Source organism: Mustela lutreola, chromosome 9, assembly GCF_030435805.1.
Source record: "Mustela lutreola isolate mMusLut2 chromosome 9, mMusLut2.pri, whole genome shotgun sequence".
In the NCBI taxonomy this organism is placed as follows: domain Eukaryota; kingdom Metazoa; phylum Chordata; class Mammalia; order Carnivora; family Mustelidae; genus Mustela; species Mustela lutreola.
The window spans coordinates 120,721,633-120,793,721 of record NC_081298.1 but is presented as its reverse complement, the minus strand read 5'-3'; the positions used below and the strand labels follow the sequence as shown (position 1 = coordinate 120,793,721).

Sequence of the window (72,089 nt, the reverse complement as noted above, 5' to 3'; positions counted from 1 at the left end):
GAAGTGAATTTGAAGTGACAAGAAGATAAACCGTGGGGGGAGGGGCTGGTGCCCAGCAAGCGGCCAACCAACAGAGTGCAAAATCTGAACTTTTAGAAGTCAGCTCCACTGAGGGACATTGCTCCAGAGGCTAAGCTGGGGTGGAGCCCAAGCGAGGACAGTGTAGTCTCAAGTCCTGAGGGGTCACAGAAGGATCAGGGGTGTCTAAGTATAGCAGGCTTGCAGGTATCAGAGCAGGGAAGCTGGCTAAAGAGGCAGAGCCTAGGAGCGAGCTCTCAGCTTGGGGTTACCTTAAACTGTGATCCGTGGCACAGTGAGGCCACTGCTCTTTAAGCAGGGACCCCACAAGTGGCAGATCCGGGGAGACCCACCTTCCTTCTCTGGAGGAAGTTGGAGACTCCAAACAGGGCCGTGCACCATGAACAGAAATGCTCGGTCACAGGCTGAGTGAGCTCGGAGAATGGCCAGAGACCAGGGAGACAGTAGTGATTGAGCACTTTTCCCTGAGGCCGCACTGAGCAGTGGAGTCCCGAGCTCTCAGCTCCTCCGGGTCAGAGATTGGGAGGCCGCCATTATCATTCTATGGAAAGCATTCAGGGAATAAAAGCTCCAAGACCGAACCTGAGCAGATTACCTAGCATGGTCCCTGGCAAGAGCGGCACAATTCTGCCTCAGGCAAAGACATTTGAGAATCATCGCAAGAGGACCCTCCCACAGAAGACCAACAAGAACATCCAGCCAAGACTAAGTTCACAGATCAAGGAGAACAATGGAACTCCAGAGATAGGGTAAAGCCATGCATAGAATGCATGACTTTTCCCCCCATGAGTTTTAGTCTTGCAAAGTTAATTTCTTTTTATTCTAATTTTAAGTTTTCCTCTTTCCTCTTTTAACGTTTTTTAACTAGTTTATCTTAACAATACCTTTCCTTTAAAAAAAAATCTTTTTAAACCTTCATTGTTATAGTCATATTTTATCCCTTCATTGTATTTAACCTTATTTTTGTGTATACATTTAGGGAATTTTTTCTTAAAAATTTTGGAATATAATTTCTTCTAATAGATCAAAATATACCCTAATCCAGCACATGGCTTTGTTCTAGTCTCCAGCCTGAGCATATTCCCTCCTTTTTTTTTTTTTTTAAATTTTCTTTTTCCAACCAACTTATCAATATGTTTTTAAAATTTTTTTTTATTTTTCATCTTTACAGTCATATTCCACCTCTTCATTATGTTCACCATTATTTTTGTATATATGTAAGTTTTATTTTCTTTAAAATTTTGGGAGGCAGTTTCTTCCAAGAGACCAAACTAAACCCAAAACAAGTGGGTGGCTCTGTTCTATTCACCGGTCTAATGTATATGTATTATATATATATATATTTTCCCCATTCTTGTCCCCTTGCTTTGGATCTCTTCTGCTTTGGTTAGCATACATTCTTCTGTGGTCATTGCTACCCTTTTGGTATTTTATTCTCTCATTCATATATTTTTATCTGGATAAAGTGACAAGGAGAAAAAACTCACCTCAAAAAAAAAAAAAAAAAAGAACAAGAAGCAGTACTGACAGCTAGGGACCTAATCGATACAGACATTAGTAATATGTCAGAACTATAATAATAAACTATATATATAATACCTAATCGATACAGACATTAGTAATATGTCAGAACTATGATCCACAAGGTGATAGCCAGGCTTGAAAAAGGCATGGAAGATATCAGAGAAACCCTGTCTAGAGAAATAAAAGCCTTTCTGGAGAAATAAAAGAACTAAAATCTAACCAAGTTGAAATCATAAAAGCTATTAATGAGGTGCAATAAAAAATGAGGCAGAATAAATGAGGCAGAAGAGAGAATTAGTGATATAGAAGACCAAATAATGGAGAATAAAGAAGCTGAGCAAGAGAGACAAACAACTACTGGACCATGAAGGGAGAATTTAAGAGATAAGTGATACCATAAGATGAAACAATATTAGAATAACTGAGATTCCAGAAGAAGAAGAAAGGGAGAGGGGGCATAAGGTATATTGGAGTGAACTAGAGTAGAGAATTTCCCTAATTATGACAAAGGGAACAAGCATCAAAATCCAGGAGGCACAGAGAACCCCCCTCAAAATAAGTAAAATTAGGTCCACACCCCATCATCTAATAGGAAAACATACAAGTCTTAGTGACAAAGAGAAATCCTGAAAGCAGCTCAAGACAAGAACTCTGTAACATAAAATGGTAGAAATATTTGATTGGCAGCAGACCTATCCATAGAGACCTGACAGGCCAGAAAGAACTGGCATGATATATTCAGAACACTAAACGAGAAAAACATGCAGCCAAAAATACTATATCCAGCTAGGCTATCATTGAAAATAGAAGGAGAGGTAAAAACCTTCCAGGACAAACAAAAACTGAAAGAATTTATAAACACCAAACCAGCCCTACAAGAAATATTGAATGGGGTCCTCTAAGCAAAGAGAGAGCTTAAAAATAGTAGACCAGAAAGGAACAGAGACAATATACAGTAATAGTCACCTTATAGGCAATACAATGGCAATAAATTCATGTCTTTCAATAGTTGCCTTGAATGTAAAAGGGCTAAATGCCCCAATGAAAAGACACAGGGTATCAGAATGGATAAACAACGAAAACCCATCAATATGCTGTCTACAAGAAACTCATTTTAGACTCAAAGACACCTCCAGATTTAAAGTGACAGGGTGGAAAAGAATTTACCATGCTAATGGACATCAAAAGAAAGCTGGGGTGGCAATCCTTATATCAGATAAATTAGATTTTAAGCCAAAGACTATAATAAGAGATGAAGAAGGATACTATATTATACTCAAAGGGTCTGTCCAACAAGAAGATCTAACAATTTAAAATATCTATGGCCCTAACATGGGAGCACCCAATTATATAAACCAATTAATAACAAAATCAAAGAAACACACTGACAATAATACAATAATAGTAGGGGACTTTAACACCCCCCCTCCTTGAAATGGACAGAACATCCAAGCAAAAGATCAACAAGGAACTCAAGGTCTTAAATGACAGACCGGACCAGGTGGACATCACAGATATATCCAGAACATTCCATCCCAAAGCAACAGAATACACATTCTTCTCTAGTGCACATGGAACATTCTCCAGAATAGATCACATCTTGGATCGCAAATCAGGTCTCAACCAGTACCAAAAGATTGGGATCATTCCCTGCATATTTTCAGACCACAATGCTCTGAAGCTAGAACTCAAACGCAAGAGGAAAGTTGGAAAGAACTCAAATACATGGATGCTAAAGAGCATCCTACTAAAGAATGAATGGGTCAACCAGGAAATTAAAGAAGAATTGAGAAAATTCATGGAAACAAATAAAAATGAAAACACAAGTGTTCAAAATCTGTGGGACACAGCAAAGGCAGTCCTGAGAGGAAAGTACATAGTGATACAAGCCTTTCTCAAGAAACAAGAAAAGTCTCAAGTACACAACCTAACCCTACACCTAAAGGAGCTGGAGAAGGTACAGCAAAGAAAGCCTAAACAGAGCCCAAGAGAAATAATAAAGATCAGAGCAGAAATCAAAGAAATAGAAACAAACAAACAAACAACAACAACAAAAATAGAACAAATCAATGAAACTAGGAGCTGGTTCTTTGAAAGAATTAAAAAGATTTATAACCCCCTGGCCAGACTTATCAAAAAGAAAAGAGAAAGGACCCAAATAAATAAAATCATGAATGAAAGAGGAGAGATCGCATCCAACACCAAAGAAATACAAACAATTATAAGAACATACTATGAGCAACTATATGTCAGCAAATTTGACAATCTGGAAGAAATGAATTCATTCCTAGAGATGTATAAACTACCAAAACTGAACTGGGAAAAAAATAGAAAACCCGAACAGACTCATAACCAGTAAGGAGATTGAAGCAGTCATCAAAAAACTCCCAACAAACAAAGCCCAGGGCCAGACGGCTTCCCAGGGGAATTCTACCAAACATTGAAAGAAGAATTAATTCCTATTCTCCTGAAACTGTTCCAAAAAATAGAAATGGTATGAAAACTGCCAAACTCATTTTATGAGGCCAGCATCAGCTTGATCCCAAAACCAGACAAAAACCCCACCAAAAAGGAGGATTACAGGCCAGTGTCCTTGATGAACACAGATGCAAAAAATCTCACCAAAATACTAGCCAATACGACCCAACAGTACATTAAAAGGATTACTCACCATGACCAAGTGGGATTTATTACTGGACTGCAAGTTTGGTTCAACATCCGCGAATCAATTAATGTGATACATTAATAAAAGAAAGAACACGAACCATATGATACTCTCAGTAGATGCTGAAAAGCGTTTGACAAAGTACAGCATCCTCTCTTGATCAAAACTCTTCACAGGGTAGGGATAGAGGGTACATACCTCAATATCATCAAAGCCATGTATGAAAAACCCACCACAAATATCATTATCAATGGAGAAAAACTGAGAGCTTTTCCACTAAGTTCAGGAACACGGCAGCAAAGTCCACCATCATCACTGCTATTCAACATAGAACTAGAATTCCTAGCCTTAGCAATCAGAAAACAAAAAGAAATTAAAGGCATCCAAATAGGCAAAGAAGAAGTCAAACTCTCACTCTTTGCAGATGATATGATACTGTATGTGGGAAACCTAAAAGACTCCACTCCAAATCTGCTAGAACTTGTATAGGAATTCATTAGTGTCAGGATATAAAATCAGTGTGCAGAAATCAATTGCATGACATCAACAACAAGACAGAAGAAAAAGAAATTAAGAAGTCGATCCCATTTATAATTGCAACCAAAACCATAACATACCGAGCAAGAAACATAACCAAAGAGGCAAAAAATCTGTACTCAGTAAACTAAAATACTCATGAAAGAAATTGAGGAAGATGCAAAGAAATTGAAAAACTTTCCATCCTCATGGATTGGAAGAACAAATATTGTGAAAATGTCTATGCTACCTAAAGCAATCTACACATTTAATGCAATCCCTATCAAAATACCATAATTTTTCTCAAAGAAATAGAACAAATAATCCTATAATTTATATGGAACCAGAAAAGACCCCGAATAGCCAGGGGAGTGTTGAAAAAGCAAGCCAAAGTTGGTGGCATCACAATTCCAGACTTTCAGCTCTTTTACAAAGCTGTCATCATCAAGACGGTATGGTACTGGCACAAAAACAGACACATAGACCAATCTAACAGAAGAGAGAACCCAGAAATAGACCCTCAACTCTATGGTCAACTAATCTTCAACAAAGCAGGAAAGAATGTCCAATGGATAAAATACAGTCTCTTACAAATGGTGTTGGGAAAATTGGACAGCCACATGCAGAAGAATGAAACTGAACAGAAGAATGAAACTTCCTTACACCACACACAAAAGTAGACTCAAAATGGATGAGAGACCTCAGCGTGAGATAGGAATCCATCAAAACCCTTGAGGAGAACACAGGCAGCAACCTCTTCCATCTCAGCTGCAGCAACTTCTTCCTAGGAACATCACCAAAGGCAATGGAAACAAGGGTAAAAATGAACTATTGGGACTTCATCAAAATCAAAAGCTTTTGCACAGCAAAGGAAATAGTCAACAAAACCAAAGGACAACTGACAGAATGGGAGAAGATATTTGCAAACGACATATCATAAAGGGCTAGTATCCAAAATCTATGAAGAACTTATCAAACTCAACACCCAAAGAACAAATAATACAATCAAGAAATGGGCAGAGGACATGAACAGACATTTCTGCAAAGAAGACATCCAGATGGCCAACAGACACATGAAAAAGTGCTCCACATCACTCGGCATCAGGGAAATACAAATCAAAACCACAATGAGATACCACCTCACACCAGTCAAAATGGCTAAAATTAACAAGTCAGGAAACGACAGATGTTGGTGAGGATGCAGAGAAAGGGGAACCCTCCTACACTGTTGGTGAGAATGCAAGCTGGTGCAACCACTCTGGAAAACAGCATGGCGGTTCCTCAAAAAGTTGAAAATAGAGCTACCCTATGACCCAGCAATTGCTCTAATAAGTATTTACCCTAAAGATACAAATGTAGTGATCTCCAGGGGGCACATGCACCCAAATGTTTATAGCAGCAATGTCCATAATAGCCAAACTATGGAAAGAACCTTGATGTCCATCCTCAGATGAATGGATAAAGAAAAGTGGCATATCTATCTATCTACCTATCTATCTATCTATCTATCTATATCTCCATCAAAAAATGAAATCTTGCCATTTGCAATGACGTGGATAGAACTAGAGGGTATTATGCTGAGTGAAATAAGTCAATCAGAGAAAGACAAATATCATATGACCTCCCTGATATGAGGAATTTGAGAGTCAGAGTGGGGGGTTTGGGGGATAGGTAAGGAAAAAATGAAACAAGGTGTGATCGGGAGGGAGACAAACCATAAGAGACTCAATCTCAGGAAACAAACTGAGGGTTGCTGGGGGGAGGGCAGCATGGGAGGGTGGGAGGGGGTTGTATTATGGACATTGGAGAGGGTATGTGATATGGTGAGTGCTATGATTCACAAACCTTGTACCCCTGGGGCAAATAATACATTATATTACAAATAATACATTATATGTTAATAAAAATATTTTAAAAATACAGAATTTCTCAGTCATTAAATTGATTAAAATAAAATTAAAAAGATGAGATACCACCTCACACCAGTCAAAATGGCTGGTCATTAAAAAAAAATAAAATCTTGCCATTTGCAACATACATGGACCTAGAAGGTATAATGCTAAGTGAAATATATCAGTCAGAGAAAGACAAATACCATATGATTTCACTCATATGTGGAATTTAAGAAATAAAAGAAAAATAAAGAGACAATGCAAAAAATTTTAAAAAAGAGAGAGACAGAAGAGAACAAACTGATGGACTGATGGCTTGTAGGGGAAGAGTGAGTAAAATAGATGAAGGAGATTAAGAGCATACTTACCAGGATGAGCTCTAAGTCACATACAGAACTATTGAATCACTATATTGTACCCCTGAAAGTAATATAACACTGCATATTAACTATATTAGAATTAACTTTTTTAAAAAATATATTCCTGGCTCTAAAATCTACTTGATCTATTAATATAGCCACTCCAGATTTATTTTAATGTTATCATAATATATAATTTCCATCCACTTACTTTTAACCTGGATATTTGTATTTCTAGCAGATTTCTTATATATAGCATACACTTGGACCTTGCTTTTTTATCTAGTCTGAAAATTTCTACCTTATAATTGGACTCTTTATACCATTACATTTCATGTAATTACGGATGTGGTTGGATTTAAATTCACCATCTCGCTATTTTCTATTTTCTCCATCTGTTTTATGTTCATTTTTTCTGCTTTCCCTACATTATTTTGGGATTGAATTTTTTTATGATTCCTTTCCATTTCCACTATTAGTTTATTACTTATATCTTTTTTGAGTTATTGCTCCAGAGTTTATATGATGTTTGTCTTTAAGTTAACATGGTTTATTTTTTTTTAAGATTTTATTTATTTATTTGAGAGAGAATGAGAGAGAGAGCATGGGAAGAGGGAGGGTCAGAGGGAGAAGCAGACTCCCTGCCAAACAGGGAGCTTGATGAGGGACTCAATCTCAGGATTCCAGAATCATGACCTGAGCCGAAGGCAGTTGCTTAACCAACTGAGCCACCCAGGTGCCCAACCTAACAGAGTTTATATTAAGATTTATATATAGCATAGGAATATAGCATATATATATGCACATATATATGTATATATGTATCCAGATTCTATATATAGCATCAGAATCTTACATTAATAATTAAATGCATTAATGAATCAATTAATGAAATTTAATTGATTTTATGACATTTGTCTTCTAGTCAATGCTGAAAAAAAAAGCATCCTTCTAAGGAAGGATCCTTTTCTTTGGGGCCTCTGGAATCGAGGAAAACAAAGACCATGAAAAGGGCAAAGCCTGTGGGTGCTCACTCCTCTGGAGGCTCTGGTCTCCCTGCTAGCCTCACTGACCTTGGATGCAGTCACACATTTCTCAGAACAATTCCTTCACCTCTTTCTCACAAGTGTCACTTCTGTACAGACATAAAGCCATCTTTATGAGGTGAGTGGAAAGAAATACAATTAAATTCTTTATTGTGAGGCACAACCATATGGCTTGTGTTTAAAGAAACTCAGCATCTTTCCTTGTGAAAAAGGAGCTCTAAGAAGAGCTTAATCTCTCTCCCAGAGGAATTCTTTCCCTGGGAGGATAAGGAAGGCATCAGACTTATGCAGATGCAAGGGAAGGGAAAGAAGCGCATTCTGTCAGGAGAGGCCCCCCTCTCCCAAGGCCCTTTCCCTGACTTCATTGCCAACCTTCCCTTGCCTCCGCCCCGTCCTCTTGCATAACTCCCCACCCTCCTCTGCTTCCTCTCTCTGCTCTCCTCCAACTCCCAGCCAGCCTGCCATGTGGGAGAGGGTCTTGGATCTCCCTCACCTAGCCTCTACCTACTCTGAGCAAAGCCAAACCCTGAAGCCATAAAGGTTAAGACAAAAGGAATGAATACAGGTTAGTACATATTTAACCTTCTTCAACAATGTATTTCACTCATCCAAATCCCAAACTGTGGTTGGTGGGAAGAAATGAGACATAATATGATAACACAGAAACTTTTAAGATTGCAGCTTAATGGACTTACAGAGAGAATGAGCAAATCTCTTACTCAGAAATTAAATCCACTCGGTGGCTATTAAATCATCCAAGCACCCACATTACCATCTGGCACCATGCCTCTTTCTTTTATCATGGGATAGTATAGATGCTATAAAACAATCAACAGCCTTCTCTAGAAGGTTTTGCTTAACATTTATTGTTACCCTAGCTTATTTGCCATGTGTGGACCTCAGCCCACAGTCTATTAGAGAATCAAAGGCCAGGCAAGAAAGGAAACGACTCTTCATGAGTCCATTCCTTCACGTGCCAACAGCTTTATCCTTTGATTCTTGGTGAGATTACCATAAGGTTACCACAAAAAGTCAAGGCAGCTGTTGAAAAACTTCAAGGCAGTAAAATCATAGGTTTGTTTATTTGTTCCTGAAAGGGTCAGACCACCTAAATCACTTAACTGCAAAGTACTCATTAGAGTTCTTTTTTTTCCTTCTCAAATACAGAGCAGCCAATGATGAGCCTTAGAGAGATAAGCATTTGGGGCAGGAGGAACTCGTGACTTGAAGCTTTTTCCAGACTGAGCACAAATGTCATCTCTTCTATACCGTGATCTCTACTACACCTTTGTCTTATGAAATAGGTTCATGATAGGGCATCGCCTGATCCTCTCCACGGGGGGGGAGAAATTCCACAAAATGGACACGATATTTGGTGGATTTCTCAGTCTCTGGCTATTTTCCTCCTGCATGAGTTCTTCAGAAATCTGAATGGCAGCCCTTAAAAGGCAAGAATCATGTCTCACTCAACAATCTCCCTCCACCCCTTACCATTTTCCAGATTTTAAATAATAAATGACTTTAGAGGGAATGAGTGTGTTCAGGACTTAAATTCACACCCATCCAAATAGGTTATGCTGAGTCTCTCTTCTAAAAGCCTGCTATGCCCCCTACGAAGACAGACAGACTTCTGGTCCTTAAAGGGCTAAGGTAGGATAACTGTTCTGACCAGCTATATTTCAACACTGCATTTCAACACTGCAGGTCTCAGTGTCTCCATATATTGTGTGAAAAGATGGAACTAGTGGATGTCTTAAATGTGCTTCTGCTCTTTCATTCTGAAAGAACACTATAACATCTTCTACAAGGTCAATAGGAAAACATTCCCTCCATGAAAATTTTAGCAAGACTGAGACAGACTATCTTGTTAGCTAAGCCACTGTCATATTTTACTCTCTGGTTTCAAAAACCACTCCCCAGAAACCTAAATTTACCATATTTTTTGTAGCACTCTAGTTTTAGGAGAAAAGGGAAATACATTTAGGGATGGGCACACCTTCCCTTCAGACTTTTACTATACTCAATCTGCATACATATTCTAGTCCCGACAGAGAAAACGGGCCGAAAACTATGGTCCCAGAGCATGGAGAATACCTCAGTTTCAAGGGAAGAGTTAAGATTATGTGAAGTTTATTTCACCCTATGTTTAAATTAAGAAGGTGCACATTAGGGGCACTAAGGCTCTTTTGGTAGAGCTTGGCAGGTTTGATCTTGTGGTCATGAGTTCAAGCCCCACGCTGGATATAGAGATTACTAAAACATAAATAAATTTTTAAAAAGGAAGGATTATGATCATGTTTTTTTTTAAGATTTTATTTATTTATTTATTTATTTGAGAGAAAGAGAGAGTGAGAGAGAGCATGAGAGGGTAGAAGTTCAGAGGGAGAAGCAGACTCCCCATGGAGCTGAGAGCCCCATGCGGGACTCGATCCTGAGACTCTGGGATCATGACCTGAGCAGTTGCTTAGCCAACTGAGCCACCCAGGCACCCAGGATTATGATCATGTTAATCTGAAATGACAATAGGGTTTTTTCAATTTCCAAATATGTATATTACCATATTAAATCAGGGTTGGCCTATAAATTCTAGAGAGTGCCCTCTTGTAGCAAATTAAAAAAAAAAATGCAGTTGCTGAATGGCCGCAGTTTTGTCCCAAGATTGCACCTCCTGGTCAAAAGGGAGCTGCCATTCATTGAGTGCTTATTACATTTCAAGGACTGGCCCAGATATTTTATATGGTAATAAGATAAAGGTTTTAATAAAGCCAATTTTCAATGTCATGGAGAGAACTGGAAGACTTTCATTTCACTGAGCCCAAGCTATACCTTAAGATTTATGTCACTGAGAATATCTCGCCGTCTGTGTATTCCTAAACATTAGGGGTGGCATCTGGCCTTAGCGCATTCTCCAGCACCTTGCCTGCACCTGCTTCCACGACTGAGCTATGGTTGAGAAATCATATAAGTTATATTTCTCTTTTGTTTTCAACTCAGAGCCCCTAATTTCAAGTTGACAAAATGAAGACAGAGGGCAGAAAAGAAGCAATACTTTTAAAGAAAGAAAGAAAGAGAGGAAGGGAGGGAGGGAGGAGGGGCGAGGAAGGAAGAAAGGGAGGCCAACAGTAACAACAACAACAGGGCACCTGGGTGGTTCAGTGGGTTAAGCCTCTGCCTTTGGCTCAGGTCATGATCTCAGGGTTCTGGGATTGAGGTGAGGCCCATGTCCGGCTCTCTACGCAGCAGGGAGCCTGCTTCCCACCGCCCTTCTCTCTGCCTGCCTCTCTGCCTAATTGTGGTCTCTCTCTCTGTCAAATAAATAAATAAAATCTTTTTTAAAATTCTTTAAAAAAGGGACGCCTGGGTGGCTCAGTTGGTTAAGCAGCTGCCTTCGGCTCAGGTCATGATCCCAGCGTCCTGGGATCGAGTCTCACATCGGGCTCCTTGCTCCGCAGGGAGCCTGCTTCTCCCTCTGACTCTGCCTGCCACTCTGTCTGCTTGTGCTCACTCACTCTCTCTCTCTCTCTCTGACAAAATAAATAAAATCTTAAAAAAAAAATTCTTTAAAAAAAAAAAAACAACAACAAAAAACCCACAGCTCTACCAACACCTTATAAAAATCTTCATGAGCCCAGGAATTTTTCAATTCAAACAAAATTACTTAGCATCCATGATTTGAGAGGCATTTAATAAAAAGAAAACAGAAAACATTTACATGACTACAATTTGTATTTTTCAGTAACATACATCATCCTCAGACCTTTCAAACGTCTTGTTTCTTGTACAGTGAATTTCTGTACTTAGTACCTTACCTGACCAAATTGGTGTACCTTTCCCAAAAGGGCTTGCTAAACATTTCCAATGCTTGCCACACACCTAGATCCGAGAGGACAAATAGTTTCCTACATTCTGATTCTGAGTCTTTAGCCCCTCCCTTAGAGAGCCCAGCATCTGAGCACCCACTCTAGGGTGACCGGTCCACCAAGGCTGCAAATTCTAATGCATACTAGCTGATCAGTCCACATTCTTAGGGGGTTCCATGGGCCCATAGCCTCCAATGCTTTAAGGGAAACTGGAATGCAAGATCTAACTTTGAAATTTTGAAAACTTCCAATGTTTAAAGAAAAAAACAAAAAACAGAGAAAGTCAAACTGTGTGAATCCTTGTCTGAGCTGAACAAAAGATGTTTTCTGCCCTGCCTGTGCCCTCAGGGACTTGGAGGACCCATGTTCAGGCTGCCGCTAGGAAATACATTTCTCAGCAGATCCCAAAGACTGCCGTGAAGAAATTGCAGAAAAGTTGCCAAGCACTTCTAGAATGCTTCCATGTCCCTGCCAATGTCCTATCCAGGCAAGCAACAACGTATGATCTTGCTCAGTCATTTCCCTCTTTTGACACTCTCTCATCATTTGGGTATTTCCACAGGTTTCTGAGAATATCGGAATGGGCAGTGTCTACCGTAAAAGGCTTTTTCACTCTCTCACTAGCCAACCAGAGTCATGTCTCTCCCTCTGTGGTCAAGAAAACCTGACATTCAACAAACCCACACCAGTTTTCTGAGATATCTCTGACAGGGATCTGGGAAACTTCAGGAGGACAAAGGTGCGAGACCGTGCACAAATTTGAGATGGGGTCAATGCCTCCACCTTCGGCCATATGAAGAGAGGGCTCCTCTATTAAAAGCCCATGTCATCACTTCACATCCTTCATAATTAACTGAGGGAGAGGAAAGCATGACTGGGTTTTCATTTGGGAGATTTGCTCGGGGTCCATGCAGCTCCAGAATTTCAATATTGCTCATTTGTATAGGCGTAAAATATGTACCTTTAATAAATTCTACAAGCACTGCCCTCAACTGAAAACTGTCCTGGCTACAGGGATTTCTTACATTGACAGAGAGCCACACATACTTAGATCACCCAAAGAAGGAAAGACATGGGGAAGTTTCGCACTTTCTAGGAGGACTGGATAAAGAGCAGATAGATGTCTCCATGCAGAGAAAAGCCTTGTCAAAGCTTCAACAGGAGATCAGGAGAGAGACCCTGGAAAGACACACAGAGACACACGGAGTAGCCACCCCACAGGATCTCCAGGCTGGCTGTCAGAACACAAGAGGCCTCCTGGTTTATATACACACTGGAACTTTCAAAGTTACAAGCTCAGCAGCTTGATGGTGTTCAATAGTCATGTGGGAGCTTTTAGTTTCTTTTTTATCTGGTTTCTTTAGAAGATAAATGGAATGAGGGCCTTCCGAGATTTGGGATAGTCCTCAAACATCTTGAGGTAGAACCTAAAAGATAAGAAAGGAACAATTATAATAAGCAGTGGTCAACCACTGAGGTTTGCTGGGTCTGAGATCCTTGTTCCAAACCAACCTACAGTTACTCAGGGCCTGACACTTGCAGATGACCCTCTGTCCATTTCCCTCCTCCCTCCTGCATCTCCTCCCATAAATGTTGAAACTTCTTGGATTGGGAAATAAAAGTAACTGCCAGAGGACAGTGGTGATGATTGCGCAACATTATGGATGTACCTGATGCCACTAAATGGACCACTGAAAATAGCCAAAATGGTAAATTTTATGTTATGTGTATTTTACTACAATAAAAAAAGGGAAAAGCCAGAAGGAACTACTCAGTGGATTCAATTGTGAAATAAGGAATCAGAGCCCCCAAAGATCATGGGCAAGATTAATCCTAGAGAACTGGCAATTTCCCAGGAAAATATCCCCTCACAAAGCCTTGGAAATGCCAAGAAAATGTTACCTCGTATTCTGGGTTGAATTGTGTGCCCCCAGAATACATGCTTGAAGTCTTAACCTGGAAGACTTACCTGGAAATAAGGTCATGACAGATACAACTTAGTAGGTAAAACAAGGGCATACTAGAATAGGAAAGGCCCTTAATCCAATGACTGAAGAGAACAAGAGACACCAAGACAGAGACAGGAAGGGGAGGAGGCCATGCGGACATGGAGGCAGAGAATGGGGATAGAGCTGTAGACCATGGAATCTCAGACTGGGGCGCAACCAAAAGCCAAGAAGAGGCAACGAAAGATCCTTGCCTAGAACCTTCAGAGGGAATATGGCCCTGCAAACACTTGGATTTCAGGCTTCTGCCTCCAGAACTTGAAAGAATAATTTTCTACTGTTTTAAGCTACTCGATTTGCAGTCATCGGCTTTGGCAGGCCTGGAAGATTAATACTCATTGTGAAATGGCTTTCTCCTTGAGTGACCAGGCTGTCCTAGCTAGTTGAAGCTGATAGTTCTCCAGTGATAATCACGATGATGCACTCTGTTAAGGTACCTTGATGTGAACGGGGGACAAACAGTAATAATATGTGACAAGAGGTGGCTGGTTTCTCGTGCTATGCTCAGAAAGGGGTAAGGAATTTCTTCTCACAAAGGCCAGTTAGCCCTACAGGAAAGATGCCTGGCCTTCCTTCTGGAGCCATCTCATCTCACAGGACAGGGCCATGGTTTGGATTTTGCTGTTGCACCAGCTGGAAACCTCTGGTGGAACTGCTGTCCCTCCGCTGACTGGCCTCACCTGAGACTACTGCCCAGGACCCCTCCAACTGCTGGCTGATGGCACTCTGCCCTCTTCCCCTCTGCTTCTGGTGGGCAACAGACTCTGCCTCAAGGGAGAATGTGGACGGTCTGACAGGCTGGAGACGCTCTTTCTGAGGACAGCTACTGTTTCATTCATTTCCGACACATCTGCATAAAGTCCACTCTGAGGAAAAGATTCTTGGTTTAACCTTCAAAACTACAAAATTAGCCTGACTAAAACACCCATGCAGGAGCTTAAAGGGTCCCCTTGGTCCTGGTTCCAAAGCTGCTCCCCCTTGAGCTATCCCTTCCTCTCTGTCTCTCCAGTTGCAAATGTCATTTGGGATCTGAATGCCAGAAAGGATCTGAAGTTCAGGTGCAAATCCTGATAACAGCTTAGTACATTACTCTTCCTTGCCTTGCAGTGATGCTTTTAGTTAATGCCTTTGTCCCCAGCCCATCCCAGGTACAGGGTCTGGCGGGGAGGTAGAAGTTAGTAAGGCTTTAGCCTAGACCTATAGAGAAAGGGTTCTAAGCCCCTACAATTCCTGGCATTCTCCAGATGAGGGGACAGTCCTGAAATCACACCACATAAGCGTTCACTTATTGTAACTTCCCAGGAAGCAGCTATGACCTTGGCTGGATTTATGGAGGGTGGGTGTTGCGGATAGAGGGGAGTGCCAGAGTAAGCACTGGTGTTACACAGATTCTGAGAGATTAATCCTGGCGTTTGCAGGGCTCTGTGATTACCTGAACTATTAGCACCAAAGCCAGAATTAAACATGGGAGCCACACTAGACCAGGGGCTAGCCTTTCCCCTGGTGGTACTATATCGTGGCTGGACCTCAGGATTATCTGTGAAGCTGCGGACTGTGCTGCCCATGGGACGCACTTTGGGAAATGTGGCAGAGGTCACTTGAACTGAAGCACGGAAATGGAAGATACTTCAGGGACCTCTCAACCCTTACTTAGAACCCATTGCCAGTGACCCTACTAGGAATGCACAGAGCCCGGGTCAACTAACTCATAATTTCCTTGCCAGGAAACCTTCTTCCATAAGGTAGCAGGTGTGGCTTCCCAAGTCACCGAGGGTGTGCCTCTCCCTACATGGGTTTCGTTTTACTCATTTAAAACAAAAAAAAAAGTATTTACGGTACTGTTACCCAGCTGAAATCCAAATTCAGTGAAAGCCCAGAAAATCAGTTTACCAATCCGGACTTGACTGATCAAGAAATTTACCTGTGATGGTGAAAAGCTCGAAGCCCCAGGAAACAAAGTGAGAAAAACGCAAATCCAAGTGAAGGGAGGGACCAACTGGCCAGGGCATAGCCGATCCATTCAGTGATCTCACCGAGGAAATTGGCTCCAGAAACATACTTAAACAAGCCACCTGCATGCGCAGAATGAAAAGTCCATCATCAGAACTGGATCACGGCCACAGTCAAACCCCACTGCTTTGTTCCAAAACACATAAAGGCAGTTATGACAAATGTGGGGCTGGAGACTTCCTTATGGTCATCGCAGTCTGGTGCAATCCTCTTGGAGAGAAGGGTAAACACAGTGACAATAGCCTGTTGCCCTCAGAACTTCCTGGAATCCTGTCGCCAACTGCTTGATGGGCTCAAGCTAATCTCTAGCAACTGCTGCACCCCTGACTCAGGGCTGGACAATGATGAAGAGCAGGAGGTCTGGTTTTTGTTTTGGAACAAAACAAAACATTTGTTTGGGAATGTTTGGAAACATTAAGTAATGTTTCCAAGCTACCTCACTTTTCCCCTGGACACCTGTACAGCGTATTTCACGTATTTCACGTATTTCAGACAAAATGAACAACATGTTCTGTGACAACCTGAGCTGATTCCAGAAATAATGAGAGTTTCCCATGGCATTTGCAGGTCCCCACCCACAAGGGAGTGTATGTAGACTGTTCAAGTTGAAAGACGTGAGTGGGAGCTGCAGGGGTTTTGCCCCCCATGGGGGCCTGGTGAGGTCTGCTTCTGCTGATGTTCAAGGTTTACTTTTCTTTTTTTTTTTTTTTTAAGGCTTACTTTTCTATCCAACCATATATGTCTAACATCAGACCTGTAAATAGAAATCAATACATTTCCAATGATAGTAAATGTATCTACTTTCTGCCCCACAGTAAACTAAAACTAATTTTTTCTTTCCATATTTATATAAAGAATATTTTGTTTTTAAATCATCCTGTAACATACCTTAATAGTTAGAAATGAACTTTGACAATCTACCTGTTAAGAGAATTCTGTGCTTTTCTTTGGCTAGTTTTTGAGTGAATATTTAAAATCCCAAAGCTCCTTCAAGTTGTCTTCCTTAAAGATGACACTGCATGAGCAATTCCAGATCGGTGATTTCCCAGACCCTGGGAGAAACCACTGACCTCCTACAGAGGGTCTATAAATTGCAAATGGGATATCTCAATATATGGCTCCATTTTTGTTGGATATAGACATCATGAGGATGTCAGCAATGCTTAAATTCATTTAAATGCTTTCCTGAATTCATGGTAGCTCTGCCATTATTTGATTCATAAATGAATATCAATACCATATTGTAATTTAGGAAAAATTTTAAACATTTTAAAGATTTACTTTATTTACACCCATTTATAGCAAAAAGGGTGTAAATAATAAGGGTGAGGATAAAAATAAATAAATAAAATCAAAAAAATAAAAATAAATAAATAAACAATAAGAAACAAATAAATAAATAATAAGATAAATAAATAAAATAAAATGAATTTAAAAATAAATAAATAAATAAAGGTAGATAAAATGAATAAATAAATAAATAAAGATAAAAAGGGTAAATAAATAAGATTTACTTTATTTACACCCATTTAATTACTCCCATTTACACCCATTTACAGCAAAAAGGGTGGGAGCTCTCAACCCACACATATAGCACCTAAAATAGTGACAGATTACTTGGACTAATCACTCTCACCTGCTTATGTTTGTCAACGTCACACATTGGTTTCTTGGAAACAGTTGAGATTTCAAATATTCTGTGACTTCATATCTGACAATGCATTTGTACTTGCAAGACCCCCATCTTAATTTTTGATTAAATAATTTTGGCTCATCATGCCACTAAGAAAATACAAGAGGCAGGAAGTAGATACAGTACAGTGCTACCCCTGACACTGACTAGATTAAGTCTGGGTCAGCTGGAGAAGACAAGTCATATACAATTCAGCTTTATTGGCTAACTCATGAAGAACCAACACTGTGTGTACATATGATGCTTAATTTTCTGTGCTAACCTGACTGGGCTACAGTATGCCTAGATATTTGATTAAACATTATTTCAGTGCATAAACAATTAATTCTGGAACACGGAAAAGAAATTTTAAAAATAAATAAATATTTAAAACATATGTATTTTAAAAAAATTATTTCGGGTTATGTCTGTGAGGTTGTTCCTGGGTGAGATTAACATTTGAATCTACACACTGACTAACGCAGATTGCCCTCCCCAATATGGATGGACCTTATCCAACCCACTGAAGGCCTGAATAGAACAAAAAGGCCAAGTAAGGGAGATTTCACTCTCTCTGCCTGACCATCTTTAGGCTGTCGTCAGTCTTCTCCTGTGCATGGACTAGAACTCACACCATCTACTCTCCTGGGTCTCCAACTTGCAGGTAACAGATCATGGGATTTCCCAGCTCCCATAATCATGTGAGCCAACTCCTCAGAATAAATTTCTTTATGTATCTATCACTGTATCTTTATCTATATCCTGTTGGCTCTGCTTCTCTGGAGAAGCCTAATACGGTACATGGTAATCTTACCTACTGTGACGAGGTGGCAGCCAATTCCCCCCTTACCCCAAGCTTCGCTGTCCCCCATCCTCAAGGTATTATGACATTGTACCTTCCTGAGGGTGCCCCTAACTGAACTTCCAGGTTTAGATCCATAAACGCCAAAGTGCTGTGGGGTAGAAGGGGATATGAAGGAGAATGCAGAGGCAAATTGGGATATATTGTGTCATTTGGGCCCTCACTGCCCCCTCTATAGTTGCTGCTCATAGCACAATCCCTGGGACAGGCTCTCAAGGCAGAGTGGAAATCTGGAGGGTAGGGGAGGTGTTACCTTGTGGAATCCTATAGATGACTTCTCCGGGCTTCCTGAGCTGGCGCAATATATAGTCACTATGAATGTTGACTCCCATTCCCAAAATAAATAAGAAGACACCTTAGCAAAGAAGACAGAGGGAAGAAGTTACAAATGTATCCTGGCGGGATGCCTGGGTGGTTCAGTCAAGTTAAGCGTCTGACTTTGGCTCAGGTCATGATCTCAGGGTCCTGGGATTGAGCCTGCACTGGGTTCCCTGCTCAGCGGGGAGCCTGCTTCTCCCTCTCTCTCTGCAGCTCCCCCTCCTTGTGCTCTTGCTGTTACACACTTTCTCTCTCAAATAAATGTAATTTTTAAATTTTATTTTATATAAATTGTATTTATATATAAATTGTATGAATTTATATAATTTATTATATGTAAATTTTGTATCTTATTTATTTTATTACATATAATTTATTTTAAAAATAAATTTTTTAAATTAATTTTTAATTTTTTATAAACATATATTTTTATCCCCAGGGGTACAGGTCTGTGAATCACCAGGTTTACACACTTCACAGCACTCACCAAAGCACATACCCTCCCCAATGTCCATAATCCCACCCCCTTCTCCCAAACCCCCTCCCCCCAGCAACCCTCAGTTTGTTTTGTGAGATTAGGAGTCACTTATGGTTTGTCTCCCTCCCAATCCCATCTTGTTTCATTTATTCTTCTCCTACCCACTTAAGCCCCCATGTTGCAAGGGAAGCAAGGGAAAAAATGAACTATTGGGATTTCATCAAGATCAAAAGCTTTTGCACAGCAAAGGAAACAGTTAACAAAATCAAAAGACAACTGACAGAATGGGAGAAGATATTTGCAAACGACATATCAGACAAAGGACTAGTGTCCAGAATCTATAAAGAACTTAGCAAACTCAACACCCAAAGAACAAATAATCCAATCAAGAAATGGGCAGAGGACATGAACAGACATTTCTGCAAAGAAGACATCCAGATGGCCAACAGACACATGAAAAATAAATTTTTAAATGTATCCTGGTTTTGGTGTTTTTCTCACAAGCTAAGTTTCTTTTGTTTTGATTTGTTTAATAAAGGAGAAAGAAGGGCATTCAATTTCAAATTCTAAGAATGCTCCAAAGATATTGCAAAGGATGGCCAATTAGCCATTGTTCCAAGTTTGTGTGGAGAGGCCATATTTTCATAGATCAAAAGACTGACAGTATACACTGACATGAGATGGAACAATGTGGGAGATGAGAGAAAGGGAAGAACACCATTGTCCAATACTTGAATGAACGAATGAATGAATGAACAATAGCAAACTTTTGGCTCATTCCCAAATAATTAAATTGTGGTTGGCAAACTCAACCACTAATTCCAAACCCTCCTCCTTTGCCTGCCCCCACTACAGAGGCTGGAAGTCTGAAAGCAGTCACGTGACCTATTTCTGCCATAGGATACAAAGAGACATTTCCTTGGAAATTTTTACTTTCCTGATAAAAGGGAAGATGGGACCAGTGCCTCTACTGCTTCCCTCCTCTTTCATCGCCAGATGTGATGCCTTGAGCTATAGCAACTGTCTTGCAATCGTGAGGTGAATACAATGGGACCAGAGGTACACATGTTAAGAACAGCGGAATAGAAAGTATAGAAATTTCCAGGAATCTTAATGATATCTGTAAACAACTAAAGGAACGCAGAAGCCACCTACCTTTGGACATTCTTGTTATGTAAAAAATAGACATTCTTAATTATTTAAGTCATATGCACTAGTTTCCTGTGACTCACTGCTGAGAGCATTCTGGATTGATACACCCATTCCCATGGAACTTAACATAAGTCAGACTGGGGAGCTTGGCACCTAGCAAACTGGTTTCAACCACTATCAGGTCACACCCACAGTCTTGTTGCCCATTCATGAGCTCAGAAAGAAGCCCTGGTCTGACGTGAGGAGAGCCAGGATCAGGGATGTGAGGTCTTGCTCCCCAATGGGCACCATGACAACCCAGAAACACTCACTGTTCCACATAGATGTCCAACTTTACCTCTCAACAATGTGTATTTGTGCTATCAAAATACAAGAGGTGAAAAGCAAGAACACTTTAATTTAAAACAGATCTACTCTCACCTCCTTTGCTATGACAGGAAACAATGATTTGCAGTCTTGTCTAGTCAAAAGATCATTGGCCATTGTATGGTGACAGGTGATGACTGCACTGATCTTGGTGAGCACTGAAGAATGCCTAGAATTGCATAATTACTACATCATGCATCTGAAAGGACTCTAACATTGTATGTCAACTATACTTCAATAATAATTTAATTATTGGCCTAGAAGAAAGGGAAACTGGGGAAAGACACCAATGGCAGGAGGTTGAAAGAAGGAGGGGAGATAGCACGCACAGTAGCAGACAATGCAGAAATCCTAGACTCTGTGTCTATGTGTCCTTGGGCAAGCCACTGACCCTCTCTCAGCCTCCGTTTTCTCATCTGTAAAATGTAAATTTGAATAGTATCTATTTCACAAGTGCCGTACAAGTCTCCCTCATTTGTTCACTCATTCACTCATTTATTCATTCAAATAATATCAATTGAGAGCTTACAATACAAAGAGTTGTCCTAAACACCAAGGATACAGTCATGAGAAAACAGTCAAGGTGTCTGTTTTCATAAAGCTTATATTTTAGCATAAGAAGACAGAAATGAATTCAAATAATTAAAACATTTTAAATCATATAATGTCACTGTAAAGCAGAAAATCATAGGATCATGAGATAGAAAGTGAACTTGGGGTGGGGGGAAGGTATCTCCAACTTAGATGAGGTGAATGGTGAAAACTTTTCTGAAAATTTGGCATTTTGACCTGTAATTGGAATAATAAGAATGCACAGATCTGAGGGAGAGCAATCTGGCATAGGAATTAGCAGGTGCAAAGGCCCTGAGGCTAGAATAGTTTCATTATGTCTAAAAAAACAGAAGGAAGGCTGGTGCAGTTGAAACTTTAAGATAGAGGGAAAAGTGGGAAAATGTGGACAGAATGCTAACTAAAAAAAATATATACCCTGGGGCACCTGGGGGGCTCAGTGGGTTAAGCCTCTGCCTTCGGCTCAGGTCATGGTCCCAGGGTTCTGGGATTGAGCCCCACATCAGGCTCTCTGCTTAACAGGGAGCCTGCTTCCCCCCCTCTCTCTGCCTGCCTCTCTACCTACTTGTGATCTGCCTGTCAAATAAATAAATCAAATCTTTTAAAAAAATACATTAAGCATTACAGGCTTTGGTGAGGAGTTTGGATTGTTACGTACGAGATAAAGCCACTGGCAGGTTTGAAGCAAGGACAAAATAGGAAATGATTCTCATTTGTTATTGCTACAAAAGAAGTAAATATGTTATGTGGAATACTTAATGTGAATGAGCAAAAATAAGAAAACCAAGACACCTTATTCCACCACTCAGAAATTATAACCATTAAACACTTTAGTGTACATCCTTCCAGATTTTCATCTTACATAATATCTAGGTCGTATTTCAGTTTCCCCAGATAGCCCCAAGATGCTTCTTATAGGTGGTTTGTGAAAACCAAAGTCCAGTATAGGACCATCCTGTTATCTAGACATTATGTCCTTTAAGGCCATTTTAATCTTGCCCAGACCCATACTCTTAGGGAAAAAGAAAAAAAAAAGATTTTTTTTTATTCACTTTAAAGAGAGAGAGAGGTATTCATACACACACAGGTGGAAGGCAGAGGGAAAGAATGTTCAAGCAGACTCCGCAATGAGTGCAGAGCCCAACTCTGGGCTCGATCTCATGGATCATGGGATCATGACCTAAGCCAAAACCAAGAGTCAGATGCTCAACCGACTAAGTTGCCCAGGTGCCCTAACCCTTATCTTTTTAAAACTTTTTTCAGGGCACTGGCTTCTTCAAAAGACACTAGACAGTTGTACCTCAGAATACCTCCCTTTCTAGACAAGACTGGCTCACTTCTTGATGGTGACATTCAACTTACTTCTTCAGTCTCCTTATTTCTTGTAAACTGACAAACCATTTTCCTGTACAGTTATATTACCAGCTCAACATATAATTAGGTTCATTTATTGTTTTTTTCTCCATTTTAGGAAACTTTCTTCCAGTTAGATTTTGGTTTTTTTTTTTATTTAGTTTTATTTATTTAAGTAATCTCTACACCACACCCAGGGCTCAAACTCATGACCCCAAGATCAACAGTCACTCGCTCCACCAACTGAGCCAGCCAGGGTCCCCCATTTAGATTTTTTAAACCAAATTATTAAGTTTCCTAATTCAAAGGACAAAACCATATTAAAAGAAAAGCTTTACCTGCCATCCCAATCTCTTTCCCCCAGACCCTCCATGCCACCTTTTTAAAATTAGGGTTTTTTCAAACGAATATTCCTTTTTCCAGTTTCACACACACACATTTTCCTTCCATCATTTTTACATGAGAAGTAGCATACTGGATATACAATGGTCACACTTTATTTTATTTAAACAACACATATTCTGGAGATGTCTGGTAGGAGCACACAGAGGTCCTCCTTGTTTTTGTTGTGTTTCGTTTGTTTGTTTCTGTGGCTCTGAACACTCCATTCTGTGCACGTGTCAACCCTCCAGTCGGCTGTGTTTTCAAAGGTTCCGTCTGACGGCTGTGTGCACAAGGGGCTACTACTGAAAGCCAGGCCCCATGGCGGCAAGAAACTTAGTTGGAAGGTCCCCAGGGCGGTCCCAGCAAGAGGTCATCACGGCTCAGACTAGGATGAAGTCAGAGCAGTGAGGGAGGAAGGGAGCCTTGTGGGTACATCTTACTGAGCTCCACACAGCCCTACTAAGCAAGCGGACTGATAGAATTTGACCAGTGATGTAAAGAGGAATTAAGGGTAATCCCTGAGTTGGGGTTTAAGGCAAAACAATACACAAACAATTGAACCTTCTAGACTTGAGTTCCTCATTGCAGATAATGAAAAAAACTTCAACAGTGTTTTCTACTATTTTAGATAAAATGGTCAGGAAAAGTCCCTTTGAAGAGGTACAAACTGTTAGACACCTAAATAAAATCAGGGACCAACCTCCACCAGTGTATGTGGAGAGAATATTCCATATACAGGGAATGGTCTGTATAAGAGCTCTGGGGCAGGACCAGCTTGACCATTTCAGGCCCCAGCAGGAAGGCCACAGAGGCTACAGCATAGTAATTGGTTGGAGGCAAGAAATGGGGTCAGGAAATGGGGCTAGACCAACCACATTTGGGTGTCACAGGCACAAGCAGCATTAGGAATTTGTCTTTTATTCTGAGATTAGTGGAAACGCCCTGGAAGAGTCAGAGGTAGGGAGTGACATGTTTTTCAAAGGGCTCTCTGGCTGCTTTATAGAAAATAGAGGGGGGTAGCAGGGGGAGAAGAGGAGAATGGCATTCCATGGGGGATTACTGCAGTAGGGTGGGGGAAAGTGGTGGGGATTTAGGCGGGGGTGTGGGTAAGAAGTGGCCAGATTTACTTACCCAGGCGAAACCGTCCATCTGTGTACCACTCAGCTGGGTATTCAGCACAGTAAATCAGGTAGTAGCCTTGGAGAAGTCCATTTCCCGTGCAGAAGATAAACCCTCTGACAAGGAACGCAACTGGGAAAGGCCTCCCTCTAGTAAGCAATGAGTAAACAAATGTCCTGAGATAGATGGAAAAGAAATGATAGGATACAGTGTTAAAAAAAAAAAATCAATCAATTAAATGAAACAATTACATCAAACCCATTTTAAAAAATCATTTTCCCTTGAACTTATGCAAAAAAGGAACATTATTATTATTCCATTCTAGAGCAATCATTTATGCTATCATTTGTCTTGCTTCATTAAAGGCCATAGTAGTCACCATGTATTACCTTATTTTATTCTCAAACCAGCCTTGAAAGGTAAATTTCATCTCCATTTGGCAGTTAATAAATTCAATCCTATGAGCCCAGGATTGGAGCTCAGCTTTATATCAATCTACAAATGAAAACCAGATGACACTGGAAAAAGGGAGAGCCTTGCTCGCCTTTGCAGCAGTGGAATGACATTTTGATAGCTGATCATACAGCTTTCTATATGTCGCTCTGAAATGATTTAATTACCGATATTGTGGCATTTCCTAGGAAATGGGCTGCAGACTCTCTCGAGAAAAGAGAGAGGTTCCTCTGCCTGTTAGGAAGCATGATTCTAGAGGAATCTAGGAAAATGGGATTAAAAATATATAAACAGCCTCAAAATAAGATTTGCCCAAGATACAATGTTAAATACTAGAAATCAGCTACATTTTCTTTATAATTTTTCTTCTTTTATGGTGCAATATAATAATCATATAGGTAAGCTCATAAACCTACATGAATAGTTTAATGCATAACTATTAAACACTCATGTAGTCACTTAACAAATCAAGAACTAGAACATTCCCTTCACCATCAGAGGCTTCTTTATTCACCATATATTCTCTCTATTCACCCAGAGGTAAGCACCAACCTGATTTTTTATAAAAACCACTTCTTTTACTTCTTTATAATTTTGCCACATTTGAATGCATGCCTTAAAAAAATAGTTTATTTTGTTCATTTTTAATTCCATACAAATGGAGTGATATTCTATGATTCCTAGAGTATCCCTTAATGTTTTATTTCTTTAACTCATCATATTTCTCAGATTCAAGCAGGCTTTTGTATATAAGCTATAGTTCATATATTTTCACTGTTTTATATTACCATCAAGTATAAACATACCACATATGTTTATCTATTTTACTTTGATGGATATTTAGGTTGGTTCCAAAATCTTGTAACCTCTCAGAGCTATTTTCCCATTATTTAATGATTGTATATTTTATGTTTAAACTTCAATACATCTGGAATTTCTTTTGTTGTAAGAAGTTCGATAAGAATCCAACATAAGAGGCACCTGGGTGGCTCAGTGGTTTAAGCCTCTGCCTTCAGCTCAGGTCATTATCCCAGGGTCCTGGGGTCAAACCCCGCATCAGGCTCTCTGCTCAGCAGGGAGCCTGTTTCCCCCCTTCTCTCTGCCTGCCTCTCTGTTTACTTGTGATCTCTCTGTCAAATAAACAAATAAGATCTTTAAAAAAAGAAAAAAGAATCCAACATAATATTTTTCCTAATGCTAGTAAATTTACTAAACTGTCTTCTTTCACTGACAAGCACTTCCATGGGTATTATGTACTAAATTATAAAAGTTGGTTCTTTCTCTGGACTCTTGATTCTGTCCCATTGATCTATTTACTGTCACTACTACACTGTCTTAATAATTGTACTTTTAATATATGTCTTAATACCAGGTGGGACAGGGGCACCTGGGTGGCTCAATCAGTTAACCATCTGCCTTCTGCTCAGGTCATAATCCCAGGGTCCTAGGATCAAACCCCTGCATCAGAGTACTTGCTCCATGAGGAGCCTGCTTCTCCCTCTCCCTGTAGTCCTGCCTACTGTGCTCTCTCTCTCTAACTCTCTGTCAGAGAAGTAAATAAATAAAATCTTAAAAAAAAAAAAAAAAGCTAGGTGGGATTACTATTTTCAAAGTAAACTCTATTCCCAACATGGGGCTAAAACTCACAACCCCAAGATCAAGAATTGTAGGCTCTACTGACTGAACCAGCCAGACATGGAGTGGGTGGGCGGGTGAGGCATTCTTACATTATTACTGTTTTTGAGGATTTTCAGTTTATCCTTATTTATTTCTTCATGTGAACTTTAAAAACAACTTATGGAAATTTCAGAAACACTCTTGAAGTGTGAAAATTAATTAAGGGAGTGAAATAGCAAGAGGACCTCTGAGAGTTCACTCCTCCATAAAAGCAAAGAAAAAACTGGCCAAAAAAAGAAAAAGTCAGAATCCACTTTTTCAAAACTCAGTATCAGCCGAAGGCTTACAGCAACCTGGGGAGAATTTAAGCAAGAGAATATCTGGACATCAGGAAGGGCAACAAACATTGTGGCCTTTTCATTTACCCTAGTGCCACTTCCCACTTTACAGCTTGGCAGAAGCTGAAAGGTAACAGCCCACCTTCCTGGGACTGGAGGGAGGCAAATGGGGCTGGATCTCTTTCAAAGCCTCAAACCCAAAGAGAAATCACCATTCAACCTGTCTAGTGGTTCCCTAGAAGACTGCTCAAAAGGCTAGTCTTACTCCACCTCATTCAAATGTACCCCGTGCTAAATGTTTCTGGGCCAGGGGGATGTTTTTGGATGTTTTGCCAAGACAGTGGCCTGAAGCAATGGATAATAGGTAGGACAAATAATAAACTCACCAAAAATCTTTAAAGGAAAGACAGAGGAATGAGACACCCATAAGGGGTTTTGAAAATCTTGGGTATATTTCTGGGAATCTAGACCGCCATGCACATTCATAGGACCATGCCTAAATTCAAAAACACACCTGAAAATGTCTTAAACTCTCACCTCTGATTAACCTCAGGGTTTGCCCAAGTAGCTAATGAGGCTAAAAGCAGAACTATAAATTATGTGGGTGATTATACTGTACAGAGGCCCTTGGCAAAACTGGGAGACATTTGATCCAGGTGTTTAGGTAAGGCTCTGTCCCACTGCTAACTGATCCTTGAGCTAACCAAGCAGTGACTTCAGTGACTACAATAATCAAGACTTCAGAGATGGGACACCTGGGTGGCTCAGTCAATTAAGCCTCTGCCTTCAGCTCATGTCATGATCTCAGGGTCCAGGGTTGGAGCCCTGCATGGACCTCCCTACTCAGCGGGGAGCCTGCTTCTCCCTCTGCCTCTGCCCCCCCCCCCCCCGCTCATTCTCTCTCTTAGTCTCACAAATAAATAAATAAAATATTTAAAAACTTCAGTGAATGAGTTCAGAAAAGTCACCAAGTAAACAAACAACTATGACAAGAACAAAACCCCGAGCCACCCAGGCACCCCTAATTTCAGGACTTTATAAGTCTAAATGCAAAGCCAAAACTCACTGCATCTCATCCAAAGGAGTACATAATAACCAGAACAGGCTCATGGCTATAATAAACAACTCTAAAGTATCAGAGTTTCCACATAATAAAAATCCATCTCTTGCTGGTGTCCCGTTGCAATGCTGTTCAGGGCTGGTGCTCTGTGCCACAATCATTCAAGACCCACACTTGTCCTAAGCATCTTCCTCTTCTGGCAGGCAAACAGAGAGAGGGAGCATGGGGGAGTATGTACAGGTTTTCCCTATGGCCAAGCCACAAGCTAGAAGTGGGATAGAGATGACTTCCTCCCTCACTCCTCTGGCCACTGCCTCTGGCCACCAACCTTAAGGAAAGTGGGGAAATGTAGCCTCACTGGATTTCTCAGTGGGAAAAGGAAAAGAGAATTGATGAAACAGAGCACAAGTGATAGGTTCTAGAAAGCCAGGAACCCTGGAGAACAAATAAAATCCTTCTGATAGAAATGACTCTGCTGCCCGGTAGCTGAAAAGCTGGAAGCAGTTCAAAAATAGATGTTTCAATGAAGAAAGCAATTAAAAAAAACAATGACGAGAAAGGAATACAGAGTCAAGCAGCCTGAGAGGTTAAAGATTAGTACCAGTGGAGGGTTGCTGGTGAGTCTCGCCTTCAGATCCCACATATGCCCTGAGACTCAGTTTCCCTGGTTTGGGACCACTTTGGTTTAATTCCCTCCTAACGACATTTTCATTCTTTTGTGTTTGTTCTGATACAGAAACTGATAAGTACTCTGTAAATATAAACTTTTCTATCCCTGCTAAGTAAATATTCATTTGGGGGACTCTTATTGGAAAGGGTTAAAGGAAATTGCAAATCCAAATTAAACCAAAGAAACAGCCTTTAAAATTACACATCTTCCATAGACCAACTCATATTTAACTAAGTCTTCTTCAAATATAAATCCTCTTGCTAAGATTATCAAGCCTATTGAAGACTTTTCACTATATGAAATTTTAGACTTCATTGTCAATCAAAGTAAATTCAAACTCTATGTTTAAATATAAGTTTCCCATGTAAATATTTACTTGTTATGTCTAGTAATGACTCCCTCACCCCATGTCCCCCTTCACCCACCACTGCATTGTTTTGCTTTCCTTTACAGCAAAACTCCTTCAAATAGCTGTCTACACTTGCCATCTCTTTGTCTTCTCCTCTTCTTTCCTCCGTCTCCTGCTGTAGAAACTGATCTTGGCAAAACCACCAGAGATCTCCACATTTCCATATCTAAGAATCAATTTTCTGTTCTCTTCTTGTTTGACAAATTAATCATTCCATCCTTCTGGAAACACTTTCTTCACTCAACCTCCAGTACACCATTTTCTGTTGGTTTTTCTTCTACTTTATCAATTTTTTCCTATTTTCCTTTGATGGTTTCTCTTTATCTCCTTGACCTCTAAATATTAGAGTGCTCCAGGGCTCAGGATGCTTTTCTTTACTTCCAGCCACTGTAGATGAGACCACATCTAGTCTCATATCTCTAAGTATCATATACAGAATGAAAACTCCCAAATTTCAACTGAGTTCAACTCCTTGAACTCAGATTCATATAGCCAATGTTCCACTAGACATCTAGTAAACTAGATTTTAAAAGCTAGATAAAAAAGGATATCTCAAGGGACACCTGGGTGGCTCAGTCCATTAACTGGCTGCCTTTGGCTCAGGTCATGATCCTAGGGTCCTGGGATTGAGTCCTGAAATGGGTTCCTTGCTCAGTGGGGAGTCTGATTCTCTCTCTCTCTGCCTCCTCTGCCTGCCACTCTGCCTGCTTGTGTGCGCTTTCTCTCTCTCTCTCTCTCTCTCTCTCTCTCTCTCTGAAAAATAAGTAAATAAAATCTTTTAAAAAAAGGATAGCTCAAACTTAATCATCCAAACCCAAACCCCTGATCCCCCACTTTCCCCAAAATTTGCACCTCCTTAAGTCTGCCCCTTCTCAGTAAATGACAAGTTCATTCTTCCAATTGTGCAGATTGAACCACTGTTGACCTCTCTCTCTCTCTCTCTTTCTCTCTCTCTCATACCCAATATTAAATCTATTAACAAATCCTGTCAGCTCTACAATCAAAATATTTCTGGAATCTAACTACTTCTAACCAACTCTATCAAACAGAAAGATAATAAGAAAATCTCCAAAACATGGGAATTTAACTGGATAATTCCAAATAATTTATAGTTCAAAGATGAAGCTCAAAGGAAATCAAAAACTATATTGAACTCATTAAAAATGAAAATTACAACATATCAAAATTTGTAGGACACAGCTAAATCAGTGCTGGGAGGGAAGTCTATAGCTCTAAATGCATACAACAGAAAATAGGAAAGATCTCAAAGCTCCCACCTTAGGAATCTAGGAAAAAAGAAAAGCATAACCCCAAATACTCCCAAAGGAGGCAGAAGAAAGGCAATAATAAAGATAAAGATAAAGCAGACATTGAAGGAGAGAGGATGGCAGAGAAGTAGGAGGTTCTGTTTCAAACTGTCCCCTAAAGTAAGCTGATTACCTAAGAAAGAACTCTGATCACCCATGAAATCAGCCTAATATTAGAATTATACACTTCTGGATCTCTACAGGGGCAAAAGACATCAGTGGACAGGTAAAGCAGAATGGAAACATAGGACTGATATCGGAAGATAAACAAAAAGGGGAGGGAGCCACCAGAAGTGACCCATTGGAAAGTAATAACTCCAATATGAGAGTGCACTGTGATTGGGGATAAGCATTAACTTGGAGTCTGCTTGAAAGAACTCAAAAAGAGCAAAAGATCTTAAGGGGAAATTGGTGGAATTGGGCAGTTAGGGACAGGGACTTAAGTCCATGGACCCAGGACTGCCACCACAGGTGAGCAATCAGAGAGCACGATGAAGAAGCCAGGTCTTGGTCCCTGAGCCACCAGTGCACGTGAGAGCATCTGGGTGGCAGCACCATGAGGGAGTCTGGTGTGGAAGTGAGCCAGCACTCTCTAGAACCACAGCCTTTTGCACTCTGCCCTCTAGTCTAATCTAAATCCTCTAAAAGCTAGGGTAACTGAGGCAGAAGATACAAGTAGTGATCTGGAGGACAAAATGATAGAGAAAAAGGATCCGGAAGAAGCCTAGAACAAACAGCTTAGACGCCATGAAAACAGATTCAGGGAAATAATGACACCATGAAACATTCCAATGTCAGAATTATTGGAATTCCTGATGGGGAGGAGAAAGAAAGAAGACTAGAGGATATAGCTGAACAAATTCTCCATGAAAATTTTCCCAATCTGGCAAATGAAACCAGTGTTCATGTACTAGAGGCAAAAAGGTCTCCCCCCAAGATCATAGAATCTAGAAAGACCTTGAGACACGTGATTGTGAAAATGATGAGTCGTAATTTTAGACAGAAGCTCTTGAAAGCAGCTAGAGGGAAGAGATTCCTTATGTACAGAGGAAAGCCCATCAGAATAACATCAGACCTGTCCACAGAAATCTGGCAAGCCAGAAAGGACTGGCAAGATGTATTCAGGACACTAAATGAGAAGAATATGCAGACAAGAATACTTTATCCAGCAAGACTGACATTCAAAACGGATGGAGAAATAAAGAGCTTCCAAGAACCACAAGGTTTAAAAGAGTATGTGAACACCAAGCCAGCATTGCAAGAAATATTAAGAGAGGTTCTATAAAGGAGGAAAAAATCCAAGAATATTATTGAACAGAAATATATGGGGACAATCTATAGAAACAAAGACTTCACAGGTAACATGATGTCAATAAAAACATATCTCTCAATGTGAATGGCCTAAATGCGCCCATAAAATGGCACAGGGTTGCAGATTGGATAAAACGACAGGACCCATCCATATTTTGTCTAAAAGAGACCCATTTTGAACCTAAGAATACATCCAGACTAAAAGTGAAAGGATGGAGAAGCATCTTTCATGCCAATGGGCCTCAAAAGAAGGCTGGGGTAACAATTGTCATATCATATCAATTAGATTTTAAACTAAAGACTGTAGTCAGAGATACAGAAGGACACTATAAAATTCTTAAAGGGACTATCCACCAAGAAGATTTAACAATTGTAAATATGTATGCCCCCAATATGGGAGCAGCCAATTACATAAGAAAACTGTTAATCAAGATAAGGAGTCATATTGATATGAATACATTGGTAATAGGAGATCTTAACATGCCACTCTCAGTAGAAGACAAATCATCCAAGCCAAAAATCAATAAAGAAACAAGAGCATTGAATGACACATTGGGCCAGATGGACCTCATAAATATATACAGAACAATCCACCCTAAAACAACAGAAAACTCATTCTTCTCGAGTGCACGTGGAACATTCTCCGGAACAGAACACATACTGGGTCACAAATCAGGACTCAACCAATACCAAAAGATTGAGATTATTCCCTGCATATTCTCAGATCACAACACTTTGAAACTGAAGCTCAACCACAAGGAAAAGTTTGGAAGGAATTCAAACACTGGAAAGCTAAAGACCACCTTGCTTAATAATGCTTGTATCAACCAGGAAATCAAAGAAGAACTTAAACAATTCATGGAAACCAATGAGAATGAAGACACTTCGGTCCAAAACATATGGGATATAGTGGTCCTAAGGGGGAAATACATAGCCATCCAAGCCTCCCTCAAAAAAATTGAAAAATCCAGAATACATCAGCTGTCTTTACACCTTAAAGATATAGAGAATCAACAACAAATTCAGCCAACTCCATACACAAGAAGGGAAATAATCAAGATTAGGGCAGAAATCAATGAGATAGAAACTAGAGATACAGTAGAATGCATCAATGAAACTAGAAGCTGGTTTTTTGAAAGAATCAATAAAATCGATAAACCATTGGCCAAATTAATCCAAAAGAAAAGAGAAAAGCCCCAAATTAAAAAAATTATGAATGAAAAGGGAGGGATCACAACTAACACCAAGGAAATAGAAACAATCATCAGAAATTATTGACAATTATATGCAAATAATTTAAGCAATCTAGATGAAATGGATGCATTCCTGGAAAACTATAAACTCCCAAAATTGAACCAGGAAGAAATTAACAACCTGAATAGACCAATATCTAGTAACAAGATTAAAGCAGTGATGAAAAACTTCCCAAAACACAAGAGCCCAGGAACTGATGGATTCCCTGGGGAATTCTACCAAACATTCAAAGAAGAAAAAAAATACCTATTCTCCTGAAGATGTTTCAAAAACTTGAAGCAGGAGGAAAACTTCTGGATTGAAGTTTGGTCCCCAAACCAGGCAAAGATCCCACCAAAAAGGAGAATTTCAGACCAATATCCCTGATGAATATGTATGCTAAGATTCTCAGCAAGATCCTCGCTAATAGGATCCAACAGCACATTAAAAAGATTATCCACGGAGGAGGAGTCAAGATGGCGGAGAAGTAGCAAGCTGAGACTGCTTCAGCTAGCCGGAGATCAGCTAGATAGCTTATCTAAAGATTGCAAACACCTGAAAATCCATCGGCAGATTGAAGAGAAGAAGAACAGCAATTCTTGAAACAGAAAAACAACCACTTTCTGAAAGGTAGGACCGGCGGAGAAGTGAATCCAAAGCGACGGGAAGATAGACCCCGGGGGGAGGGGCCGGCTCCCGGCAAGCGGCGGAGCAACCGCGCACAAAATCAGGACTTTTAAAAGTCTGTTCCGCTGAGGGACATCGCTCCAGAGGCTAAACCTGGGCGAAGCCCACGCGGGGTCAGCGTGGCCTCAGGTCCCGCAGGGTCACAGAAGGATCGGGGGTGTCTGAGTGTCGCAGAGCTTGCGGGTATTGGAACGGGAAAGCCGGCTACAGAGACAGAGCCGACAGTAAGCTCGCAGCTCCGTGTTACCTTGAACCGGTCGCAGGCTCGGTGAGCTCGGAGCGCGGCCGGAGGTCAGGCAGACGGGAGTAACTGGGCGCTGTTCTCTGAGGGCGCACTGAGGAGTGGGGCCCTGGGCTCTCGGCTCCTCCGGGCCGGAGACCAGGAGGCCGCCATTTGTATTCCCGTCCTCTGGAACTCTACGGAAAGCGCTCAGGGAACAAAAGCTCCTGAAAGCAAACCCGAGCGGATTACTCACCCCGGCCCCGGGTAAGGGCGGTGTAATTCCGCCTGGGGCAAAGACACTTGAGAATCACTACAACAGGCCCCTCCCCCAGAAGATCAACAAGAAATCCAGCCGAGACCAAGTTCACCTACCAAGGAGTGCGGTTTCAATACCAAGGAGAGCAGCAGAATTCCAGAGGAGGAGAAAGCCAAGCACGGAACTCATGGCTTTTTTCCTGTGATTTTTTTTAGTCTTGCAGTTAATTTAATTTTTTCTTTTTCATTTTTTTTTTTTCTCGCCTTCGGGTAAAATTTTTTTTTTAACTGTTACCTTTTTCTTTTTTAACGATTTTTTACTAGTTTATCTAATATATATATATATATTTTTACATTTTTCTTAGGTGTTTTCTTTTTTTAAAAAAAATTCTTTTCTTTTCTTTTCTTTTTTTTTTTTTCTTTTTTCTTTCTTCCTTTTTGAACCTCTTTTTATCCCCTTTCTCCCCATGCACGATTTTGGATCTCTTCTAATTTGGCTAAAGCATATTTTCCTGGGGTTGTTGCCACCCTTTTAGTATTTTACTTGCCCCTTCATTTACTCTTATCTGGACAAAATGACAAGACGTAAAAATTCAACACAAAAAAAAGAACAAGAGGCAGTACCGAAGGCTAGGGACCTAATCAATACAGACATCGGTAATATGTCAGATCTAGAGTTCAGAATGACAATTCTCAAGGTTCTAGCCGGGCTCGAAAAAGGCATGGAAGATATTAGAGAAACCCTCTCGAGAGATATAAAAGCCCTTTCTGGAGAAATAAAAGAACTAAAATCTAACCAAGTTGAAATCAAAAAAGCTATTAATGAGGTGCAATCAAAAATGGAGGCTCTCACTGCTAGGATAAATGAGGCAGAAGAAAGAATTAGTGATATAGAAGACCAAATGACAGAGAATAAAGAAGCTGATCAAAAGAGGGACAAACAGCTACTGGACCACGAGGGGAGAATTCGAGAAATAAGTGACACCATAAGACGAAACAACATTAGAATAATTGGGATTCCAGAAGAAGAAGAAAGTGAGAGGGGAGCAGAAGGTATACTGGAGAGAATTATTGGGGAGAATTTCCCCAATATGGCAAAGGGAACGAGCATCAAAATTCAGGAGGTTCAGAGACCACCCCTCAAAATCAATAAGAATAGGCCCACACCCCGTCACCTAATAGTAAAATTTACAAGTCTCAATGACAAAGAGAAAATCCTGAAAGCAGCCCGGGAAAAGAAGTCTGTAACATACAATGGTAAAAATATTAGATTGGCAGCTGACTTATCCACAGAGACCTGGCAGGCCAGAAAGAGCTGGCATGATATTTTCAGAGCACTAAACGAGAAAAACATGCAGCCAAGAATACTATATCCAGCTAGGCTATCATTGAAAATAGAAGGAGAGATTAAAAGCTTCCAGGACAAACAACAACTGAAAGAATTTGCAAATACCAAACCAGCTCTACAGGAAATATTGAAAGGGGTCCTCTAAGCAAAGAGAGAGCCTACAAGTGGTAGATCAGAAAGGAACAGAGACCATATACAGTAACAGTCACCTTACAGGCAATACAATGGCACTAAATTCATATCTCTCAATAGTTACCCTGAATGTGAATGGGCTAAATGCCCCTGTCAAAAGACACAGGGTATCAGAATGGATAAAAAAACAAAACCCATCTATATGTTGCCTCCAAGAAACACATTTTAAGCCCGAAGACACCTCCAGATTTAAAGTGAGGGGGTGGAAAAGAATTTACCATGCTAATGGACATCAGAAGAAAGCAGGAGTGGCAATCCTTATATCAGATCAATTAGATTTTAAGCCAAAGACTATAATAAGAGATGAGGAAGGACACTATATCATACTCAAAGGGTCTGTCCAACAAGAAGATTTAACAATTTTAAATATCTATGCCCCCAATGTGGGAGCAGCCAACTATATAAACCAATTAATAACAAAATCAAAGAAACATATCAACAATAATACAATAATAGTAGGGGACTTTAACACTCCCCTCACTGAAATGGACAGGTCATCCAAGCAAAAGATCAGCAAGGAAATAAAGGCCTTAAATGACACACTGGACCAGATGGACATCACAGATATATTCAGAATATTTCATCCCAAAGCAACAGAATACACATTCTTCTCTAGTGCACATGGAACATTCTCCAAAATAGATCACATCCTCGGTCCTAAATCAGGACTCAACCGGTATCAAAAGATTGGGATCATTCCCTGCATATTTTCAGACCACAATGCTCTAAAGCTAGAACTCAACCACAAAAGGAAGTTTGGAAAGAACCCAAATACATGGAGACTAAACAGTATCCTTCTAAAGAATGAATGGGTCAACCGGGAAATTAAAGAAGAATTGAAAAAAATCATGGAAACAAATGATAATGAAAATACAACGGTTCAAAATCTGTGGGACACAACAAAGGCAGTCCTGAGAGGAAAATATATAGCGGTACAAGCCTTTCTCAAGAAACAAGAAAGGTCTCAGGTACACAACCTAACCCTACACCTAAAGGAGCTGGAGAAAGAACAAGAAAGAAACCCTAAGCCCAGCAGGAGAAGAGAAATCATAAAGATCAGAGCAGAAATCAATGAAATAGAAACCAAAAAAACAATAGAACAAATCAACGAAACTAGGAGCTGGTTCTTTGAAAGAATTAATAAAATTGATAAACACCTGGCCCGACTTATCAAAAAGAAAAGAGAAAGGACCCAAATAAATAAAATCATGAATGAAAGAGGAGAGATCACAACTAACACCAAAGAAATACAAACTATTATAAGAACATACTATGAGCAACTCTACGGCAATAAATTTGACAATCTGGAAGAAATGGATGCATTCCTAGAAACATATAAACTACCACAACTGAGCCAGGAAGAAATAGAAAGCCTGAACAGACCCATAACCAGTAAGGAGATTGAAACAGTCATTAAAAATCTCCAAACAAACAAAAGCCCAGGGCCAGACGGCTTCCCGGGGGAATTCTACCAAACATTTAAAGAAGAAATAATTCCTATTCTCCTGAAACTGTTCCAAAAAATAGAAATGGAAGGAAAACTTCCAAACTCATTTTATGAGGCCAGCATCACCTTGATCCCAAAACCAGACAAGGATCCCACCAAAAAAGAGAGCTATAGACCGATATCCTTGATGAACACAGATGCGAAAATTCTCACCAAAATACTAGCCAATAGGATTCAACAGTACATTAAAAGGATTATTCACCACGACCAAGTGGGATTTATTCCAGGGCTGCAAGGTTGGTTCAACATCCGCAAATCAGTCAATGTGATACAACACATCAATAAAAGAAAGAACAAGAACCATATGATACTCTCAATAGATGCTGAAAAAGCATTTGACAAAGTACAACATCCCTTCCTGATCAAAACTCTTCAAAGTGTAGGGATAGAGGGCACATACCTCAATATCATCAAAGCCATCTATGAAAAACCCACCGCAAATATCATTCTCAATGGAGAAAAACTGAAAGCTTTTCCGCTAAGGTCAGGAACACGGCAGGGATGTCCATTATCACCACTGCTATTCAACATCGTACTAGAGGTCCTAGCCTCAGCAATCAGACAACAAAAGGAAATTAAAGGCATCCAAATCGGCAAAGAAGAAGTCAAATTATCACTCTTCGCAGATGATATGATACTATATGTGGAAAACCCAAAAGACTCCACTCCAAAACTGCTAGAACTTATACAGGAATTCAGTAAAGTGTCAGGATATAAAATCAATGCACAGAAATCAGTTGCATTTCTCTACACCAACAGCAAGACAGAAGAAAGAGATATTAAGGAGTCAATCCCATTTACAATTGCATCCAAAACCATAAGATACCTAGGAATAAACCTAACCAAAGAGACACAGAATCTATACTCAGAAAACTATAAAGTACTCATGAAAGAAATTGAGGAAGACACAAAGAAATAGAAAAATGTTCCATGCTCCTGGATTGGAAGAATAAATATTGTGAAAATGTCTATGCTACCTAAAGCAATCTACACATTTAATGCAATTCCTATCAAAGTACCATCCATCTTTTTCAAAGAAATGGAACAAATAATTCTAAAATTTATATGGAACCAGAAAAGACCTTGAATAGCCAAAGGGATATTGAAAAAGAAAGCCAACGTTGGTGGCATCACAATTCCGGACTTCAGGCTCTATTACAAAGCTGTCATCATCAAGACAGCATGGTACTGGCACAAAAACAGACACATAGATCAATGGAACAGAATAGAGAGCCCAGAAATAGACCCTCAAATCTATGGTCAACTAATCTTCGACAAAGCAGGAAAGAATGTCCAATGGAAAAAAGACAGCCTTTTCAATAAATGGTGCTGGGAAAATTGGACAGCCACATGCAGAAAAATGAAATTGGACCATTTCCTTACACCACACACAAAAATAGACTCAAAATGGATGAAGGACCTCAATGTACGAAAGGAATCCATCAAAATCCTTGAGGAGAACACGGGCAGCAACCTCTTCGACCTCAGCCGCAGCAACATCTTCCTAGGAACAACGCAAAAGGCAAGGGAAGCAAGGGAAAAAATGAACTACTGGGATTTCATCAAGATCAAAAGCTTTTGCACAGCAAAGGAAACAGTTAACAAAATCAAAAGACAACTGACAGAATGGGAGAAGATATTTGCAAACGACATATCAGATAAAGGACTAGTGTCCAGAATCTATAAAGAACTTAGCAAACTCAACACCCAAAGAACAAATAATCCAATCAAGAAATGGGCAGAAGACATGAACAGACATTTCTGCAAAGAAGACATCCAGATGGCGAACAGACACATGAAAAAGTGCTCCATATCACTCGGCATCAGGGAAATACAAATCAAAACCACAATGAGATATCACCTCACACCAGTCAGAATGGCTAAAATCAACAAGTCAGGAAATGACAGATGCTGGCGAGGATGCGGAGAAAGGGGAACCCTCCTACACTGTTGGTGGGAATGCAAGCTGGTGCAGCCACTCTGGAAAACAGCATGGAGGTTCCTCAAAATGTTGAAAATAGAACTGCCCTATGACCCAGCAATTGCACTATTGGGTATTTACCCTAAAGATACAAATGTAGTGATCCAAAGGGGCACATGCACCCGAATGTTTATAGCAGCAATGTCCACAATAGCCAAACTATGGAAAGAACCTAGATGTCCATCAACAGATGAATGGATCAAGAAGATGTGGTATATATACACAATGGAGTACTATGCAGCCATCAAAAGAAATGAAATCTTGCCATTTGCAACAACATGGATGGAACTAGAGCGTATCATGCTTAGCGAAATAAGTCAAGCAGAGAAAGACAACTATCATATGATCTCCCTGATATGAGGAAGTGGTGATACAACATGGAAGCTTAAGTGGGTAGAAGAAGAATAAATGAAACAAGATGGGATTGGGAGGGAGACAAACCATAAGTGACTCTTAATCTCACAAAACAAACTGAGGGTTTCTGGGGGGAGGGGGTTTGGGAGAAGGGGGTGGGATTATGGACATTGGGGAGGGTATGTGATTTGGTGAGTGCTGTGAAGTGTGTAAACCTGGTGATTCACAGACCTGTACCCCTGGGGATAAAAATATATGTTTATAAAAAATAAAAAATTAAAAAAAAAAAAAAAGATTATCCACCATGACCAGGTGGGATTCATCCCTGGGCTGCAAGGATGGTTCAACATTTGGAAATCAACCAATGTGATAGAACAAATCAATAAGAGAAGAGAGAAGAACCACATGGTCCTCTCAATTGATGCAGAAAAAGCATTTAACAAAATCCAGCATCTGTTCCTGATTAAAATGTTTCAAAGTATAGGGATATAGGGAACATTCCTCAACTTCATAAAATCTATCAAAAACCCACAGCAAATATCATCCTCAATGGGAAAAAGGTGACAGCGTTCTCTTTGAGATCAGGAACACAACAAGGATGCCCACTCTCACCACTCTTGTTCAACATAGTATTAGAAGTCCTAGCAAGAGCAATCAGACACAAAGAGAAATAAAAGGTATTCAAGTTGGCAGTGAAGAAGTCAAACGCTCTGTCTTCATAGGTGACATGATACTTTTTAGGAACACCCAAAAGACTCCACCCCAAAATTACTAGAATTCAAACAGCAATTCTGGAATGTGGCAGGATACAAAGTCAATGTACAGAAATCAGTGGCTTTCTTATACACTAACAATGAAAATACAGAAAGGAAAATTAGAGAATTGATCCCATTTACTATAGCACCAAGAACCATAAGATATCTGGGAATAAACCTAACCAAAAAGGTAAGGGATCTGTACTCAAGGAACTACAGAAAACTCATGAAAGAAGTTGAAGACACAAGAAGATGGAAGACCATTCCATGCTCATGGATTGGAAAAATAAACACTGTTATACATGATAGAACCCTACATCTAAAGGAGCTGGACAAAGAACAACAAAGAAAGGCTAAACCCAGCAGAAGAAGAGTAATAAAGATCAGAGCACAAATCAATGAAATAGAAACCAAAAATAAAAATAAAAATAAAACAAATCAATGAAACTAGGAGCTGGTTCTTTGAAAGAATTAATAAGATTGATAAACCCCTGGCCAGGCTTATCAAAAAGAAAATAAAATCAATAAAATCTTGAATGAAAGAGGAGAGATGACAACCAACACCAAAGAAATACAAACAATTATAAGAACATATTATGAGCAACTCTACACTAACAAACTTGACAATGTGGAAGAAATGCATGCATTCCTAGAGACATATAAACTGCCAAAACTGAACCAGGAAGAAATAGAAAACCTGAGCAGACCCATAACAGGTAAAGACATTGAAACAGTCATCACAATTTCCAAATAAACAAAAGCCCAGGACCAGACAGCTTCCCAGGGGAATTCTACCAAACACTGAAAGAAGATTAATTCCTATTCTCCTGAAACTGTTCCAAAAAATAGAAATGGAAGGGAAACTTCCAAACTCATTTTATGAGGCCAGCATCAGCTTGATCCCAAAACCAGACAAGGATCCCATCAGAAAAGAGAATTACAGGGGCACCTGGGTGGCTCATCGGGTTAAGCCTCTGCCTTCGGCTCAGGTCATGATCTCAGGGTCCTGGAATCGAGCCCCGCATTGTGCTCTCTGCTCATGGGGGGCCTGCTTCCCCCCCTCTCTGCCTGCCTCTCTGCCTACTTGTGATCTCTCTCTGTCAAACAAATAGAATCTTAAAAAAAAAAAAAGAAAAAGAAAAAATCTTCTCTTAAAAAAAAGAGAGAGAGAGAGAGAGAGAGAATTACAAACCAAGATCCTTGATGAACACAGATGCGAAAATTCTCACCAAAATACTAGCCAATAGGATCCAACAGTACGTTAAAAGGATTATTCACCACGACCAAGTGGGATTTATTCCAGGACTGCAAGGTTGGTTCAACAAATCAATCGATGTGATACAATACATTAATAAAAGAAAGAACAAGAATCATATGATACTCTAAATAGATGCAGAAAAAACATTTGACAAAAGTACAGCATCCCTTCCTGATAAAAACTCTTCAAAGTGTAGAGACAGAGGGCACATACCTCAATATTACCAAAGCCATCTACGAAAAACCCACCACAAATATCATTCTCAATGGAAAAAAACTGATAGCTTTTCCGCTATGGTCAGGAACATGGCAGGGATGTCCATTATCACCACTCCTATTCAACATAGAACTAGAAGTCCTAGCCTCAGCAGTCAAACAACAAAAAGAAATTAAAGGCATCCAAACCGGCAAAGAAAAGGTCAAACTATCTCTCTTTGCAGATGATATGATACTATATGTGCAAAACACAAAAGACTCCACTCCAAATCTGCTAGAACTTGTACAGGAATTCGGTAAAGTGTCAGGATATAAAATCAATGCACAGAAATCAGTTGCATTTCTCTACACCAACAACAAGACAGAAGAAAGAGAAATTAAGGAGTCAATCCCATTTACAATTGTACCCAAAACCATAAGATACCTAGAAATAAATCTAACCAAAGAGGCAAAGAATCTATACTCAGATAACTATAAAGTACTCATGAAAGAAATTGAAGAAGACACAAAGAAATGAAAAAATGTTCCATGCTCCTGGATTGGAAGAACAAATATTGTGAAAATGTCTATGCCACCCAGAGCAATCTACACATTCAATGCAATCCCTATCAAAATCCCATCTATTTCTTTCAAAGAAATGAAACAAATAATCTTAAAATTTATATGGAACCAGAAAAGGCTTCCAATAGCCAAAGGAATATTGAAAAAGAAAGCCAAAGTTGGTGGCACCACAATTCCGGACTTCAAGCTCTATTACAAAGCTGTCATCATCAAGACAGTATGGTACTGGCACAAAAACAGACACATCGATCAATGGAACAGGATAGAGAGCCCATAAATAGACTCTCAACCCTATGGTCAACTAATCTTCAACAAAGCAGGGAAGAACGTCCAGTGTAAAAAAGACAGCCTCTTCAACAAATGGTGTTGGGAAAACTGGACAACCACATGCAGAAAAATGAAACTGGACCAGTTCCTTACACTACACACGAAAATAGACTCCAATTGGATGAAGGACCTCAATATGATACAGGAATCCATCAAAATCCTTGAGGAGAACACAGGTAGCAACCCCACCCTCAGCTACAGCAACTTCTTCCTAGGAACAACACCAAAGGCAAGGGAAGCAAGGGCAAAACTGAACTATTGGGACTTCATCAAGATCAAAATTTTTTGCACAGCAAAGGAAACAGTTAACAAAACCAAAGACAACTGACAGAATGGGAGAAGATATTTGGAAACGACATATCAGATAAAGGGCTAGTATCCAAAATCTATAAAGAGCTTATGAAATTCAACACCCAAAGAACAAATAATCCAATCAAGAAATAGGCATAGGGGGGCACCTGGGTGGCTCAGTGGGTTAAGCTGCTGCCTTCAGCTCAGGTCATGATCTCAGGGTCCTGAGATTGAGTCCTGCATCGGGCTCTCTGCTCAGCAGGAAGCCTCTTTACCTCTCTCTCTCTCTCTCTCTCTGCCTGCCTCTCTGCCTACTTGTAATCTCTCTGTCAAATAAGTAAATAAATAAGATCTTAACCAAAAAAAAAAAAAAAAGAAAGAAAGAAAGAAAGAAAAAAAAAAAGAAAGAAATGGGCAGAGGACATGAACAGACATTTCTGCAAAGACATCCAGATGGCTAACAGACACATGAAAAAGTGTTCCACATCACTCAGCATCAGGGAAATACAAATCAAGACCACAATGAGATACCACCTCATACCAGTCAGAATGGCTAAAATTAACAAGTCAGGAAATGACAGATGCTGGCAAGGATGCAGAGAAAGGGAAACTCTCCTATACTGCTGGTGGGAATGCAAGCTGGTGCAACAACTCTGGAAAACAGAATGGAGGTTCCTCAAAAAGTTGAAAAAAGAGCTAACTTAAGACTGAGCAATTGCACTACTGGGTATTTACCCTAAAGATAGAAATGTAGTGATCCGGGGCACCTGGGTGGCTCAGTGGGTTAAAGCCTCTGCCTTCAGCTCAGGTCATGATCCCAGGGAACTGGGATCGAGCCCCACATCAGGCTCTCTGCTCAGCAGGGAGCCTGCTTCCTCCTCTCTCTCTCTCTGCCTGCCTCTCTGCCTACTTGTGATCTCTGTCTCTCAAATAAATAAATAAAATATTTAAAAAAAAAGAAATGTAGTGATCCAAAGAAGCACATGCACCTGAATGTTTATAGCAGCAATGTCCACAATAGCCAAACTATGGAAAGCCTAGATGTCCAACAACAGATGAATGGATAAAGAAGATGTAGTATATATATATATAATAGAATACTATGCAGCCATCAAAAGAAATGAAATCTTGCTATTTGCAACAACGTGGATGGAACTACAGGGTATTACGCTTAGCAAAATAAGTCAATTGAAGAAAGACAGCTATCATATGGTCTCCCTGATATTAAGTGGAAATGCAAGGGGGCGGGTGTTGTGGGGGTAGGAAAAGAATAAATGAAACAAGATGGGATTGGGAGGGAGACAAACCAAAAGAGATTCTTAATGTCACAAAACAAACTGAGGGTAGCCAGGGGTAGGGGTGTAGGGAGAGGGTGGTGTGGTTATGGACATTGGGGAGGGTATGTGCTATGATGAGTGCTGTACATCTGGTGATTCACAGACCTGTACCCCTGGGGCTAATAATACATTATATGTTTATAAAAAAATAAATAAAATAAACATTGTTAAAATTTCTATACTGCCTAGAGAAATCTATACTTTCAATGCCATGCTGATCAAAATTCCACCAGCATTTTTCAAAGAGCTGGAGCTAACAACCCTAAAACTGTATGGAATTAGAAAAGACCCCAAATTGCTAAGGAAATGTTGAAAAACAAAAATAAAACTGGGGGCATCATGTTACCTGATTTCAAGCTTTACTACAAAGCTGTGATCACCAAGACAGCATGGTACTGGCATGAAAACAGGCACATAGACCAGTGGAACAGAGAGCCCAGATATGGACCCTCAACTCTATGGTCAAATAATCTTTGGAAAAGCAGGAAAAAATATACAGTGGAAAAAAGACAGTCTCTTCAATAAATGGTGCTGGGAAAATTGGACAGATATATGTAGAAGAATGAAACTCAACCATTCTCTTACACTATACACAAAGATAAACTCAAAATGGATAAAAGACCTCAATGTGAGGCAGGAATCCATCAGAACCCTAGAGGAGAATATAGGCAGTAACCTCTCCAATATTGGCCACAGCAACTTCTTTCAAGATATGTCTCCAAAGGCAAAGGGAACAAAAGCAAAAATGAATTCATCAATGTATTGATGAATTTTTGGACCTCATCAAAATCAAAAGCTTCTGCACAGCAAAGGAAAATAGTCAACAAAACAAAGAGGCAACCCATGGAATGGGAGAAGATATTGCAAATGACAGTACAGACAAAAGGCTGATACCCAGGATCTACAGAGAACTCCTCAAAATCAACACACACAGAACAGATAATCAAGTCAAAAAATGGGCAGAAGACATGAACAGACACTTCTCCAATGAAGACATACAAATGGCTAACAGACATATAAAAAAATGGTCATCATCACTAGCCATCAGGGATATTCATATCAAAACCACATTGAGATACCACTTTACACCAGTTAGAGTGGCCAAAATTAACAAGACAGTAAACAACATGTGTTGGAGAGGATGTGGAGAAAGGGGAACCCTCTTACACTGTTAGTGGGAATGCAAGTTGGTACAGCCACTTTGGAAAACAGTGTGGAGATTCCTCAAGAAATTAAAAATAGAACTTCCCTATGACCCTCCTGGGTATTTACCCCAAAGATACAGATGTAGTGAAAAGAAGGGCCATCTGTACCCCAATGTTTATAGCAGCAATGGCCACGGTCGCCAAACTGTGGAAAGAACCAAGATGCCCTTCAATGGACTAATGTTAAGGAAGATGTGGTCCATATACACTATGGAGTATTGGGCCTCCATCAGAAAGGATGAATACCCAACTTTTGTAGCAATATGGATGGGACTGGAAGAGATTATGCTGAGTGAAATAAGTCAAGCAGAGAGAGTCAATTATCATATGGTTTCACTTATTTGTGGAGCATAAGAAATAACACAGAGGACATGGGGAGATGGAGAGGAGAAGGGAGTTGGGAGAAACCAGAGAGGGAGACAAACCATGAAAGACTATGGATTCTGAAAAACAATCTGAGGGTTTTGAAGGGGTTGGGGGTGGGAGGTTGGGTGAGCCTGGTGGTGGATATTATGTAGGGCATGTATTGCATGGAACACTGGGTGTGGTATATAGACAATGAATTCTGGTACACTGAAAAGAAATTTTTTTTAAAAAAAGAAAGAAATCCTATTGTAAAGGAAACCCTTTCTCAATTCTACCATTTCCCAAATTTTTTGACCAAATAATTCTTTGTTATGTGTCTTAGTAATAACTTTTAATAGACCATATCATTAGTTCATGTTAGCAGTTCATAATTCCATGAAATCTTTTGGGAAATGCTGTGCTTAAGTGTGACCTACTTGTATCAAAGTATTGATCATATCATAGTGATACATTTACATTGTTATGAAGTCTTAAGCTTATTTTTTTTTAAAGTGTGCTCCCAGTCTGAAGTCAGTGGATTTGTCAGAGATTTTAGTTCTTTTGTGTACTGTAAAGCTTCCACATTGGTATAGGATATTGGTACTCTAGTAGCTTGGCATAAATGTCTTATTTCAGGCCTATGTTGTCTTCCTTCACCCCATTATGTATGTTTCACTGCTCCCTTAGAGTGAAGTTTATATTGTAAGACATCTCTGTCACTTGGAAATTTATTGTAGGGAAGATCTTATTTCTCAGAGAAAAAAATACTCCATTTAAAAAATACTGTAATTCAAATTTCTCATAGCATACAACTTTGGTTAGAGTTTAGGTAGAATATTTCAGGACTGTATTTTCTCATCCAGTAAGTTTCTACTATCGAATATGTTTCTACTGTCTAATATGTATGTGATATTTTAGGTAACATATAAAGATCTAAATTCTACAAAAAAAAAAAAGAGATAAAGCAGATATCAGTGAAATTCAAAACATTAGAACAACAACTAAAACAAATAAGACAAAGACCTATTTTTTGAAAGATCAATGAAATGTACATACTTCTAAAAAGACTAATAAAGAAAAAGAGGGAAGACACAATCAGGAATGAAATGGGGCTACCATTACAGAATCTGCAAACATAAAAAGAATAATAAAGAGATACCAGGAACAAGTCTACCTGCATAAATTTGACAATTTAAATGAAATGAACCAATCCTTGAAAAACACAGCTATCATAGCTCACCCTAATGAAATAGATAATTTGAATAGCCCAATAACTATTAAGGTAATTTAATTCATAATTTTAAAACTCCTTCTCAAAAAAAAGCCCACGTCCAAATGATTTCCCTGAGGAATTCTACAAACATTTAAAGAATTAACACCAATTCTACATAATTGCTTTATTTTATAAAGCTAGTATCACCCTGATACAAAAGCCAAAGATAGTATAAAGAAAAAAAAAACTATAGATCACTAACCCTGACAAATATGAACACAAAAATATTGAACAAATCGTTAACAAACAGAATTCAGCAATAGAATTCAGCAATATATATAAATAATCATGCAGAAGGAGTAATTGGGGTTATTCCAGGGATGCAAGACTAGTTCAAAATTCAAAAATCAGGGACGTCTGGGTGGCTCAGTTGGTTAAGCCACTGCCTTGGCTCAGGTCATGATTCTAGGGTCCTGGGATTGAGTCCCACATGGAGCTCCTTGCTCAGTGGGGAGCCTGCTTCTCTCTCTGCCTCTGCCTGCCACTCTACCTATTGTGCGCTCTCTCTATCTCTCTCTCTCTGACAAATAAATAAACAAAATTCAAAAATCAATCAATGGAATCAAATATATTAGCAGAACAAAAAGAGAAATATTGTGGTCATATCAGTCATTGTAAAAAATACATATATGTGATGAAATTCAACACCCAATAATGATAAAAACTCAGAAAAGAGGAATAGAGTAAAGCTTCCTGAACTTAATAAAGCACATAAACAGGAAACATTATACTGAATGGTCAATGACTGTTCTCCCTCTAAGATAATGAACAAGACAAAGATGTCTATTCTCACCACTCTTATTTAACAAAATGCTGAAAATTCTAGTCAGTCAATAAGATAAGGCAAAAAAAAAAAAAAAAAGCAAACACATCAGAAGGAAAGAAACAAAACTGTCCCTGTTTGCAAATGACATGATTGTCTCTATAGAAAATCCTAAATAATATACAAAAAAAAAAAAAAAAAAAAACCCAACCTCCAAATAAGTGAATTCAGCAAGTTTATGGGATACACTATATTCAGTTATATTTCTATATGTTATTAATGGACATAGGAAACTGAAATTAAAAATACAAAGTAATATTTACAATAGTTCAAAAATAAAATACTTAGGTGCAAATCTGAACAAATATGAACAGGACTTGTATGGTGAAAACTGCAAAGCATTAATGATAGAAATCAAAGAGCTAAATAAATGGAGACATACTATGTTCATGGATTGAAAGACTCAACATAGTTAAGATGTCAATTCTCCCCAAACTGGTAGTGAAATTCCTATAAATTCTAACAAGATTTTTTTTTATAAATATAGAAAACATCCTTCTAAAAATTATATTAAAAAGAAAAGGAGTTTCAATAACTAAAGCTATTCTGAAAAAGAATAAAGTGGGAGAAATTTGCCTACTATATTTTAAGATCTATTGCACAACAGCAGTGATCAAACCTGTGTGGTATTGGTAGAGAGATACACACATAAATCAATGGAACAGAGAACACAGAAATACACCTACACAAATAGGCCCAGCTAATTTTTATAAAGGTGCAAAAGCAATTAAATGGACAAAAGATAGCCTTTCAACTGGAAAATTATCATAATCTAGGGCTAAGCAAAGAGGTCTTAGGCTTGACACCAAAGTATCGTCCATAAAAGAAGAAAAATCATAAACTGGACTTTATCAAAACTTTTTAAACTTTCGCTCTTTATAAGACCCTGTTAAAAGGATTAAAAGTAAAGCTACATGTTTGGGGGAGCCCCATATCTTACAGAAGACTAGAACTTAGAACATATAAAGAACTCTCAAAACTCAATATTAAAAACAAAACAAATTCAATTATAAAGTGGACGAAAAACATGAAGAGACATTTTATTTAAAGGTAAGTCAGTTTTTATTTTAGCCACTCTGATAGGTTTGCAATAATATCTCCTTGTGGTTTTACCTTACATTTCCTAAAGATGTGAACATCTTTTCAAGCACATATCTGCTATCTTTATATACTTGTAAGTATATAGAACCATCTGTTTGATTGCTTCTATAGGGATAACTGTGGCAAGGTGAAAATGGATGGTGGATGTACTACTTCCAAAATACATTAGTTATTTGTTACTGTTGCATAATAAATCACCTTCAAACTTAATGGTTAAAAACATCAATAAAGGGGCACCTGGGTGGCTCAGTGGGTTAAGCCTCTGCCTTCGGCTCAGGTCATGATCTATGGTTCTGGTATCGAGCCCCACATTGGGCTCTCTGCTCAGTAGGAAGCCTGCTTCCCCCATCTCTCTCTGCCTGACTCTCTGCCTACTTATGATCTCTGTCAAATAAATAAATAAATAAAATCTTTTTAAAAAATCAATAAACATGGGCTTTCACTTATAGTTCCTATGTTTCCAGAACTTAAGAGTGGCTTGTCTGGGCAGTCCTGACTCAAAGTCCCTCATGAGATTACAGTTAAGGTATTGACCAGGGCTACAATCATAAAAGGTCTGACTGAGGCTGGAGGATCTGCTTCCAAGATGACTCATTCAAATAGCTGGATTGTGGGGGCTAGGTGTGGACAGGTGGCCTCATCTTCTCCACACATGGGTCTTCTCCACATTCACTTCAACAAAGTGTAGCTTGGGTATTCTCATGACATTGTGGTAGGCATCCCCCAGAACAAGCAATCCAAGATAGTATGCCAAGAGAAACTCCCTTTTTTGTGACCTAGTCTCAAAAGTCACATATCATCACTTTGCCACATTGTATTCATCAGAAGCAAGTCACAAATTCTGGCCCCCATTCAAAGAGAGGGTGATTCAGTACCATATTTTCAAGGAAATTGCGTCAAAATTATGTGTGAACATGTTAAAAATATGTTTAAAAAACTACCAGTAGTTTAAAAAACTACCACAATGACCTTGGCAACTTAATTCCTCCACACCTCAGTTTTTTCATTCATAAATGGAGGATAATAATGATGCCAACCTCAGAAGGTAGCTGGAAGAATTAAATGGTATAATTGAATAGAACTGATACATATTAGAACTTAATGACTCTTTCTTTCCCCCAGCCAAGGGAATATATCAGTTTCTCTCTATAAAGCTGGGGCCAGCATAAGAAAAACAATGAAACAGTCTTTGGCCTTAGAATTTGTGTCTGTTCACATAATATCCCCCCTATGTGGGCCTCTCCTCCTGATTCACTCTCTCAGGATCTGAAGATCCATAACATGCTTATCATAGACATGCTTGGTTATACCCCAAAAGATTTCTTTTTCCTGGAAACTTCCCCATCTTGACAGTTTTTCAACTCTTTTAATGAAACCCACTATTCTTTTGTCCCAGTCCCTCAGGATGCTCTACTCCCTGTTACCATCTAAGTGATGGCTAATACCTATGGCCAACAATCTTTCAGAAGCAGAGTTAGAACCTGTTGAGACTACATTTGCAATTGATTTTAGAGGAGTAGAAATGTGACACAAGTTATCCTCCCCCCCAATTTTTTTTTCTTAAAACAAAATAGAAGATTGAAGATTAAACCTTACCCCCCTGAAAGAAAGTTGAGGCTGTCACTCATTCACACTTCACAGGAATGCTTTAATCAAATCAGGTGGCACTTGCCCTACCTAACATCAACTTCACTGTGAAAATGAGAATTGTGATTATGAAGGAGAGATATCATTTTGAAACTGGACTTACTTGGGAAAGAGTTTTTTAATGTGGAGATTCCCTGTCATTGAATACCTCCAGGGAACATGAAGGACAGGAGGAACAGTGAGAAAAAATGCTCAAATGAATGTGAAAGGACATTTTTCTCAGCCTTGCTTTGTTGCCTTGCATGTGGCAATGAGAAACACCTCCCAAGGTGACTTGGCTCATCCCTTCCATGATGGCAGACAAGGAAGGAGCAATCAAGAATGCAGGATTTTGTGTTGTCTCTCCTTTGGATCTATTTTGATCTTTTACCTGGCTCTCTGGAACTTTACTGCTTTAAATCAAGCAAAGCACTTGAATGGTAAGAATTTCAGACCAATCTCCAGGTCCCTCAGCCAATCAAAACCTTGTTGTTTCAGAGATGGGCACATGACCCAAAAAACCCCAATAAAGTTTTGCGTACATTTTTTTGAGAAGTGTCCTTCTCCACGTGTCCTAGATCAGAGAGTATACAAGCTCTTAGATGCTACAGTCTTGCTACCACTGAAGGACAGAACCAGTAAAGGCAGAGCCAAGAGCTAGAGAGAGAAACCGAATCCTGAAGGTATCTTTGGAACCACTCTATCAATCTGGACCTAAAGCTGGAATTTTTCAGTCATGAGCATTAATAAATTCGTTTTACTTCAGCCTATTTGAATTGACTTCTCTGTCACGTGGAACTGAAAGAGACCTGATGAAAGCACAATCACACTCTTTTCTTTTGAAATAAGCATCAGACTTTTCCAAATATAAAGCCAGAGTTGGTGAGGGTTTTGGGTTGCATTTAATCATAAAACAAATTTCCCCCCAGTTATTCCCTTCGGAGTAAAACCCACCAAGAGGTTCTTTCCTTGTTGGAGTCTCTCTGCATGCCAAAGGCATTGGGCCAACTAGTCCTCTGAATCCTTGGCTCACTTCTCAGAGCCCTTCCCAAAAAATAACAAACACTGTCAATGAACAGTCACTTGTCTGTATATACAAAGATGATACCTATTATTGTAAATAATGGTTTGGGATATATTAGAAGTGGGATGTGCAGGCCAAAAGCAAAGATGACTAAACACAGAATGAGTTAGTGATGCATCCCATTCAAACTTACATTTTTTATGGACCTTGTGTCATGGGTTGAATGGTGGCCCCTAGAAAAGATGTGTCCATGCCTTAATCCCCAGAACTTGTGAATATTACTTTATAACAAAAGAGTGAAGATTGTGCTATATGGCAAAATATGTGATTAAATTAAGGATCTTGAGGTGATTATCCTGGACAGTCTTGGTGTACCTTAAATGCTATCACATGTATCCTTATATAAGAAAGGGACAGAAAAAGAGAAGGAAGACACATAGAAAGAAGACAATGTGAAGCCAGAGAGCAGAGATGTGACCTCAATCCAAGGAATGCTGACAGTCAGCAGAAGACAGAAGAGACAAGGAATGGATTTTCCTTTAGAGCTTCCTGAGGCAGCAAAGCACTGCTGACACCATGATTTCAGACTTCTGGACTCTAGAATGGTGAGAGGAAAAAATTATGTTATTTTAAGACACTCACTTTGTGGTAATTTGTTATAGCAGCTACAGGGAAATAATACATCTTGTTAGAATAATATTAGGCCACTGAAATTAATTTCAGTTCAGACATTTGATAGGGAAATACCAATAAAGGACAACAGAGCTAATATTTATATAGTGCTTACTAAGTTCTTTGTACACATTAACTCATTTAATCTTTATAGATACCCCAGGAGATAGATATTATTATTACCCCATTTTGCAGATCAGGAAACTGAGGCACAGTGAGATTAAGCAGCTCAGGGTCACACAGCTATGAAATATCAGAGCTGGGATTTAAGTCCAGGTGGAACTAGTTCCAGAGTTTATGCTCTTGAGTACTTTGCCCTACTGCAGTGGTTATGTAGAAACAAAAACAAAAACAAAACAAAACAAAAACAGTTGTATAGGCATTTGTCTACATCAGAGGTTCTCATTTCTGGTCGCACTTTCAAATCACTCAAAGGGCTTTAGGAGCACTAAAGAGGAAGACGCACACTGAAGACAAGTTGTTCATAATCTTCAGCATAGAATCTTGAACATCAGCAGTTCTTAAGAGTTCTCCCAGATGATTCTAATGGGCAGCCAAGACTAAAGAACACTGACATAATAACCTCCAATTGTAGATTTAGCTAATTTTATTTCAAGTTAGCATTGACCAGATGTTTGACTTCTCCAAAAGCTATGTCTACAGAGAGAAATTAGATTGCCAAACCTAGTGAAAGGCCCAATTCAATAATACTACATTGTTTTCTCCTGCAGGGGAGTAGCTGACCATTTCATATCAAGGGCCATAGCATGGGAAAAATTCAATACATTTCCCCAAGGATACTGTGACTTCTTCTCATCTTGCTCTGACACCCTGTAAGTGAGGATAGTCAGGTTCCATTGTCAATGTCCAGCAGAATGTCATCTGGTTTGAATTATCTACTGGTCATGATCTAGCAGATCTATCTTAAATTATGAAAAACATTGAGATGATTAGCTCATGAAGACCTAAAATATAGCAAATTCTTTTTAAACTATTCTATTCATGTGTTTTTATATCTTTATATTTATGTCCTGATTGTACTGGGAGACCCTGGAACTCCCTTCTCTTTTTTCCTGCCCCTACACAGAAGTTCAATCTGAATATATGATGAATTACCAAAGTTTTAAGAAATTCTGTGTGTTCCTCTGAGTGATAGAAAGATAATCATCATTGAGTTACTACATCTTACAAAAGACATACTACAACTGACCACTATTTATACCCTCAAAGGTAAAAAACACAAAGAGAATCAGATCAACCTGTTGGCCTGAGTAACTGATAGGTTAATTTGAATAACTGGTTTAACTTTTCTTTTTCTTTAAGTTGATCAGTTTGAGGTGGATTTTGGCATTGTATAGGCACACCAGCTCAACCACTCATCCTAACTGCTCGTGACCAAATAAACAAATTGTAAATGGTGCATGGGGTGGTTTTCAGCTTGAAGCACAAAGTTCAATAAGCCTATTATTGTAGGCTCAGGGCAAGGCACGTTCACTGTTGGACACAAACACATAATTTCCCTAAGCTGCAATTTGTCTCTATTTCTCTTTGTTTGTAAAAAGAAATTTCTGGTTTTCTAATTCCAGCTCTTTGGATTCATACTGCAGATTAGCTTTATAGGGCTTCTCTTGTTGTTTGAAAACTATTCTATATAGCCATGTGACAATGAGGCCTATATATGCCATCATTCTGAGAACCTCTGAGAAGTTTCTGCTTTCATATATATATTCTACAAATATTGTCCTGGGACTAAGTAGCCCTGGATCTGCCGGATCTCCCTCAGTTCATCTTCCTCCTACATCTCCATTCCATTATTCACACTAATGAAAAGAGAAAAATTCATTTCTGAGGTCTCTGTGGCAGAATTTACCATGTGAAAGTTTCAGACCTGTCATTCATATGCTCCTGTTGATATCTCCCACGCTATCCCCCACCTTAAAGTCTTAGGGCCACCTTGCCAGCAACAGAGACATGGAGCCATGTAACTCCTGTAAAGGAAGCCACCATTCTCCTATCATGCTTAGCTCACCACAAGTTTAGAAACTTGTAACATGGGACCTAAAGGTCATTGTACATTAAGCCGGAGAACAGAAAAAGCAATAGGGTTATAATGGAGAAAAAAAAAAAGAAACTGTTAGGGACTAAATGTTTGTGTTCCCCCAAAATTCGTATGTTGAAATCTATTCCACAATGTGATGGTATTTGAAGATGGGGCCTTTAAAGGTAATGAGGTCTTGAAGATTGAACCTTCATGAACAGGTTAGTCCCTTTACAAAATGAGGCCAGAGAGCTAACTCATCCTGTTTTCACCACATGAGGATACAATAAGATGTCAGTCATCTGAAACCCAGAAAAGGGCCATCACCCAAACTGGTCTTGGCTAGCACCATGATCTTAGACTTTCAGCCTCCAGAACTGTGAGAAATAACTTTCTATTGTTGATAAGCATCCAGAGTATGGTGTGGGATTTTTTTTAATTATTTATTTATTTGTCAGAGAGAAAGAGAGCATAAGCAGGGCAAGCAGCAAGCAGAGAGAGAAGCAGACTCCGTGATGAGCAAGGAGTCTGATATGGAGCTCAATCCCAGGACCCTGGGATCATGACCTGAGCTGAAGGCAGACATTTAACCAAATGAGCCACCCAGGTGTCTCAACTATGGTGTTTTGTTATAACAACCTTAGCTAAGACATAAACACTCTGAACAAAGTGGTAGAAAGTTTAGAAACACAAACCAATGAGTTTTAAAATAACACTGAGTACAAGCAGAGGTTACTAAAACCAACATGTCAACAAGCACTACAAATTATCAAATTAGCAAAGATAAATGCCAAAACCCATCAGAGGAACTTTTGTTTCCACCAAGGATGGGGTAACAAGTTACCCTTCAGGCTGAAAAACAAAAATATAAAACAAGAAGACAAATTATATGAAATATGATTTACACAACATTGAATATCAGGTAATGAAAGACAAGATTCCCTGAGAGACACACAAAAATAATGTAAGCTTTATAACAACTGATCCAGGTTACTTCTTTGAGAGAATTTTTTTTTCAGGGAAGGGGATCTCAGAAGTTTGAAGACTTGCTGCACTGAGGAAACACAACTGAGATTCTAGATCAAGACATGTAGAAGTCTCAGGACAGAGTACTTAAGATGAGAGCAATACAGAGAGACCTGCAAAGGATCCTTCTCAAGTATTCAGCAGAGCCTTAATTAATGCACTTATGTAAGGACAGGGTGATGGAAAAGGATTAAAGGGAACAGTGCCCAGTGCTCACATATGGTCAGGAATAGAGCCCTTTCCTAAGAGCCAGAAGTAGAAAGTCATAATACATGGGACATTTGTTAGAATATTCATAAAGGCCTTATCTCATAGGAGAGAATTAATTAGCCCTGTTACTAGCACTCTTCTAAAACCACTTAGAAAAATCAGATCAAGACCTGAAAGGATCAAATTATTTCCAAGTTATTTAACTGCATCCCAGAGTAAAGCTCAAGAATATGTATAGGAATACAAAAATATTTAACACACAAGAAGGTACACCTGACCACCCAATCAAAGATTATCAGGCATGCAAACACATGGGAAAACATTCACCATAACTGGAAGAATAATCAATCAAAACTGACACAGAAATGATACAAATGCTAGCATCAGCAGATAATGACATTAAAATAGCAATATGGGGCACCTGGGTGGCTCAGTGGGTTAAGTTTCTGCCTTCAGCTCAGGTCATGATCTCAGGGTCCTGGGATCAAGTCCCGCATCAGGCCCTCTGCTTGGCAAGGAGCTTGCTTCCTCCTCTCTCTCTCTGCCTACTTGTGATCTCTCTCTGTAAAATAAATAAATAAAATCTTTTTAAAAATAGCAATTATGACTATTCCAGTTTTGGAATGAATAAGTCATGGAGATAAAAGGTATGGCATAGGAAGTATAGTCAATGGTATTATAAAAACATTATATGGTGACAGATGGTAGCTACACTGTGGTGAGCACAGCATAATGTGTGAACTGGTTGAATTACTATGTTGTGCACCTGAAAGAACTTCAATTTTTAAGAAACAGCTATTATAACTACATTCCACATGTTCACAAAATTAAGTAGAGACATGGAAGACAGTAGAAAGACCAAAATCACACTTCTACTGATTAAAACTACAACATCTGAATTGAAAATATCCCAGATGGAATCAACAAGATAATATAATGCAGAAGAAAAGACTATGAATTGAAGACATAGCAATAGAAACTACTCAAAATGAAATACACTGAAAAAAAGAATTTAAAAAATGACAGGAGCATCAGTGTGCTCTGGGATGGTTTTATACATGTGTGGGCCCAATAGATATGTAATCACAGTTTCTGAACAATAGGAGGGAGAAGCAGGGAAATGAAGAATAATGTATAAAAATAGTCCAATTTTAATGAAAACCTTAAATCCATGGATCTAAGGAGTTTAAAGAATCCCAGCACTAAAGTTGTGAAGAGAACTATACCAAAGTATATAATAAATTGCTCAAAATAAATAATGAGAAAGAAATACTAAAAGTAGACAGAGATAAAAAGGCACCTGTACAGAGGAACAAAGATATGAAGGACAGCAGATTTCTTTTTATAGACAATGCAAGCAAGGTGACAATGGAGTTACATCTTTAAAGCACTGAAAGAGGACCACCGTCATTCTAGAGTTCTATATCCTAGAAATATATATCTTCAAAAACAAAGGGACATAAAGACATTTTCAGATATACAAAATCTAAAAGAACTATTCTGAAAGAAATAAAGTTCTTCAGGCAAAATAAAAAATAACACCAGATATAAATATGGATCAGTCCCCAAAAGTGAAGAGCATCACAAGGGGCAACTACATGGGTAAATACATAGTAAATACATAAGTTTTTTTTTATTATTGAAACCTCTTTAAAAGATCACTGACTGCGGCACCTGGGTGGCTCAGTCAGTTGAGTGTCTGCCTTCAGCTCAGGTCATGATCTCAGGGTCCTGGGACAGAACCCCATGTTGGGTTCTCCCCAGCAGGGAGTCAGCTTCTCCCTCTGCTTCTCCCCCATACTCATGCCCTCTCTTTCTTTCTCATTCTGTCTCTCTCTTAAATAAATAAATAATATCTTTTTTTTTTTTTAATTTTGTTTAAAAAGGGGTGCCTGGGTGGCACAACCATTAAGCATCTGCTTTCAGCTCAGCTCATGATCCCAGGGTCCTGGGATCAAGCGCCACATCAGACTCTTAAAAAAAAAAAGAAAAACACAAACCTGAAGTTTCAGCTATTTCCATCATTTTGTATTCCAATCATTACCAATACTAACTCATACATGTTAATGTGGATTTTTCAGAGTGTACTCTTTATGTGCTATTTTTTTTAAACAAATATTCTAACATGTACAGTTTGGGTTTTTTTAGAAGTTTTTATTTATTTATTATTATTTATTTATTTATTTTATTCTTATTGGGATAGTAGCTAACAATGGAATGGCTAGGTCATATGGTAGACAGCAAGAGAGGAAACAAAGCAGGGGGAGAAGGAAGAGGAGGAGCAGGCTCCCCACTGAGCAGGGGGCCCAATGTGGGGCTCAATCTCAGGACCTGGGATCATGACCTGGGCTGAAGGCAGACGTCTAATGGCTGAGCCACCCAGGCACACCTACATGCTCTTTTTTTCACTAAAGGATTTTATATACTTATTTTTATCATATGTCCAAAAAACTAATATTTTTAACTATACATGACATTCAATCATATTGATTATTATCATCTATTTATAGAGCATTTAAATAACTTCCACTGTTTCACAGTTCTGAATAGTAACACTATAACTTTATATAAACTGATTTCTTTCTTTTAGATTATTTCCCTTGAGAATTTCCCCTAAATGAAATTCCTGAGCCAAAAAACAAACAAACAAAAAAGTGTACAGTTTTTCAGCTATTATTAAAACTTGCCAGGTTAGCCTCACAAAAACTTAGAGCAATTCTCAGTGACACAGGGCCACATATTCATATAATTTTCTCACTAGTCCACCTACAGTATTTTTTAATCTTTACTGAGGCACAATTAATTAACTACATGTATTTAAAATATGAACTCTGATAAATTTGGAAACTATCATGGTTTCAAACCATGAATATATCCATCACCACCAAAAGTTTGCTAATACCCTTCATAATCCCATTTCTATCCTTCTTTTTCCCTAGGAAACCACTGATACTTTAGGTACTCTAGGTTAATTTCAAGCTCATAGAATTAAAAAAAAAATGGAATCATAAAGCATGCGCTCTTTTTGGCTTGGTTTCTTTTACCCAGAGTATTTTGAATTTCATCCCATGTTGTAGCACACATCAATAGTTAATTCATTTTTATTGATGAGTAATATTTTATTAAATAGATACAACACAATTTCTTTGCTAATTCACCTGTTGGCAGACATTTGGGCTGTTTCCAGGTTTTGGCTACAACTAAAGCTACTATAAACATTTGCATACAAATCTCTGTATAAATATATGCTTTTATTCTTATTGGGATAGTAGCTAACAATGGAATGGCTAGGTCATATGGTATATTTATGCTTAAATTTTTTAAGAGACTGTCAAAGTGTTCTCGAAGTGATTGCCATTGTACATTCCCGTCAATGATGTAGGTGAATTAGTATGGTAAGACTTTTTAATTTCAGCCATTCCAGTGGTTGCATACTGGTATCCCATTTTGCTTTCATTTACATTTCCCTAATGCCTAATGATGTTGAGCATCTTTTCATGCTTTTATTTGCCTTTATGTTTTCTTTATTGAAGTATCTGTTCATACCATGAGATGCAAAAGCAATTCATTAAAGAAAGAACAGTCTTTTCAATGAATGATACTGAAACAAATGGATATCCATACACAAAAGAAGAACTTTGATTCATACTTCTACCACTACATAAAAATTAACTCAGGATGTCTGGGTGTCTCAGTCAGTTAGGGGTCTGACTGGAATTCAGCTGAGGTCATGATCTCAGGATTGTGAGACTGGGCCCCATGTCGGGCTCCATGTGAGGCGTAAAGCCTGCTGAAGATTCTTTCTCTCCATCTCCTTCTGCCCTTCCCCCATATAAAAAAGATTAACTCAAGGTGAATCATATACATAAATGTAAAACCCAAAACTATAAATCTTTTATAAGGAAACTAAGAGAAAACCCTCATGACCTAAGATTAGGTGAAGATTTCTTTGATATGACACCAAAAGCACAAAAACAAATAGAAAACTTGGATAGCATCAAAATTTTAAACTTCTGCTTTTCAAAAGACATGATCAGGAGAATGAAAAATAAAAGGCACACAGACTGGGAGAAAATACTTGCAAAGCATATACCTGGTAAAGGATTTGTATCCAGAATATACAAAGAACTTTTGAAACTCAATAATATAAAAACAAAGGATCCAATACTCTAATACTTAGAATTGTTTATCAGATATGTAACTTTGGGCAAGTAAAGAACATTCACTGAGAGACTGAAGTGAGGCATTGTACTGTTGTTAAAGAGAGCAGATAAGGACATGAGAGAGAAATAGACACCACACTCAGAAAAGGAACACAGGGTGTTTCACATCAGATAGAAAAATGTCAAAAGCATATTACCTATTTTCTTCATGCTAACTTCTAGGATCAGCCTTGAACACATAACCCAAGTATAATAGAAGAATTTTGAAAAGGTCATGGAACCTGATTAAGGTTTGGATAGTAGGATTAGCTATTATGGCATATATTCAAAAGATATTTGGTATTAAAAGGAAGAGGAGCATTCCAAGTCAGAGTATCTGAAGCACTGGGAAATTTTAGGTCACAGGTCATCAGGCCCCTTTTCCTGACTGACCATCACATTCCCACCCCCAAGTGTGGGATAGAACATGCTTTGAGGACAGCTCAAGTGCCAGCCCATCACTCCCACTCACCCCAACCAATCACTGTGGTCAGATGGAGTGCAGTTTTTTGTGAAATAGCATTAATGATAGTGGTTGTCTCCAAAGACAAAATAAGATAACCAATGTAAATCATGTAACATAATTCCTGGAACATCCAGAGCCTAATAAATATTGGTTTCCCTTTCTTTTTTCCCTTCTCTAACCAAATGGAAGGCAAATTGCACTGTTGGCCTTAGTTCAGAGGGTTTTTAAATTTAGAGCTCCTATGCTGAGCTCTTATTAAAGGATCTTGGGTTGAGCACGGCGACTTTTAAACAACTTGATTCCAGATTTTGATGACCCCATTGCCATATGTGGGAGAGAGTCAAAAATGGAATGGAAGGGGCCCCAGGCTCCAGAACCAAGTTGCCAGGCTCTGGCAATAATCCATAAGGAGACAACTTTTCTGTTCCATCTAGAAACAGAAAGCATTTATACCCGCCCTCCTGCTGGCTAAGGGCCCATCATTAGAGTATCTCTCTCCTGGCCTTTCCACTGCCCCCCACTCATTACTCCTCAGGGAAGGAGAAGTGAATTGCCTGACTGGTAAACTTAAAAGCAGTCCCTCTCAAGAGGTGTGTGCATCTCAGCCCATCTATCACTCAGCTGTCTTTTTCAGAACAGGCTCCCCTGGGGAAAGGCCCGAGGTTGTTTAGCTGTGAGTGTTGCTGAGTATTTCTGAGGTACAGTCTTAGGAGGCCCATATGTAAGCCACATTGCCCCAAATCAGCTTTAAAGAACTCTAATAAGGGTGGTCATTTGTTGCATTCCTAGGTTTATCTCTCCATTGGTTCTGAACTTGGGTGGGAGAGAGGAGTGCCCTCTGGTCCATGTACACACTCAAGCGCAGATAAGCACCACAGACAGCATGTTCAGTGGCATGACTGTGGCTCCCTATAGGTCCTCCTCAATTTGCATCCTCCCATCTGCTCTATGCCTCTCAGACTGACATTGCCAAATCCCACTTTCACACCAGAAGGAATGATAGACACATAATGATTCATAATGATTCTTTCTTGCCTTCATCCTGGAGGCCAAGGTGTTGTACTTTGGTGTCTTGCGCAGGACCTAGCATAGTTCTGAGCATGTGGAACTATGAGAAAGAATCAGGACACTGGGTTCAAGCCCCACTCTGTCCCTTCCTAGCCATGTGACTTCATACACATCACTTCACCAATTTGGATCATTGTTTCCTCATCTTATTTGTTCTTTTTAAGCAACGTTATGGTAAAAGTTTATGAGCAAGAACTTTAACGTTATGAGAAAGAACTTCAGCTTTTCTTCAATGTGGCATAAATGAAATGGCCAAGATCTCTAATGCTTGTCTATATTTTTGGCAAACAGAGCTCTACTTTTTTAAGATGTGCTCATGATGTTGTCCCATTTAGAATGTAAACTCCAAGACTCCTCCTATTTCCCACAAGTGTTCAGAGAAAGGACTTGGAACCTGAGAATTCTCAGAAAATGATGTTACTACCAATTTCCTGTTGAAATGGACCAGAAATATTCTAGAATTGGCCCACTGGTTTGTTATAGGATTTAACAAAATTGTATTATAGTACTGCCAGGAATGCATCAATTTACTAATTAGAAAGCTATGCCATTCATGGTTTTCTTAAGGAAGGGCTGGCAGGAACTGTGGGCCATAGTCCAAATAGTGCCCACTCCCTGTTTGTGTAAATAAAGTTTTATTGGAACACAACCACATTCATCTGTGCATATATTATCTGTGGCTGCTTTCATGCTACAGTATCAGAGAACAGTAGTCCTCTGTATGCCTCTGTATGGCTTTTCTACAGAAAAAGTTTGCTAACCCTCATGCTAAAGAATCTTTCAGTTAATGCTACTTGATCAAATTAAGCCTCATAATGTCTTTAACACATAATTAAGCGACCACAAGAATGTGGCTCATCCTGCATGGTCTTTCTTCTCAATCTGTAAGAAAAGAAATTTGTCTAGGTGGTTTCTGTTATAAGCATCAGTCAATATTCTGATTCTTAGCCAATGAGTAATTTTCTCCATGAGGTTTTTGGAGGGTTTTGTTTGTTTGTTTGTTTGTTTGTTTTTTAGTTTCTATGAGTTTGTTTTATATTTAAAGACACATTTCTCTCTCTTGTTTTAATTTAAGTATCATTGACACACAATGTTACATTAGTTTCAGGTGTACAACATAGTGCTTTGACAAATTTATATATTAGGCTACGCTCACCACAGTGTTAGCGACTGTAACCATATGATGCTATCATAATACCATCGATTGTATTTCCTGTGCTGTACTTTTCCACCCCATGACTTAGTCATCCGTTAGGGAAAGCCTATATTTCCCATTCCCCTTCACTCCTCACTCATTTTGCCCATCGCCTACCCACCTCCTCCTCAGGCAACCATCTGTTTGTTTCCTTCATGAGGTTTGATTACTTCTGAATAGTTCAGACATCAGCATCTCTTCCAAGATTGGAGAAGCACTGACGAGGCCCATCAGGGGACTCAAATTCCAACCTCTTCTTTGCCCCTAATTGACTAAACCTCTAGGTGCTTTACTTCGTAAAATGAGGAGGCTGGACAGATGAAGATGGAGTTTCCATAGAGCAGATAATTATGGTCCCAAGTGTGAAGTGTATCCTAGAAGGCCACACTGGCTGCTATGAAAGCCCAAGGAATGGTATCACACTTGGATTTACAGCAGAGAAGGGATTCAGAGAAGGCTCCTTGGAGGAAGTGATCCTGATCTGAGTTTTGAAGAATAAGGAAGAATTCATGCTGCTGGAGAATGAACTATCCAATAAAGCAAAAATGCATCTTATGGAAGCCATCATTTTACCTGGCTAATTAGGAAAGGTCATCTGTTTCAACATCTAAACCCCAGGAAAGATCTGAATTCAGACCAACTCTAATATGTGTGTTACACTGTGCTTCGGGATACACATCATGAAAAGTCACTCCGCAAGAAACTTTTCACAATAAAATCTCCTTTTTTGTGTGAAAACATGTTTCTTTTCCTTCTTCAGCTAAATACCAAGGTCACATCCAAGTCTTGAAAGAGACAACGACCACCACAGTCATAGGTGGTGTGATGGTCATTGCACAGGACACAAAGACTTCTTGGGAAAATGAGAATCAAGCAGAGAGTGTTAGCAAAGGATCATTCCAGGGCTGCAGGCAAGGCTAACAAGAGATAACTCTGACTTGGAACAACTTTGGCAGTGGGATTAGACAATATGCTTACATAGCAATCATTTTCATGTGGCTAGACCATCCGAACATTCACAACAATAGATTCTGAAGGGAGGAGAATTATGTCAGTTGAGCTAGCCATGCAATCTCAGTGATTTCTAAGTAATCACTGGCTCTCCCATAATCCAACCGCCTGTACCAATGTCAGAGGTAGAATTCATTCATGCATTCAACAAATTTAGTGAGTATTAATTAGGCACCGGCGCTTTTCTATACACTAGGAACACAATCATGAAGAGAGGACACAAAAATCCTTGGCCTTGTGGAACTTAAATTCTGGGAGGCACCTTTGTACCCAGAAAAGTGCAGAGTTTTAACTACTATCCAATAGAACGCACTGCTGTTCTGAACAGTCCTGAAAGAAAATTTTGCAAGAGTCTAAGCCACACCTGTGCCAGCCTTCCTCCTGATCTCTTGTCTCTTCATCTTGGTCTCTGTGTCACAGCAATTTACAGAAGAGGGCCTGATGCTTTTTTCTTAATGTACCCTCATTTATCAAGCCACATGACTCCTCAAGCCTCAAAACAAAAATGTTCATAGGCTTTGAACTACTTCTGGGAATCTCAACTGAAAAACACACCTAACTTCTGAATAGAATTTAGGTTGCAAAAATGCACTTTCACCTAGCTTCCCCCTATAAAATAAGGGGGCAAATTAAATGCCCAACTATAAATTAATGGATAGGTAAATTATTGTTTTTACATGAGATGAAATCATATGCAGCCATTAAGATTGTACTTACAAAGATTCTAATGAATGAAAGAAAACACTTATTATAAAATATTAGGTAACTAAACAGAACAAAACTAAATATATCCATATAACAAGCCTGTATAAAAATCTACTAAGAAAAATAAAAGCCTTGAGGGAAATGTCCAAAACATTAACCACTGATATACTTAGGTGTTGAAATTATGGGTGTTTTCCTACTTTTTCTTAAGTCAACATTTATTATTTTCAGAATTTAAAAAATATTAATTTTAAGCCTAAATATAGTTTTTTTTTTCTTTAAAGGCAAAGACAAGGAGGCAAGAAAAAGTATAGAACAGTTTATCTTGGTAGCTAAGAGCCTAAGATCTGAATTCAAACCCCCTGGGTCTGAACTACGGTTCCCCAAGTTACTGTGTGACCTTGGGCAGATATTTTAACCTTTCTTCCCTGTAGCTTGTCGCCTGCAAAGTGGGGATGAAAATAGTACCTATCTACACAGGTTGGTATGAGAATTAGTAGATAATTCACAAAAAGTTGTTCAGCAGAGCATAATAACCCATAAGCACTCAAAATAACAGATCCAGTATTCCAGTGGTCTCCAAGAAAGAGTTCACACAAGAGGGAAAGGTGAGCAAACATCACATCTTCATGTCTCAGAAACAGTTAAATTCAGTGGGCAATTTTCCCTCAATCAGAATCAATCCCCAGATCCTTAACTTACATTGTAAATTTTCCTCTGAAGAAGATGGACAGTATGTTGATACTCATTTTATGGGTAATTACTTCCTTGGGTGTTTTCTTTTTTTTTTTTTTTTTTTAGTGTACTGATTGGTCATCATTTGTTGTACACAGTGACTTTTAATTTTAAAAACAAGTCTGAAAATTATGTTAATAGGACCATCAGAAAACACTAATCATTACTTTAAGATGAAATGACCTCAAAAATACTGTTTATGGTACTGACAGGTGTTATTTGAAGATAAAACTAATAGTCTGATAGAATCATGTTTTTTGCCAAAAGTTGGTTCCAAAAACTATGAAATGAAAAGTTAGTCTCTTAATTCCAGCACCCAACATTTTTTTTTTTCTGTACTAATTAAGCCACTTAAATTTGGGTAAGATAATATGGTTGTTCATTAAGACTGCACCTTCTCCACAACAGACTTTTGATAGATACTTGCAGAAAGGACACCCATTTCGGAAATTTTAGTTCTTATTGCTTGCCAATACTCATCTTTTTAAAAGAATGAACATTTGGTTCACATTGAATAAATACGAAATCTTGACCAATAAAGAAGATCCAGAAAGTAAGACAGGTTAAAATTTATTTCTCTACTTCTCCTGAAATGAGGCATCCTGATGAAAAAGAACGGTGCCTTGCAGCTGCCAGAATTCTTTACCTTAATTTCTAATCTAGATTTCCTTGATCTTTTGATCTTGGAAATTCTCTACTCAAAATAAGGTTGTGCTTCTGGTTCTTCTTGACTTGGTTTGGCAACTTTTCTCTGTCATAGACTCTTCTTGCATGGAGTTTCTCTGCCTGCTTAAGGCAATGAAAACGTCTTGAACGGTGGAGTTTCACGGTCTTAGATTGGAACGTGGCTGGGCACTAGCTGCATCACCTTCAGTCACTGACCCTCACTCAGCCTCGGTTTCTTAGTCTACAAAGCGGGCATCATCAACACAGATCTCACACGGTTACACTGGGGCTACAACAACTGCCTGGACACTACAGGCGACTTATACTCAGGTGTTCTTCCCTTCCCCTGAGAGTCTTTTTCGAGGGTCTACAGTCATTCTTCGAGAGCCTTTGGGTTCTTTCCAGTCTTTCCTTAGAGCAGAAGGCAAAGCTGTCCTGGATTCTTGATTGGGATTCTTAAATTAGGAGCATTTGAATTCTACATTAACTTCGACCCCTTCCCGCTTACGTCCCAGGGAACCGGCCAGGTAGAGGAGTGGTGGCGAGCGCCGCGCCTTTGCGGGGAGGGGTGCTGAGAAGTAGGGTTCTCCCTCAAGTCGGTGGGTTCCCATCCCCTTCTCTCTCCCACCGTGGGAGTCCGTGTCAGACTTTGCCCACCTCCCTCCGAACCGCAAAGATTAAGTTCTCGACCGTCTGAGCCGGGTGTTCTCCGAGAGATGCCCAGACGTGGACTCTCTCGGGCTCCCAGAACTAGCCTGCCCCGACCCTACAAAGGAAAGGGGAAGGGAGATGGAAGGGCGATGGAAGCGAGATGGCGAGCCGCCGCAGGTGTCGGCGCGGGCGGAATTGGGGAGGAGAACAGTCTGCCCAGCCTGAGCCGGCCGGCTCGCCTCCCTCCCGCTCCATCTCCTTCCCCGCAGCAGCCAGAGCGTTTGGAACCGGCAGGAGAGGCGCGCGGGGCCGGGAAAGTGCGGGAGGCGTCTACCCCGCGACGGCTCCCCGCCTGCCCGGCGTCCAGCCAGCAGCCCTGCCGCGCCGCTGGCCCCCCTGGAACGCGGCTCCGCGCTCCGGTCTGCGATCCCGGGTGCGCCGCGCTCCTGGACCCTGGGAACCTGGCCGGGCGCCGCGCCCGCGGGGGACAAACGCTACCTGTGGAAGTAATGTGCGCAGAAGAGGCCCAGGAGCACCGTCGCAGGCTGGCCGAAGAGCGAGCGCGGCTGCCGGGCGAGGAACCCCGCGGGCACCGCGAAGGAGGGCAGCTCCTGCAGGAACCAGGCGGCGCAGGCGGGCAGGCGGGTAGCGGTGGGCAGTAGGCTCTCCGAGTACTTCCCGTAGCCGGAGGGCTTCGCCAGGTACAGGACCAGTGCCCCCAGGGCGGCCAGAGTGGCGCTGCCTGCCAGCACCGGGCTCTGCTGGCAGGGAAGGGGCATCGCGCCGTGTTCCCCGCCGGTGGCTGCCGCTCGCGCAAAGGAGAGCGCCGTCTCCGCGGCCCCTTTATGGGGCGCGAGACGCCACCCTGCGTCCGCCCCTTCGGCCTTGGCTCCCGCCCTTCCATCCCGCTTTCGCTCGGCGAGGCCAGCCCTGGCTTGGCGCTGCTTCAGTGCCCGTTTCGCCCGGCTGGCGCTTGGGGAGGCAGCCGAGGCGTGGGGAAGGACCCAAGGGCCAAAAAAAGTGTCCTGGGGTCTTCCCTCCCCCGCCTGGGACTAGACCACTTCCGCCCCTCTGCCGGCGCCCGCCCTTTCCACTTTCCACCGCCTGCCGCTGGTCTCCCCTTTGCTCCTCGAAGACCTGTTCTCACCCATCGCCCTCTGATGCCGCAGCTTCTAGGACCAGGAAATCAGAAGAGAAAAGCCACAGGGATGATTTAGTCGGGTCGACCTCTCGCCCCCAAAACACTCCTGTGCGGCCGCCGCGCAGCCTCCACCCTCAGACCACCCCAAACCTGGATCTCCCCAATCCCTCCGCTTCCCTACGCTCCTTCACTCCCCGTCCGATCCTTCTTACGACCCTGGGCCAGGCATCCAGGCACTTCCCACGCCCGCCAGCCCTTCTGCTTGGGGGCTTCCTGCACCTTCCCCATCTCAGCCAGTGCCCCCACTACCCCACCACGCCCCCAGGGCCCTCATTCCTCCGCCGTTTCTCTCTGCCTTGCTGGGTGCGCCCCTGGGCCTCCCGCCTGAGTCAAAGAGGTTCATCCCCTAATCGCGGGCGCACGAGCAAGTACTGCGGCTAGGAGAAGTGATCCTGTCAGTCCGCCCTTGCCTGTCCTCCAACACGGAACCCCGGCAGCCGCCCCACACTCGGGCTGAAGTCCACGGTTTCTGCCCCCTGAAGCCCTCTCCCCACTCCTGGATTAGACGAGTCAGGTTACAGGTGGTGGTGCCATTGGGGATGCTACTGTGCCCTGAACATCCAGACGTGGTTCTTTCTTCGATTTTCCACCCTCCTCTCATCCTTCACCCACTCGTACATTATCTATTTCTTCTTCCCTTCTCTGAATCAGTATCCAGACCTTCTTAGCTGCCTTCCTCCGAAGATGTGTGCCCTTTTAATCTCTTCGGTCTTTCTTTGACCTGGCTCTCTCCTGCAGGTCGACCTTCTCTTTCTGCATCATTATTGCATCTTCCTGTCCCACCTCTAGTAGGGATTACTTTATCCCTATTAATTTTCTCCTCCGGTCCCTACTTCAGGATCCACTCCAGCCTTCCACACCACACGGTTCCTTGGCTCTTTCTTTATCCTCTCTCTTAGCCCCAAGTCACTGCCTCAGGAGCCCCACTCCTTCCCCCATCCACTCCTGCCTGTCCTACTGGCTGTTCCAATGAAAGGCACACTGTCCCATCTGCCCAATTTGAAGTCGTCCCCTTATATCTGGGATGCTTTCCAAACTTGATGAGAACCCCATCTTATAGGTCTAAGAACCTTGGTAAACCCTAAGCAAAATGAACACACACCCCTAACACTCACCAATCAACTTGCTGAGAACCAGTGATAAGGAAGAAACTCTTTAAAGCAGCCAGTAAAAAAAAAAAAGGGGGGGGGGCCTAGAGGGACAAAGATAATAAGTACAACAGATTTCTCAGACACTATGCAAACCAGAAGAAAATGGGATGCTACATTTGAAGTGCTAAAGGAAGAAAATTTTTTCAACCAAGAATTTCACATCTAGAGTGCCTGGGGGCTGGAGTGGGGAAAGGGCTCAGTCTGTTAAGCAGTTGCCTTTGGTTCAGGTCATGATCCCAGAGTCCTAGGATGGAGTCCTACCTCAGGCTCCCTGCTCACTGGGGAGTCACTCTCTGCCCCTCTCTAGGGCTCCTCTTCTCTCTCTCTCTCTCCCTCTCGTCTCTCTCTCAAATAAATAAAATCTTGAAAGAAAGAAAGAATAAATGAATTAATGGATTTCACATCTAATGAAAATATCCCTCAAAAATGACGGTGAGGAGACTGGCTTCCAGACATGATGGACTAAGATTTACACACACACACACACACACACACACACACACACACACAAGCAGAAGGCGATGACAAAACCGGAAAGGAAAAAAGTCTACCTGAAGTTACTAGGGAATGAACAGCAGCAAACATACCGATGGGGAAATCACCTTCACACGGCAGGAGAACATGGAAAACTGTAGGCATAAGTTCTTACTATAGTCTTGAAAAGGAAAGAGCCAGAGAGGGAATCCCAAACTCTATCTACCCATATCTCTGGATGACTCAAAGGAGACTCAAAGCAACTCAGCTCAGACAAAAGTTCTGAACAGACACAAGAAACAAAGTCTGAAGTTCAATCCCAGCCAAGGAAATTACCAGCTAAAATCAACCAAATAATATTCATAAGAGAAAAAGAATATAGCCCATAATCTCTACTACTTAGCATGCATAATGTGCAAGTTACCTGATACAGGAAAAATCAGTTCAATAAAACACATTCTCAAGAGAAACAAAAATCAATTGAGTCCAATACTAAGATGAACCACACCTCAGAATTAACGAACAAGGCTTTTAAATTAATTATTATAATTGCAATAGTTCGCTAGGGCTGCTCTAAAAGGTATCACAAACTTGATGGCTTAAACAACAGAAGTTTATTGCCACACAGTTCTGGAGGCTAGAAGTCCAAGATCAAGGTGTCAGGAAGGCTAGTTCTTCGGAGGGCAGTGGGGAATCTTTCCATGCCTCTCCTCTAGCTTCTGGTAATTTACTGGAAATCTTTGCCATTCCTTGGCATGTAGAAGCTTCATTCTAATTTCTGCCTGTTATCTTCAACATAGCCTTAACCCTTTGTGTGTTTATCTGTGTCCAAATTCTCCTTTTTGTAAGGACACCAGTCATATTGAATTAAGGGCCCACCCTACTCCAGCACAGTTTCATTTAAACTAATTATATCTTCCATGATCCTATTTCCAAATAGGATCACATTCTTAAGTGCTTGGAGTTAGAACTTCACTATAGAGGTTTTGAGGGAGAGGGTCACCTGTCACCTGCATGGCTCAGTCAGTTAAGCATAGTACTCTTGGTTTCAACTCAGGTCATAATCTCTGGGTTGTGGGATTAAGCCCCACATCAGGCTCTGTGCTGAGTGTGAAGCCTGTTTAGGATTCTCTCTCCCCCTCTTTCTCTGCACACCTCCCCCCATCCATGCTCTTTCTCTCTCTCTCTCTCAAAAGAAAAAAAAAAAAAATAAGGAGCGAGAGAGAAGAAATTTTGAGGAAGACACAGTTTAACCAACAGCAACAATTAACTTCAATAAAGTTTAAAACAAAACATGCTTTCAATGCATGAAATTACAGTACAGAAATGGGAAATGATGAGATACTGCAATGATTTTTTAAAGGATGGGTGTGGTGCATAAGCAATGTATCTTGGAGCACTGAAAAAATAAAATAAAGTTTTTTAAAAAGATGGAAATTCTAACTAATAGTATACTACATGCTAATTAATTGATTTTAAATAAAGATGGAAATTCTAGAACCAAAAATGCAATTTATGAAATAAAAAATTATGGGATAGACATAAATTGAACAGAGAAGATGGAAGGAGGAATAAGTGAACCTGAAGATAGATTATTTGATAAAAGGCAGAAATTTACAAATTCAAATTATTCAATGAGAAATAAGCAGAAAAACAAAAAGGCCCAAGTTGAGGCAAAGCAAATAATATTTAACTTATTAAAAGTGAAAGATAAAGAATGAATCTTAAAATAAAAAAACCAACATATTATTTAGAGGAGGACAAAAATCTGATTAACAGCTAACTTCTTATCAGAAACATGTAAATCAGAAGAAAGTAGGACATCTTTAAAATGCTGAAAGAAAAAAATCTCTGCCCAGAATTCTACCTATATCCAGAAAAAGTATTTTCAATAATGAAGGTGAAATATGGATATTTGCAAATAAACAAAAACTATGAGCATTCATATCTTCAGTATAATAAATGGTTAAGTTCTTGTGGCTGAAGGGAAAATATAACTGATAAAAAGAAATGTTGGTGAGATATAAGTTTATAAGGTTACAAGATTTCTATTTTTTTAAGTGAAGTAGTACTTTGCAATTATAACTATACTGTGGCAGTTATGAATGAATGTTGAAATCCATAGGGCAATCCTATAAAAAATTTAATAAAGAATAACTACTACATACAAGGTTGAATGTTAACTAGATTTATTGTGGTGATATTTCACAATACATACAAACATTGAATCATTATGTTGTACACCCCAAACTAACATAATGTCATATGTAAATTAAACCTCACTTTAAAAAAAGAATAACTACAAATTCAACAGTAAAATTAAAATAAAAATCCCAAAAGATAATAAAATAATAAGAAGGAGAGGACAGGAAGAGATTAACAAGAACAAAACAGAGAAATGTGAAATGGTTGTAACAGCTCGGAAAGGAAGAACTGAAACTATATATTCACAAAGGACATGATCTTATATGTCAAATACTAAAAAGCTTTTAGCACAAATAAGAGAGTGCACCAATGTTACAAGATATAGGATCAATATAGAAATATCAATCAAAACTAATGATAAGAATCCGAAATGAAATTACAAAAGCAATCCATTCACAATAGCACCAAAACCCCTAAAATACTTAGAGAAAATAAAGGAATGAAACAAAAAAAGGAATGAGACTTAAACATTGAAAACTATAAAACATTGTTGAAAGAAATTTAAAAATACTTAAATAAATGGAAAGGTATCCTATGTTCATGGATTGGAAGCCTTAATATTGTTAAGATGTCATACTCCCTGCTATGGACTGAATTGTGTTCCCCTAAAATTTGTATAGTGAAGCCCTAACCCCTAATGTGACTGTATCTGTACCTGAAAGTAGGGTCTGTAGGAGGGAGTTAAGGACAAATGAGGTCATAAGGATCAGGCTGTAATCAGATGAAAGACTATGGCCTTATAAGGAAAAGATATCTCTCTCTTTCTCACTCTCTCTTTCTGTCTTTCTCTCTCCCATGTGAAGAAACAGTGAGAAGGCAGACATCTATGGCCCAAGGAGAGAACTCTCACCAGACATCAACTTGTTATTATTCTGATGTTGGATTTCTAGTCTCCAGAACTATCACAAATTTAAGTTTATTGGCACCCAGTCTATGGTATTTTGTTATAGCAGTCTGATTCAATTCCTATCAAAAATCCTAACTGACTTTTCAGAAATGGAAAAGCTGATCCTAAAATTCATATGCAAATACAAGGAGCCAAGAATAGACAAAACAATCTTTTAAAAGAAGAAAAAATTGAAGGACTTCTACATCCTGATTTCTGAACTTACCACAAAGAAACAGTAATCCAGACA

The 72,089-nt window shown here is 39.8% G+C and overlaps 1 protein-coding gene across 1 annotated transcript; it reads right to left on the bottom strand.

The window, feature by feature from the left end:
- Positions 1-11,707: 11,707 nt before the first annotated feature.
- On the bottom strand, positions 11,708-66,729 carry SRD5A2 (steroid 5 alpha-reductase 2). Its single transcript, XM_059188691.1, has 5 exons — positions 66,421-66,729; positions 24,204-24,367; positions 18,705-18,806; positions 15,829-15,979; positions 11,708-13,328 (listed from the first exon to the last, which is right to left on the bottom strand). Exons 1-5 carry the CDS (start codon positions 66,699-66,701, stop codon positions 13,262-13,264), a joined length of 765 nt encoding a protein of 254 aa, XP_059044674.1. The 5' UTR covers positions 66,702-66,729; the 3' UTR covers positions 11,708-13,261.
- Positions 66,730-72,089: the final 5,360 nt, after the last annotated feature.

Coding starts and splice junctions, on each gene's coding strand:
- SRD5A2 (XM_059188691.1), bottom strand. CDS start 66,701: ATGCCCCTTCCCTGCCAGCAGAGCCCGGTGCTGGCAGGCAGCGCCACT. Junction 24,368..66,420: donor TGCGCACATTACTTCCACAG/GTAGCGTTTGTC, acceptor CATCTATCTCAG/GACATTTGTTTACTCATTGC. Junction 15,980..18,704: donor CATCTATAGGATTCCACAAG/GTAACACCTCCC, acceptor CTGCGCATGCAG/GTGGCTTGTTTAAGTATGTT.